The sequence below is a fragment of the Mus musculus genome, chromosome 7 (assembly GCF_000001635.26).
Source record: "Mus musculus strain C57BL/6J chromosome 7, GRCm38.p6 C57BL/6J".
NCBI classification, from domain to species: domain Eukaryota; kingdom Metazoa; phylum Chordata; class Mammalia; order Rodentia; family Muridae; genus Mus; species Mus musculus.
In genome coordinates, this window is record NC_000073.6 from 43003416 (window position 1) to 43073909 (window position 70494).

Here is a 70494-nt window from a genome sequence, read left to right on the forward strand (position 1 = left end):
TCAACAAATTCAGATGTGTCCAGGATTAAATTGTTAGGGTCGGTATCATTTTCCCAGTAGATTTCTACCATTTATTTATCTGACATGATTGAAGCTTTATACATATTGGGTAACAACTCTTCATTCTTCCACTGAGAAAGCATGACCTAACGTTGGTCACTCTGTGACTATATCATTTATCTTAGAGAAAGTATTCCACCCTCATGTCTGTTGTTCTAAATCCCAGCGCCTCTTTTATTTCTGAGGCAGAGATATGTCCCATCCTGTGTGTACTGTGCTTTCTTTGTCTCCGTTGTTCAAACGTGAGTCTTTCCTTACCTGAGCTGGTGTTGAAAGGGCTGAAATGCACATGGGAATTCAGATGTCTTTGTGGGACTCCGGTTGGAGTTCCTTTGGATCTCATGGACATTCTAGCCTGCTTTGTTTGCTTATTTTTGTTTGTGGATCTCTGCACCGTTTTCCACAGCCACTGCTCCATTGTATATTCCCACATTTTCTCAGTGTATTCTGGGCCTGCATTTCCTTGCTGTTTAGTGATATTGGCAATATCCCTGTTGGCCATTCGTGCGCCCCTGTGGAGGATGTCTTGTCACGTTCCGTTTATGTTCAATTGTGTTCTCTGTTGTCCCTACTGGTCTTCAGGAGACCCTTACACATGTTGAAAATGAGTCAGCTGCCTGAACCCACAGGGGTTACTGATGCTTGCTAAGAGTAAGGACAGAACCAGATTACAAAGGACAGACTCCTAAACTGACAGTGGGGAGAAGACTGCACTGCCACTTGAAAAAAAAATCAAGAAGGTGGATGCACACCATGTACAAAAGCTGACACAAGTGGGCTGCAACCTCACTGCTACAAACAAACAAACAAAAATGGAAGCATAGGTGGCAAATGCTTTTCATGGTGGTTTAGGAGATGGCTCCGTGGATTTGACACCAAAATCAGAGTTAACAAAAGCTGCCAGGTAAAAGCTCTTACAATGGCCAGAGTGCACAGAGGAGATATGGAGTCAGGGACAGGGTGGGGTGAGGGTTGGGAATTGGGGGAGGGGGTTGGGAGAAACCGTGCAACTTGACTGACTAGCAGTCAGAGTACTTCTTTATCTATACAGAACTCAATAGGTGTCTCAGTTAGGGTTTTACTGCTTCGAACATACATCATGACCAAGGCAACTCTTATAAAGGACAATGTTTCATTGAGTCTGGCTTACAGGTTCAGAGGTTCAATCCATTATCATCATGGCAGAAGCATGGCAGCATCCAGGCAGGCATGATGCAGGAGGAACTGAAAGTTCTGAAGGCAAACAGAAGGGCAGCTAGGAGGAGGGGCTCCTTGCCCACCTTCCTCGATCACTAATTGAGAAAATGCCTTACAGTTGGATTTCATGGAGGCATTTCCTCAAGGGAGGCTCTTTTTCTGTGATGCTCCCACCTTGTGTCAAGTTGACACACAAAACTAGCCACTATAGCAGGGATAGATTCATATTGTTTTAAAACATAAACCATATCACTTTTGTCCCAGGACTTGAGTTGTAACTTCCTCTTAAGTCATAAGTTTAGTCATTATTGATAAACCATGACATAATAGAGTTATCTTTTACAATAATTTACCCCTATCAACCCTATAACCAAACTTTTAAGCATCTTGTGGTTTTAAGGGCACTAGTCTAATTATTGTAGTTTCCCTTTATGATTTTTTTTTTTTTGAAATTCTGGTTTGTTTGTTTTCCGAAAATATTTCTTTTGGCCCTAAGCACTTTGTTTTTATTTTATGATGCCTTGTTTTTCCTTCTCTCTCTGAGGCAGTTGTTCTTCTGCAGGTCCATATCTTTGCTCCCTGAGCTGTCTCTGTATTTCCTGGTTTTGTTCATTCTTCAGCTTCCTTATACATCTTCATTGTTTGTCTTGATAGTCACTGAGGAGGTTCAGTGGGCATGGGCACATAAGTGGCAGACCATCTCGTAGGATGATAGCAGTGCCGTCAAGATCTCTTACTGTGGATGTAAGAAATATCCAATATTCACCTGTGAGATGTTTAGCTGGGCACCTCTTCCTCAACAGTAGGAGCAACTTCTCCTTTGGCAGAGGTTACCTTTTCATGGTTTTCAAAGTGCAGGAAGAATGGAGAGCTGAGATGGCCTACAAGTTAATATATAGATTTTTTTCATTTACCTTGCCTCATTTATAAAATCTCTGTCCCCATTTTCCATAAGGGAGACACATCCAAACAGGCATATTTGTGTGGGTGAGGGCAGAGGGTGGTGTTAGGACCCATCCTCAGCAACACTTCGTTATTCTTTACAGCACGGTCTGCATCTGCTGTCACCTGAGGTTTTTTTTTTATTTATTTTTTATTTTAGCCATTCTGACTGGTGTGAGGTGGTTTTGAAAGATCCTGACAGAATGTAAAAGGTCACAGGAGTCCTGAAATCGGCAAAATAGATTTCATTATTAGCAGAAGTAGCTTCACTGATTTAGAAAAATAGAGGTACACAATGCTCTGGCCACTCCTTGAACCCATGTGTCAGCCAATGTTTTGACCCTTCCTTGAACCCAGGTGTGTGCCCACTGCTGCACCTCACTACCATGTGTTTGTGACATTGATTGCTGGAAAGAGTCGAAAAATCTCCCCAGCAACCACAGCCGGGCCAATCCTGACTTGCTACACCTGCACCAGACTCTTTCCTTGTACCCCTCCCATACGCATTTCTTGAGAATAGTCATTGTTTGGATCTGGAAATCCCCTACTCTCCCCCTTCTCCTTACTCCCCTGAGGGCCTATAAAAACTGGGAGTCTTTTCCCCTCATGGTCGACTCCTCTACCCCTGCATGGGATATGAGTCGTCCCCAGAGCTCTGGCTTTCCCCAAATAAAGCCTCATTGGTTTACATCAAGCTTGGTTTCTTGTGAGTTCATGAGGGTCTGCTATTGTCCTGAGGCCTGAGTGAGGGGCTCCTCTCGGGGGTCTTTCAGTTTGATTTGCATTTCCCTGGTGACTAAGCATTCTGAACATTTCTTTAGGTGCTTCTTGGCCATTCAATATTCCTCAGTTGAGAATTCTTTGTTTAGCTCTGTTAATAGGGTTATTTGATTCTCAGGAGTCTTGAGGAGTACACTTGGCTCGCGCTGCATATTTAGCAGAGGATGGCCTTGTCAGACATCAGTGGAAGGAGAGGTCCTTGGTCCTATGATGGCTGGATAGATGCCCCAGCATAGGGAAATCCAGGGAGGGGACGTTGTAGTGGATGGATGGGTGGAGGAACACCCTCATAATCAGGGGGAGGGAGGATGGGATACGGGGAAACTGAGAAAGGGGCATTTGAAATGTAAATAAAGAAAATATACAATTAAAAAAAAAAGCACAGTCTGTCTCACTGATGTGACTCGTCTTAGCCACCTTATCCTAGGGAACACACCACTTGCCTCTGCTTTCTGAGGCTGGAATTCCAAGTGTAATTCCAAGAATGATGTCCCACCCTCCTGACCTTGCATGACTTCCTGGATTGAACTCTGGTCCTCCTGTTTTAGCCACTGAGCTATTTCCCCAGCCCTCCCCCTGCTTTCCCAGGATTCATTCCGTTGACAATTTGTAAACCCTGTATCCAGAACCTTTTATATTCTACTTCTCAAAGGATTGAATTCTGATCTTCTGCTGTTTGGAGCCTCTGAGACTGTCTTGGTGACATGGGATGAGGGGTGTGATGAGGACCGACTTGCTTCCTGTACAGACATTCAACTGATCCCTTCGCTGAGGTCCCGTCTTCCTTCCTGGGCCTTTCTGTGACTCTGTGGCCACTTGCTGCTTTGTCTTCCACTGAGTGAACTGAATGTAAGCAGTTACAGGCCTCTAAGCTGATTATCACCCTGCTCCCAGTTTGTTCTCTCACTTCCCACATATGTGGGTGTCTCCTAGTCAGATCCTCTCTCACTTTTTTAAAAGAAAAAAACCATGCTGGGTGTGGTGGCACTCGCCTTTAATCCCAGCATTTCTGAGGCAGCGACTGGTGGATTTCTGAGTTCGAGGCCAGCCTGGTCTACAGAGTGAGTTCCAGGACTGCCAGGCCTATACAGAGAAACCCTGTCTCGAAAAAACAAACAAACAAACCAAAAAAAAAAAAAACAAACATTATGATGTGATTACATTACTTCTCCCCTTTCATTTCCTTCCTCCAAAGCACCCCATGTCCTTTTCTGGCCAGTCCTCTCCCTCTTCCCCCACTTTCTCTCTAAATGGTTGCCCCATTTTTTGACAAATATATATATACATATATATATACATTTATATATATATATATACTCATTAACATATTAATACAACCCAATAAGACTATTTAGTGTTGATTGTATGTGTATGATTTCAGGGCTGCCCACATGTCATTAGATAACAATTAGGGAGGTCATCTCTAGAGACTAATTCTCTCTTTCTCTGACTTAAGAAGGAATCAGATTTGTAAGAACTGAAGCCAGTGCCAAATAACAGAATTCTGACCCAAGGCAACAACCCTGGAGGCCATCACTGAGACATCGACACCATGACTCTGACAGGGACACATGCAACAGGGAAGAACTGGGTTAAGGTTGCTATCACAGGAAGAGAGTGCAGTGTAAACTGAGTTCAAGGGTCTCGAGTACATAAGGGTAATTTTTACAATTATCATCATGTGGTAAAACACTTATGAGTCTGAGTATGTTAAAAGTGAGATATTTAGGGGCCGAAGAGATGGCTCAGTGGTTAAGAGTATTGACTGCTCTTCCAGAGGACCCTGGATTCCCAGCACCAGCTCAGCAGCTCACAACTGTCTGTAACTCTAAGTTCTGACAACCTCATACAGACATACATGCAGGCAAAAACATACCAATGTGCATAAAATAAAAATAAATAAGTTATTTTTTTAAAGCGAGATATTTAGTAACTCTTCACATATGGCATGTTTGGGCATACATCCATTAATTGTTTAAACAGAAAAACAAAGCCATTTCTTTTTAAAAATGAAAACTTAGAAAATAAGAGCAATGTTATTTTGGGAAACCAATTGATGAGTTGTAGAAAGGTAAAAAACCGTCTAAACAAAGAGGAGACATTAGAAGTTTCAAAGCGTTGCCTAAAATATAAAAAAGAGCAATGACTTTCTTTGTGGGGTTTAATGGACATGCTGTAGGGATTTATAACACTCTGAGAAAAATAGAGGCATTCAAATCATTTCATTAGATTCAAAATGTTCTCACGTCTGAGTGTTGATGGTTCTAATTAGTTAAAAGTTATCTGCTTACAGCCCAGTTGCCCAAACTTGCATTGGCACCTGATTTACATCCATAAAGCCCCAACCCTGGTAAATTGGGAGTTTGCAGTGGCCATTGCAACTTCCTGCCCATCATCACAGTGACCCTCTCTTTTAAAAAAAAATAATTCTTGCTTTAACAGTAGTTAATATTAGCAGTTAGTGAGGTCATCAGTTTGAGATGATCAACAAAGTGTCTGGATTGGCCTTTTTTTTCTCTCATCCATACCTCAGGGAACCAAGAATCTCAATTAAAAAAAAAAAAAAAAAAAAACTAAAAACCAAGCAAAAAACAAAAACCCTGAACTTATTATGAAACCAAATTACTGTAGTTCAACCAAACTAGAAGATCAGGGTAAAATGAAGTGGCCCTGCCAAAAAGAACTGCACATTTCCAGGTTTAAGATGTTCATCCTGAGAGAAAACATATGGGTAAATGTAGTCTCCCCTCCCCCAGCCTGAAACCTGCTTGCTCAGGGGTGGAGCTTCCTGCTCAATCTTTCTGCCACGTCTACTCCGAAGCCATCACGTGATCACCCTGCTAATGGACTCCAAGATTATTTGGCGGGAATTGGGCCCCTCCCCCTTCCTTTATAATGGAGTGCCGAAATAGTAAAAATTGAACCTTGAGCAGAGAGTTTTGTCTTGGTTCCTTCCTTACCTCTCGCTGCCTAGCCCCTCTTCTCTTCCAGGTTTCCAAAATGCCTTTCCAGGCTAGAACCCATGTTGGATCTGCTGGCCGGACACAACATTTGGCGAACCAACACAGGACTGAGAAATGGCAAAGGATTTTTGGAAGAGACACTGCTGGTTCGGAGCTCCATGGAATAATTAAAGGATAAAGGAAATTCATACCGGAGAAGGTATGGGCTAAGCTGAAACAGCATTAAACCCGAGCGCTGGTTCACTTAGGTTCAGCAGTAAAGCTTAAGAGGAGCTGGGTAACAGGTGGTAGGCTGTGGCTCTCCGAAGCTACATTAGGTGTGAGAAAAGAAAGGGTTTATTAAAAGGAAATTAATAATCAAGCGGATTGCCGCAGTTAATAAAAACCTGCATCATGAGGTAGGAAAATGTCCCAAAAAGCAGAGAGAAATTTCTCTCTGGGCCTTATAGCAGGAGTACTCTGTTCCCTTTTGTGTCTCATCTAATGTCTGGTGCGCCAATCTGTTCTCGTGTTCAATACCTGAATGTTCGTGTCCAGTCTGTATGAATGAATGTTCTATGTTTTATGTTGGATAATAAAGATGGTATAAAAAAAACTTTATCTGCAAAGCCGAGAGCTGCCACGTGTTTCAGCCAGGAATCAGACACGTGGCAGGAGGGCCCCTGCTGGAAAAACTGTCCATTTTAGGAAATAAGGGCGAGTGCACAGCCTCTTAGTTTCAGGGTAAAAATGCTGATAAATGGTTTGTGACTAATGTGTTTGACAATGGTAAAGTGCCTTTTATTCTATGATTGTAGCTACAAAAATTAATATTCTCTGGTCTAAATGTAACTGCTTCATTTGGTTCTTTTTATTGAAAATGTGCTCTGCATATTTTCACATTCAGCTCATAAGTTGTTGGTTAAGATTAATAATTGTTACATTGCTACAGATGGTTAGTGTTAAATTTGATAACTCAAGTTTAGAGTCCTTCCGACACATGGCATAAAGCAGGCCAAGAGGCTGGGTCTCTAAAGATATTTCTAGTTTAGATAATAATTAATGTGGTTCCTATCCTAAATAGTAAAATTTAAGATAATATTTAAAGCAATGCCTCTTTATTAAAGCAGTGAAGCTTGCTTTAATAGGTATTCATAGGTATTAATTGACATCCAAACTTTGTAATATGATAGTAATGCTTCTAATATTGATTTTAAAGATAAATTGTTTTAAACTTGGGTTTTGCTTTCCCAAGGTTGTAGGTATTATCCTAACCTTGCACAAGAAACTTAAAAATTATGGTTAAAATTGCCAGTGTTCCATTGACTGCAGCTTGCAGTTTGATTGCAAATTTAAGATTTTCTACTCACCCATATATTGTTAATTAAGATTATTACAAGAGTAATCATCTTTTGAAAGCGCTAATACAGCTCACTTCATACAAAACTGTGACAGAGTTATCTAGTTATGTTTGTCTTTGTGAATAGATTAGACAAACAGTTTGGCTATAGTTGCTGCCTGGCAAGAAACTGCAGTACGGGCAATTTTTTCACAACACTAAAGTTGTGAAGAACGTTTTAACTGTAAGTCATCCTAAAATAGAGTACCGTGCTGGTGAGATGGCTCAGTGGGTAAGACCACCCGACTGCTCTTCCGAAGGTCAGGAGTTCAAATCCCAGCAACCACATGGTGGCTCACAACCATCAGTAATGAGATCTGACTCCCTCTTCTGGAGTGTCTGAGGACAGCTACAGTGTACTTACATATAATAAATAAATAAATCTTTAAAAAAAAAAGATAGAGTATCAAGCCGGGCATGGTGGCGCACGCCTTAAATCCCAGCACTTGGGAGGCAGAGGCAGGTGGATTTCTGAGTTCGAGACCAGCCTGGTCTACAAAGTGAGTGCCAGGACAGCCAGGGCTACACAGAGAAACCCTGTCTCGAAAAAAACCAAAAAAAAAAAAAAAAAAAAAAAAAAAAAAAAAAAAAAAGATAGAGTATCAAAAATTAGAGGCGTAGACAGTTAAATTGTTCCTCTAGAATTGGTCCTTATTACAGGAGGGCCAAGATGCTCAGATTAAAAAAGTATTTTACGTTTGAGTCAATGCAGGGCTCTGGGCAGCCCCAGAGAGGCTTGTGGCCTTCTTTTGTTTTGCAAACAGTGCCTGAGAAAGTTTTTCCCTGTGTTCAAGAAAATTTCTTTTTAACAGTGTTGCAGATCTATTCAGATGTTTAGAATAATGCTTAAATTCAAAGAGTTTTGCTTCTAGTGAACTGGTAATTACTAGAAAAATTTTGCCTCTAGGTATGGCTAATGTAACTTTACATTATGTAAGAAAAATTTTTATTGTTTCTGCTTCTATACAAGAAGCCAAGAGTTTTAATCTTTCAGTGTATATTGTTTCCTAAGTGGAAAGTATTTTATTAACTAATGCTTCTTAAAGGAAGTTTACCTTAAATCCTTGCTCTCACCCAAAGGATTCAGAGACAATATACTTTTGTTGCTTAGGGTTTTAGTTTACTACAAAAGATTTTACAAAAAATAAAGAAAGCTTTTATAATTGTTATTAATTATATTCATTGGTAATTAAATATTAGTTGTGCCCAAGACAATTCTTTGGCCAGAAAAAACATTATTGTAAAGTCATTTTTCTCATCCTCCCAGCCGATCATTGGCCCACATGGGCCCAACTAGCTTCTGTGGGGAGGAGTCTTAAGACACACAATTTCCCCTGTTTCAGCACAAATAATCTAGTTGTGTGCTGTAGATGTTGTTTTAAAATGCTGAACAATCAAACCTTAATTTGTATATTAATAGTCAATGCCATATCTCTGAGCTCACAATTGCTTAAATTGTTCATCCCTCAGATACTATTCTCAAATTTACAATTGCTTATGCATATTTCTAGTTAATAAATAAATAAATTATGCACATGTGACTCTTAATAACTTTTCAAGCCTTCTAGTTACAACCTCTCCTTAAGAAAATTGATTGATAGTGCAATTAGTCACTGCCCCCTTTACAGCCAAGTATTTAAAATATTTTGTCAACAAGTTATTAATTCGAAAGGTTAAGTATTGTGAAATTTTAAAACTTTAACTTCTTAAAAGACAAAAAAGAGAGAAATTGTATCCCCATACTTAGTGCATTCCCATGCACACTATTTAAATCTTACGTTTATTTTCAAAATTTAATATGTAAATGTCAAAGAATTTAATAAATGCTTTATAGTATCTTAAAAGGATCTATTTATTGGCTTATAGATTGATCCTAAAATAGCTACCTTATTAGGAAAGGGAAAAACAGGTTTTCTCCACTGAACGCTGCAGAAACATATTAATTCGTGTGACGAGCTGGCAGGTAAGTTGACTCAGTGTCCTGATTAAAATGACTAAAAAATTAAATTAAATTCATGTTTTAGATCCATCCTTGCTTGTCATTTTTCCAGTTTAGACTAGCTTCTAGCCTTTTAACTTTATGGCAATAGTACATCAGAGACTATATTCTGACTTAGTAAAATTAGTCATTTAATAGAGTCATAACGATTTCTCTTTTCTTCAGTGTGACCAATCATTCTAACTCAATCTTAGACTGGTTTAATATTCAGTCCAATGTTATACATTCCTATATTCTAAATTACCTAACAAAGTTAATTCAGAGCACATCTCCCACTTCCCCTAGATCCCTAACCTCAGAAGAATTGCTGGCCTTACAGCTAGTGGAAAAAGCTATTGAAGAGCAATTTGTCACTTATATAGATTACTCCTTGCCCCTGCATCTGTTAATCTTTAATACGACTCATGTGCCTATGGAACTGTTATAGCAAAAATTTCCTATAATGTAGATACACTCAAGGATTTCTCCTAAATGTAATATCTTGCCATATCACAAAGCAGTGGCTCAGATGATTATCACTGGAAGAAGGCAGGCATTACCTTATTTCGGAAAAGAGCCAGATATCGTTGTTCAGCCTTTTAAGGGACCTATAGACCGCTATATCCCCCAAGGTCACCAAAGGCTCATCTTGCCTTTATCTTATTTGTTCTAAATATTTTGCAAACTGATATTAAAGGTCAGAATTTCTGCTTTCCTACTTTATCACTGTCAAGATTTTGTTTTTCAAGCAGGTTAATCAACATTCTCCAGCCAGATCAGCGGATGTGCATCCCCGCCCCCTAGAGCGCACAGGTGGCAGCTGTTATCTTCAGTCCCAGGACATTCCAGCACGTGGCTTTCAGTCTGAGTTAAAAATTAGGTTTACCAAGAGGGCTGGAAAAGTAGATAATTCTAATATTAATAGAGATTGGTTTTTATTCTGATAGACGGGCTTAGTCCCTTAGCTGGCCTCTGGCTTTTCACCCTTGCTGTTACTGCAAGGTGTCCTTAGTTCCTCAGGCTGTGGGAAATACAGGGATGGGGAGGAATGACTTCCAGCTCCTATTTTAGCCACAAATCGTAGTGTTACTAATGACATAATTCTTGCCTAGGCCTTGCTAAATCTGAGGTTGATAACTCTCCTTTAGGAGCTGCACAACACTCAGAACTGTGCATACTGTTTTGTGATCGTACAAATTCAGTATGGGTATCGCTTGGTGCAGAAAGCTACTGCAGGGGAAGGTCCAGCTTGACCATTTCTGAGTTTCCTGTGAGATAAACCCGGTTTGAAGGAGGTTGGTATCAAATTTTGGCTAAAAACCAAAAATATTTTCGGCTCTGCCTCCCCTCCCCAAAAGATACCGAGAGCCACAGGTGTGGGTCTTAACAGCACCCACGGGAGGAATAGGGTCAATGTCCACCCAAGCCAAGGTTAAAAGCCCACTCATCTACGGATGAGAAAATCATTTGATCACCTCAGTTAAGTGTTGCATTATTTAACTTAATTAATAGGGGGGAGAGAGATTGGAGAACGTACTGTTGAAAGGGCAAGCCCTTCACTGCCTCCCACCCAAATAAAAAAGCCATTTGGACTTGTACTACAGAGCTGATCATACCCCTTCTCCCTGTTTCCCGCCTATCATCCAAAAATGCGGAAAAATATCAACTTACTGTTACTCTTAATATAGTGTATTTAAAATTTGTTCAGTCAAGCTTAGCCAGGGTTCCAACGCCCTACTTAAAATTCAACTAGAAAGCTACCTATTCAGTACTAATTAGCATTATAAAGTCAGAGCCTGCAGCTCCAGGCTTTTCAGTTAGTTGTTTACTAAGATAAGAAAGGACAGTCTTAGCCAGATACAGTTTACCATAAAAAAAGTTAGGGTATCCCACAGAGACAGGTTTCTTTTTTCTTTTTTCTTTTTTTTTTTTTTTTAGCCCTAGAATCCAGGCAGAACTATTGAGCATACATAATTTTCCCCCCCTCAGGCCAGCTTTTTCCTTTTTTAATTTTTGTTAACAAAAGGGAGAAAATGTAGTCTCCCCTCCCCCAGCCTGAAACCTGCTTGCTCAGGGGTGGAGCTTCCTGCTCATTTATTCTGCCACACCCACTGCTGGAACCTGCCGCTTTGCTGTTCGGAGCCACACACGTGCTCACCTTTCTACTGGACCAGAGATTATTCGGCGGGAATCGGGTCCCCTCCCCCTTCCTTCATAACTAGTGTCGCAACAATAAAATTTGAGCTTTGATCAGAATGAATTTGTCTTAACTCCGTTTCTTCTTTTGCCCTGTCTAGATTCCTCTCTTACAGTTCGAGTAGCTATATCAGTCGAACCATTCATATTGCGGCTGCTGGCGGCCGCAACATTGGAGTACTACTCAGCTATTAAAAACAATGAATTCATGAAATTCTTAGGCAAATGCATGCAATTAGCAAACATCATCCTGAATGAGGTAACCCAATCACAAAAGAACACACATGGTATGCATTCAGTAATAAGTGGATAGTAGCCCAGAAGCTCAGAGTACCCAAGATACAATTCACAGAACACAAGTAGCTCAAGAAGAAGGAAGACCAAACTGTGGATACTTAGGCCCTTCTTAGAAGGAAGAACAAAATACTCATGGGAGGAAGAAAAGCTGATTCATAATCTTTTTCATTGTTAAGAAATTTGGCGTTTTGGATATGAAACTGATCGTGGCTTTGTAAAAAGAATTTGGAAATGTTCTTCCTGTTTCTATTATGTGAAGAGATTTGAATATTATTTATATTATCTATTTTTTGAATGTCTGGTAGAATTCTGTGCTAAAACTTTCTAGTCCTTCACTTTTTTAGTTGGAGTAATTTTAATGTCTGCTTCTAATTCTTAGGCTTTATAGGTCTATTTAAATTGTTTATGTGATCTTGCTTTAACATTTGTAAACAGAAATTTTCCCTATTGTATGGTTTTGGCTTCTTTGTCAAATTCAAGTGTCCTCAGATATGTAGGTCTTCAATTCAATTCCATTGATCAAGATATCTATTTCTGTACCAATACCATGCAGTTTTTTTCTTTATCACTGTTTCTCTGTATAACAGCTTGAGTTCAGGGACAGTGAATCCTCCAAAAGGTTTCTTCTTCTTCTTTTTTTAATGGTAATAACATTTTATTGCAAAAGCAGTGAATACAAGATTATCTTGTTCCACCTTCTTCCTTGTTATTAATTAACCCATTACAAATGTCATAACTTATACTGGCTACATTTTTGGTTTCCTTGAGGACTGTCCTTTGGGTTTGTGAGAGGGCTCAGAAGATAAAAGTCCTCGTTCTCAAGTCTGTTGCCTTGAGTTTGATCCCTGAAACTTGCATAGTAGGAGGATAGAACTGACTTCCTCAATGTTTTCTTTGACCTTACAGGCACCATGCATGCAGTAGTACATGCTCCATGCAATGTGCACCTCTCCACATAAAGGCCTCTGTCATTTTTTATAGGATTTCATTTAATGTCATTTTCTATGCTTTGGTTGTGTTAGAATATCCAGGGTTTGCTGTAGTAGGATTGCTGTGCTCTGAAGGTGCCATATTGACTTCTGTTGACTGGTTTTTTTAAATGCTGATCTTTATCCATCTGGTTGTCCCTGGGTGTTCCTGAATGATTCAGGTTCTACAGGTCTGTATGCTTTGGGATCTGCAGGTCTGATGAAGGTCTGTTGAGAATTAGTCAGACAATGGAAGGTCTGGTTGGTTGGACAGCGCACTACATTGCAGCAGGGACTCAGTGGGAACAGAAAAGGGAGCAGGAAAGGTGTCAATAAATGTTTTTGATTTAAATCATTTTTTTACAGACCAATCTTCAATCCCACTTCTAGTTTGCACCACCCTCAACAGCTTTCCAACCGATACCTTCCCACCATGCCCCCCTTTCCCAGACCTGCTCACTCCCTGGGAGCTCAAGTCTCTCAAGAGTGAGGAGTATACTCTCTCACTGAGGCCAGACCAGGTAGTCCTCTGTTGTATACGTGTTGGGGGCCTCATATTATCTGGTGTATGCTGCCAGGTTAGTGGCTCAGTGTCTGAGTGATCTCAGGGGTCCAGGTGAGGTGAAACTGCTGGTTTTCCTATTGGGCCCCACTTCCCTTTGGCTTCTTCCAACTTCTCCCAATTCAACCACAGGGGTCCATGTCTTCTGTCCATTGATTGGTGCTAGTATCTGCATCTGCCTCTCTCAGCTGCTTGTTGGGCCCCTCAAAGGACAGTCATGCTAGGCTTCTGTCTGCAAGCATACCATAGCTTCAGTAACAATGTCAGGCCTCAGGCCTCCCCTTATGTTGGATCCCAATTTGGACCTGCCAGTGGACTTCCTTTCTCTCAGGCTCTTCTCTAGTTTTTGTTCCTACAGTTCCTATAGATGGGTGTCAATAAGCTTCTTTTTTAAAATATTTATTTATTCACTTATTATTTGTAAGTACACTGTAGCTGTCTTCAGACACTCCAGAAGAGGGCATCAGATTTCATAATGGATGGTGTTGAGGCACCATGAGGTTGCTGAGATTTGAACTCAAGACATTTAGAAGAGCAGTTGGTGCTCTTAACCTCTGAGCCATCTCACCAGGCCCTAAATAAGCTTCTTAATACAGAGATTTAGTACCATGTGTCTTAGTGAGAAATATCTTTGAATTGATTGTTATATAGGTTTGCAATACTACACAGGATTGCACTAACTGTGATTTACTGAGAAGCAGGTATGCCCATTCCTTTTCATTGCATACAATCTTTTTAAATTTATATATATATTGAGACAAGGTATCTCTGTGTAGCCCTGGCTGACCTGGAACTCACTTTGTAGAACAGGCTGGCCTCGAACTCAGAAATCTGCCTGCCTCTACCTCCCAAGTGCTGGGATCAAAGGCATGTGCCACCACCGCCCAGCTCATACAGTCTTGTAAGAATCAGGATCTATTTAATAGGTACGCCTTGCATATTCTTAATCTGCATTAAAATGAAAGTCTCAATAAGCTACAGCTTGGCCTGTTTTCATTTCTTATGCTGTATATTATTTTTTCATTTGGGTTTTCATTCACTCTACTCAACAATCCTTGCTTAGAGGAGTCAATTTATGTTGGGGACATTCTTTCATACCTACCATAAAAAGTACATTCAATTGCCCTAAACTCTTGTTGGCCTGGATATAGATCTCCACTCAAGAGAGCTTCCCTAAGCATATTAGGTGAAAGGACACACTCTGATGACTTTAAATTACACTTTCACAGAAAGTAGATGGATTTCTCACACACTGTTATAATTTGTAAGCAGAGTAAGAAGGAAATACACAGCTTTAGATACAGGGATGTATCACAAGGACAATTCAACTCAATGGTAATCCCAGGATGGAGAAGTTCAAATCTCAGAATGGAAAGAGGCAAAACAATATTGGCACTGAATTTAAGTAGGTAATTTATAAGTGAGAAATGTCACAGGACTATTGGCTTCTTCAAAATGAGAAATAAGTGGAGTAGGTTTAAGTGCAGACATCATATTGTTTGGCACATAAAAATATATCATAAAAGAAGATTCTTAGATACCTATTGTCAGTAGGAAGTGTGGACTAAACTTGCTGTTTCTGATTTGAAAAAACATATTCCACTTATTTTCCTCATGAGTGTATTTCCATGCCACCTACTCTGGCAACCTATGATTTAGCATGTTTTTGTCAGCTAAAGTTGTTGTCATAATAAAAAGTTTTTTGCTTCAAATTTGGCCAAAACAGCCCAATCAGGAAGTTGTTCCTAGAGCTGTCTGTCTTCTTGGCTGAAATCATGGTGCCTGTATCTAGAGAAGAAAATCTAAGACATGTTTTCCCATTTGTTTTCAAGCAGAACACAGGGGCTCAGATGCAGTGCCTAAGGGAATTCAGGACTCTGAATAACAGTGGCAGAAGTGTCACTAGGAACTTGAGAAAGGTGTTGTGACATCTGCCCTCATTAGCAAAGTTAGAAACACACAAGCTCACAAACACTTGACGTCAATATATAAAACTGCTGGGCATCATTAGATCTGTATCCATCAGTCTTATGGATGGGCATATATGTGTGTGTTAATAGGATGTTCTGGATTTTTATCTTTGGGGTTTTGTATATTCCCAATTTTGTATGTGCCTTTACTGGTGATAAGTGCTATGGAACAATCAAGGAATATACTTACTATGAAGGAGATGTGACAATTGGTGCTTTTTTTCCTCTTCATAGTTACTACACACATGACCATGTTCCCCATGAAATTGACCCATACTTTTTCCAGGATATGTTCACACAGTAAGTACTATTATTCATTGTAAGAGTTCAGAATTCTTGTGACATAAAGGATGCATGGATTAAAACATTCCTGAGTTTTTCACAATCGCTGTTTTCCACTCTCAAAGCTTTGAAGTTATAGTTTCATTTGCACTTTTTTCTCTTTCAAAGTAAAAGTGATCATTTTGATGTTGTTCATTTTGCTTTCCTTATATCATATTAGAACTTCATACAATTTTTTATGCTTGTAATGCCAGATGAATTGAATAATTTCAGTGTCATGATTTCAAAGTATGGATAATTTAATCTAAGTATGACCTGGTACTTCTGAGCTTTCTTAAAGTCCAGATGTGCTCTTCTGAGGATAAATGATGTCAATGAATACAGAGACTTCTAAATATTGAGTGACAAGAATTGCTATTTTCACATGCAGCTGACTTTGGGACTGTCAAGATTAAATTTTGGGAGCACTGTTCTCCTACACATAATTCTCTCTCTCTCTCTCTCTCTCTCTCTCTCTCTCTCTCTCTCTCTCTCTCTCTCCCTCTCTGTTTTGCATTTCAGAGTTTCTTTGATAAACGTTTTAATTTTATTCTAAATGTTTACCTTTTGCCCTATATGTTTCCAGTGCTTTCCTTCATGTATATGGATGTGCTTATCAAGATACTCTTGCTTTGAGGGTGGCCATTTAGGACCACTTTTTAGCTCTTCTGAAATCTGCAAGATTAAGGATTAATGTAAGAAAAATCTGAATTCCTTATAAAATTTGATGAAAAATATTAAAGTGTGTCTCTTTAGAGGAAGTAAGGTGTGCTTATCATATATCTCTATGGAGCAATTTAAAAATACCCTAAAATATACCAATAGAGTTTGCAAATCTATTTTTAAAATCTACAAAATAAAATATAGTACTGAACAATAATTGTGCTCATTGGGAAATTTCTGTGTATTTCTTAAAATATTGGTGGGATTTTCAGTAAAACATTGAGAACAGTGGAGAATTAAATATTTTCAAATATAAATATCCTATATTTGGGGTGGTGACTCATTTAGTTTGAAAATAGCATACCTTAGATACCAATAGATCAAAAAATTTATATATCCATGTAATAGTTCCTTTATGCAGTAACTGAAGATAGATTTAATTTCTTTAGGATCACATTGATTCTCAAATAAACCCAAAAATTTGTTTAATATACATAACTGGCTAAGGGAATTAGATGCTGACTGGAGCCACGTGTTCTTCATCATAACTAATTCTGCTTCTTACTGTCTATTCCCTCTGCTCTCTCCTTTCAGCAGCTCATGCAGCAATGTACATCTGTATGTGTTTTCTGTATATTATGCAGCAATATGCCCATATGTAAAAAGGCTATACCTTCAGTTATATGAGCCATAGTATCTAGCTTATTCATGCTAATGAGACAATTATATCTTGTAAAATTCCTCAACCTTTTATGCAATCAAAAATTCCATCAAAATAGTTCATGACAGAAAAATAGTGTTTTTACAATAAAATATTAACTATCTTGTCTTATACTATGCAATTCCAAATAAAATATTACTTAATGTACTTAAAATTTTTGTATTTTTTCTGCAATAAAAAAATAGATAAAATGAAGTAACTTCTGGTTTTGTAGAACATTGCTCTGGTGCCTATCAATTATCCCAGACTGCTTTCTCCATCTTTATCCTTATGAGTATTAGCAGTGAAAATTGTTCCATCCCTAAGTGTATGTTGGTCCAAGCACATTCCTGTACTCTTACCTGTGCCTTTATAATTGAGGTCTCATTTTCTTTGAATTGCAGACTTGTGGTCTTTTCTTTGCACACAATCGAATAATCGCAACTGGGTGTCCTCTAAATCCTTTCATCGAGTTCTATGATGTATGTGCCCTGCATTAATTTACTTGCAAAGTACAACTATGATGTCTGCTCCTCTGTATCTACTTATCTTTCTTCATCTAAGTATTTTTCTTTTACTCAGCTCTATGGTTGTGTTTTCTAGCTCCCCTTTCCTCAGGGCAGTTATGAAGGAAGATGTAATATACAGGGGCATTTTCCTGCCCAGCCAGAAACAGAAGTACAAGCAGCCCATGAAATGTAAATCAATCTCTCTGATGTAAAGAATTTTGTCAGGGTCTGGCTGAAGTGAGTGCTGATGCCTGTCCTTGCCAGCACTGTGAGGACTGTACTACCACTTATCTCTAACTCCTACTTAAAGGAAGAAAAGTGAATTCAGACCTTTATAGATTAGTTTTCTTTTAAATTAAAGTATTAAGATATTATTGAATTGTATGTTGTTTCAATGCCATCTGCTCTAATTAAGTATGTAGATAACTTATGAAGTATTCTTTGATTTTTAAGTAAATTACCTGATGTAGTAGACATTTAGAAATAGTACAAAAAAATTCCCTGATTTCTTATCTTTCCTACTGATTTGCCTACAGGATTTTTTACTATCATTATGTAAATAACCATTTTAAAGATTATTTTTGTTCATTCATACTCCTATCCATTATTAAAATGCTATTAACAATTTCTTAACATTTACATGTTGTCTAAAGCATTTGTAGATTTTTTTTGCCTCATATTTCTTTTTTTTTCTGGCTAGTTGTATGTCAACTTAATAAAAACTGCTTTAGTCTTTGCTGCCAGAACATTATTCATAAGGGTTTTTTTTTTATTTCATGATTTTACTCTGCTACATACATTTTCATTTTCATCCTTATTAATTATTTTAGAATTATGATATATGCAAAGTCTTTTGTTTGATTTCATGTGAAGTTTCTAGGCAAAACCATTACATTTAAAAGAAATGAAACTCGGGGTATGAAACTGTAAATCTCAGCAGCATCCCAGAAAAGAAGTATAGAGGATGTTCTATTGAGTATCCAATGTTCTTTGAGACAGCGTTAATGTCAGATATATGGCAGATCACCATCTGTGTTAAAGGAAAAAAAAGTTTTGGAAAAGAAATAGAGAAGCAGAAAAATGAGAGTTGAATAAATAAAAATAAGTATGTGACTATAAGGCCAGAATTCTGCAGAAAAAAAATTACATTTAATATACCCCTTTTCTTTTTTCAATATGTATGTTTAATATAAATTTAATATCCTTCCCTATATATCTTTACAAAATATACAAAAGTAATATTGTATATCTATGAAACTCTGAAAAATAGCTTAATATGAATTATGTATATCCAACTGAAGAAAAATATTTACAAATATAAACTTAGGAAACAGCTTTGTGAATAGCGCACTTCATCCAATAACTCGGTCAGTTAGTCAATAATTAAACAAAGGATTAAGAGATTCTGTGAAATAATGTGTGGATAGCTTAGACTGGCTGTTGAAGTTCTTCTCTTCCAGGCAATTATTGCTATTAAGATTCATGGACCTCTACCCTCACAGGGACTCACATCCGCATAAGTGATGCACACAGCTCATAAAAACAATAAATATAAAATAAATTTGGATGTGGATACACGTGAATTAATCCCCAAAGCTTAAAGGCAGAGCAAGAGAGATCCCCATAAGTTCAATGCAACCCGGACCACCCTATTAAAAATATCCACAACCCAGCACTCAGAAGGCAGAGGCAGGCAGATTTCTGAGTTCGAGGCCAGCCTGGTCTACAAAGTGAGTTCCAGGACAGCCAGGGCTATACAGAGAAACCCTATCTCAAAAAAACAAAAACAAAAAACCACACGAAATAACAATTATAGCAATGTATGACTTAAATTATCTTTGTGATATTCTTTCAATGGGATATTGTCACAAAAACTTGGGTGACTGGGTCAAGGTATATTGTCATTTTATTACTGTAGAGACTGATAAGCCAAGATTCAAGCATTAAATGTTCTTAGGATTTGTCAGAACATAATTACTTATTTGTGCACCATTTTCTCCACACATACAAGATAAATAAATCAATATAGTAAGAGTCCCTGAGACCATGATTAATAAATGTTAATGCAGTCAGATCTTACCTAATACTACATAACTTCAAGTGCCCATTCCAATTGTAAACAATTCATGAAAATATATTAAAATAAGAATTCTATAGAAACATTGCCATTTGAATGAAAAAGTTATTTCAAAAAGTATGAAGATTGTATGGTTTATGTCTTTCTTCCATGTAATTTTATGAAATCTGTGCAGGTATAATTTTATGAACTACCAGTTACTTCTGGCCCTGGTGTTTACCATTGAGGAGATCAACAGAAATCCTCATCTTCTACCCAACACAACTCTTGGATTTGAGCATCATAACATTAAATTTTCTGAAAAGAATATTCTTCTTGGGGGCTGGTGAGATGGCTCAGTGGGTAAGAGCACCCGACTGCTCTTCCGAAGGTCAGGAGTTCAAGTCCCGGCAACCACATGGTGGCTCACAACCATCCGTAACAAGATCTGACTCCCTCTTCTGGAGTGTATGAAGACAGCTACAGTGTACTTACATATAACCAATAAATAAATCTTTAAAAAAAAAAAAAAAAAAGAATATTCTTCTTGGTCCCTTTCTTTGGCTCACAGGGTTGAGCAATCAACTAATTAATTATAACTGTGGACAGAAGAGAAATTTACCTGCAGCACTCACTGGAACATCATGGGCAATATCTGCCCATATTGGGACACTGCTACAACTCTACAAAATACCTCAGGTGAGCAGTAGGATGTGGGAACTGGAGTCATATACCATTTTTTAGCATTATAGCTTTCTGATAATGTAAACTATGGGTACTTGAATTAATCAAGAACCAAAGTAAATGATGAAGGTACTTGATGACAGATCCACATTTCAATTACCTGAAATAGAATGGAAGGAGAGGTGAATAGGAATAGCTATGTTATTGAAAATAGAGAACTGTCAATACGTTTTGTTGAAAACTCTGTAATGAGTTGGCTTTTCAAAATATGACAAAGTCATCTTCATCTTGGCTTCTGTTGATTCAGGATTGACACTGTGTTTGATGCCAATGTTCTTTCTCTTGTTTCCAATTTTGTTTTGTACAGCTCAGTTTGGATATTTTGATTCTAACATGAATGACCAAAGTCAGTTTAAAACTCTCTATCAGGTGGCCCCTGAGGACACATATCTGTCACTGGCCTTAGTGTCTTTGATGCTTCATTTCAGCTGGTCCTGGGTGGGTCTGATTGTCCCAAATGACCCCAGAGGGACTCAGATTCTATCAGAGTTTAGAGATGTTATGGAAAGTAATAGGATCTGCTTAGCCTTTGTGAAAATGATTCCTGGCACCTGGAATTCATATTCTGATTCAATATGGAAAAATATGGAGAAGATTCAGGAATCATCAGCAAATGTGATTGTTATTTATGGGGACATTGTTTCTTTACAAGGTTTAATGCGACACATTGCACAACTGTTAGTGACATGGAAAGTCTGGGTCTTGAACTCTCAATGGGATATTGACTACTATTCTGATTATTTTATGATAGAATCCTTTCATGGGAGTCTCATTTTTTCACACCATCATGAAGAGATGGTTGAGTTTGTGAATTTTGTTCAAACAGTGAATCCCTACACATACCCTGAAGATGATTATCTTCCTAAGTTTTGGGTTTTTTTCTTCAAGTGCTCTTTTTCTGAGTTTGATTGCCAACTTTTGGAGAACTGCCAACCCAATGCATCTTTGGACTTACTGCTCAGACACATTTTTGACCCAGCCATGAGTGAAGAGAGCTACAACCTATACAATGCTGTGTATGCTCTTGCTCACAGCCTCCATGAGATGACTGTTCAACAAATACAGACACAACCATATGCCAATGGAGACGGAATGGCATTCTTGCCCTGGCAGGTAATATCCCTTCCTGTGTATTATCAGCAATGTCACATTTTTTATTATTTATTGAGGTTTAGTATTAGGCATCAAAGGCTTTAGAATATGTTGGGAATTAGCAAGCAAGAGAATATCTGTTTCACTCTGATGTTCAATGCAAAATCTCGAGTTCAGTATCTTTATAAATTGTGTGCCAGGGACAGAGGAAAAAACATATTAAACTAATCCTAAATTCATATAACAAAGTTGCTTTACAGGCTTTTTCATAATATCTTCAATGTGAAAAGTTGAGAATTCCCATTTATATTCCTCAGAGCAGACGCTGGCACAATAGATCCTTAAGAATTAAAATTCTTCTGAATAGTAACATGGGATTATAGAGTTAAGGATCACTTTAAATTGAACTTTCAACTTGAGAGTCTTCATTTTACACATGCAAGATCTGAATATATTCTAAAAGTTAACAGTTGTGGCTGGCTGTTCAAAGAATTTTGAATGAACTGAATCCACATAACACTTTTTCTTAGCTATATTTAATTGAATGATTTCTCCTGAACAGAGTGATTTTTGAAACTGAATACATTTCAATCCAAGTATATTTTATTTACTCAACCATTTTGATGCCTCCTTTATAGTTGCTTTTCATCATGAGGGGATAAAAGACACTGAGATTGTTTGTATTATATTTTTAAAAAGATTTTTAGTATCTCAGATTTCAGTATACATTCCTGCATCTCTTCTAGATCCTCCCTTTTCTAAAGATCACCCTACTTAAAAACCATCCAAGTGGTCAAACTGTAATTGATGAGAGGAAAAACTTATATTCAGAATATGACATTTTCAATTTTTGGAATTTCCCAACGGGTCTTGGATTAAAGATGAAAGTAGGAACCTTTTCTCCAAATTCTCCCCAGGGTCAACAGTTGTCCTTATCTGAGGAAATGATACAATGGCCGACACAGTTTACAAAAGTAAGTTGTGACTTACCTCACTGCCTTGCCTTTTTATGAAAACAAAAGTAATTTTCAGGATATAGTGTTAATTGGACACTCATTCAGTATCAGTCAATCTTTAACTCCTAATGAGTAACGGACAACATTTGACTATTTTGTCATTTCCCTGACTTTGATTAATGGAAAAGTTGTTTTTAATAACCACATGTTTCTTTTTTAAACAATTTTATTAGATATTTTCTTCATTTACATTTCAAATACTATCCTGAAACGCCCCTGTACCCTCTCCTCCCCAACCCTGCTCCCCTACCCACCCACTCCTGCTTCTTGTCCCTGCATTCCCCTGTACTGGGCATATAAAGTTTGCAAGACCAAGGGGCCTTTCTTCCTAGTGATGGCTGACTAGGCCAAATCATTCTGGCATATGCAATAGTGTCTTCATTTTCTTATACATAGTGTCTGTAAGATTTCTGTCACTGCCTCAAAACACTGATTGAGTTTATTTTGTCAAGAAGTTGAAATTTCGGGTCGTGGTGGCACATGCCTTTAATCCCAGCACTTGGAAGGCAGAGGCAGGCAGATTTCTGAGTTCAAGGCTAGCCTGGACTACAATGTGAGTTCCAGAACAGCCAGGGTTACACAGAGAAACCCTGTCTCAAAAAAACAAAGCAAAGCAAGCAAACAAAAAAACAAAAAGAAGTTGAAAATTCAGTGAGAGAGCTAAGATGAAATTCTATTTTTCAGCCTTTGAAAAGGCACAATATCATGGCAGGCCAGTGTGGTATGTGTTTGGGTACCTGTGGGTACGTGTGTGTGTGTGTGTGTGTGTGTGTGTGTATGTGTATGTATGTGTGGGTACATGTGTGTGTGTGTGTGTGTGTGTGTGTGTGTGTGTGTGTGTGTGTGTGTGTTATTTTTGTTTGGTGCTTCACACAAAGAGTCAAGAAAAGTTGACTGAAGGAAGTGCAGGTTTCTTTTAGCTCTGGGCATGTATGATATGGTAGAAAAACAGTGTTTTAGGTGCCAGAAGATGTGATCACATCATATTCACAGATCAGAATCAGAAATCAAAGAATGTGTTTGCTTACATTCTATCTATATTTCATTTTCGTCTGAGACAGTGGACAATGAAATGCTGACACCGATTATGGTGGCTCTTCCCATCTCAGGTAAATGTCTTTATAAAATTCCTCCCAGAACTGGATAAGATTTGTTTCCATTACAAAACCAAGCCCTGTAAAGTTTTCAATCAAGATTTATACTCACATTGGATACAAAAGCTCCACCTAGTAGCCAGGAAGCTTGAGACACATTAACTCTGAAGTCGTACCATGACGTTCTCCAATACTACTTTAATGAGGTGCTCTTTACAACAGCTGCACGGTATTGGCCCAAGATGTAAACATGTGGATGATCTCATGGAAAAGGAACCAAAATTAGTAATTCCAAACTCATTATCTTCAACTTTTATTGGAAGCATTTACAAAGTAACTCTTCAATGATACTCAGAATTGGTCCAAAAATTTGGATTTTTCAAAAATTCCAAGCATTTGCTAGTAGATTTCTTTCCTCCTAGATTCCTCAGTCTGTGTGCAGTGAGAGCTGTAGGCCTGGATTCAGGAAAGCTGCCCAGGAGGGGAAGGCTGTCTGCTGCTTTGATTGCATTCCTTGTGCAGACAATGAGATTTCCAATGAGACAGGTAAATAAAGGCTTACAGAGATGTTTCCAACTTGTACACAGGAGTCTGCAATACCTAAGCAAACAGGAAAGGACTAGAGATAAGTAAGAGATAAGCTCTTGCCCAGTAGTAAGAAATTTAAGCATTGCTGTTAGGTTTTTATGGTTGGTTTACTTTTTGTTTAGTGTTTGTTTGTTTGTTTGTTTGTTTGTTTGTTTGTTTGGTGTGTGTGTGTGTGTGTGTGTGTGTGTGTGTGTGTGTACCAATAAGTCTTTATTTTCCAAAGGAAGGTAAAGTCACCATGCACTACCAAATAATTATACAATAGGAGTATAAGTTTATGGGTGTAGTAAAAATTAACCATGAAATAAACACCCCAGGGGCTTAGTCTCCCGAAGTTCAGGAACGATATCAAGGAAAGGACAGACAAGTACACACTTTCACATCATAAATTCAAGATTTCTCAAAAAGCTTTGTCTTCTAGCAGTAAACATGGGAATACATTTGTCTGTCTCCTAGTAACAGTCTTGTGGCCACTTTAACGTAAATTTCTTGCCCTGGCATTAAGGTCCTGAGTGGCTTAACTGTGCATTCATATTCAATTTTCTGGTCTTCAGATTCCACTTTCTACATGGAAATCACCACAATTGCTTCTCTCTACCTAAGGATGACAGATTAAGTTGGTTTGATCCATCCAAAGGCGAATCACACCATGAAATGGTCTTGCCAGAGAGAAGTTCATCACCTGTAATCCCTGCACAGAGGAGCCTAAGGATAGAGGATTTCTGTTTGACATCACAGACCCTAGACATTGAAAACATCCTCAACTTACATTGCTGAGCCATTGCAAATATTTTCCCCCTGAATACTCACTTTCCCCACAAATACACAGTCCCTTTTTTTAAACCCTGGAAACAGTGTTTTTAGCATCATGTTTTTAGACTTTTTAAAATTTTATTTAATCCCTTTTTACAGTCCGATATTTCCCCCTCTCAGTGTACTGTCTGACTGTTCCACATCCCATACCTACCCCCCTACACCACCTGTCTCCTCAAGGATGTGACCATTTCCATACACCCCACCTCACCAGAACTCCCCTAACTCTGGGACTTCCAATTTCTTGAGGGTTCTCAGACTGAGTGGAGACCCGGCATCCTTTACTGTATATGTTATAGGGGCCTCATGTCAGCTGATGAACACTGCCTGGTTGGTGGCCCAGTGTCTCAGAGATCACAGGGTCCATATTAGTTGAGACTGCTGGTCCCCCCAGGGTTGCCCTCCTCCTCAGCTTTTTCCAGCTTTTTCCTAATTCAGCCACAAGAGTCAGCAGCTTCTGTCCATTGGTTGGGTGTAAATATCTGCATCTGATTCTTTCAGCTGCCTGTTGGGTCTTTTGGAGAGCAATCATGATGGGCCCCTTTTTGTTAGCACACCACAGCCTCAGTAGTAGTGTCAGGCCTTGGGGTCTTCCCATGAGCTGGATCCCAGGTTGGGCCTGTCGCTGGACTTCCTTATCCTCAGACTCGTCTCCATTTTTGTCCCTGCAGTTCTTTCAGAGCAGAACAATTATGAGTCAGAGTTTTTGGCTGTGGGATGGCAACCCCTTCTCTCACTTGATGAGCTCTCTTTCTGCTTGAAGTGGGCTCTACAAGTTCCCTCTCCCCACTGTATGGAATTTCATCTACGGTTCCTCTCTTTGAGTCCTGAAAGTCTCCCACCTCCCAGGTCTCTGGTACATTCTTGAATGTCCTGCCCACCTCCCACCTCCCAAAGTTGCCTGTTTTCATTCTTTTTACTGGCCCTCAGTACTATTCCTCCTACCAAATACCTGATCATGTTCCCCCCATCCCTCTCTGTCCCCTTTCCCATCCAGATCTCTCCCTCCCGATTATGCTTTTAATGCTCAGTCATATATAGGATTGACTTAATTATTCATTAATAATTATAACCCCTGTATTAATTATTCTCTTTATTATTTTCAGTAGATGGTTTTTTTAAACACACATGTGACAGGAGAGTTAGTTTCCCATAGATAGATAGATAGATAGATAGATAGATAGATAGATAGATAGATAGATAGATAGAGATATACATACTGAGTCTCTTTGTTTTACGGAAAATACATTATTTAAAATAATTTGAACATTTAAAATTTTATTTCTCTTTTATCAAACATAGACTCCTTTGTTACTCAATATAGTCTAAATACAATCTTCCTTCCCTCCACTTCTCCCAGTTCCTACCCACCTCTTACCCAATCTATATCTGCTTCCTATTTTCTCAAAGATAACAACAAAACATAACAAAATAAATATAATAAAACAATAGCAAGCATAACAAACTTTGGAAATATAAGACAACAAAAAGTTAAAAGCCCCAAGAGAGGGCATAACAATCAGAAACTCACTTGTTTACATGTAAAAATAAAAGTCCTATAAAAGTTCTAAACTGAAAGGTATTGTGTACATGAAAATACCTAGTATAGACCTGTGTAGGCACCATGATTCCTGCTTTACTTCAGTGTGTTCATATATCTGTTGCTTAGTTGTTATAGAAGGACTTGTTTTCCTGCTTTCTTCTATCCTCTCTATCTTGCCTACTTCTTCTGCTACATCTTCCATGGGTTTTCACTAAGCTCTAAGAGGAAGAAATTGATGGGGACATCTCACTTAAAGCTGTTGTACCAAGGCATTTCTCTCTCTCTCTCTCTCTCTCTCTCTCTCTCTCTCTCTCTCTCTCTCTCTCTCTCACTCTGTCCCTCTATTCCCTTCTCTCTATTTATGTCTCTAATGATGTCTGAATACATCACTGATCTATGATTATGGGAGAATATAAATAAGCATCATTTTTCCAGACAATATTGGTTTTACTCAAAACCTCTTGGCTATTTAATTTCTACTCGCTTGTTGCTCAAGCAGTACTCAAAAAAAAAAATGGGATCCATCTCATGGAGTGGTCCTTGAGTCAAATCTTATGTAGGTTGGTTACTCTCTCAAGGTTTGTGCCATATTTTTCAGGAAGAACTTCTTTTAAACCAATTTTTTGTAGTTGTGTTGTTTCTTGTGCTCATCTTTTGTCAGCCTACAGACTACCTTTCTCAGTCACAGATGGAGAAACCTGGGGGTGAAGGTTCTATGTAGAATCATTCTGACCTCTCCATATTCAAAGAGTTATTGGCTTCAGCAGTGGGACCTTGCTGACACATTTGGCAGAACAACTTATTGCCTAGACAAAAGCCTGTTTGGGGCATTTCCGTGCAGTATTTTACCCAATGATTCAAATTCTTATAAAGTAGTCCTATTACTGGACCAATTCCTTTGTTGGTAATAGATGGCCAGTTGGATTTCTGTCTCCTTCCTTATTGGCAGACATTATTAGGGTCACCTTCGTATAAATAGAATGTTTCTACTGCATTAGATTTCAATATTTTCCCTTGTACCAATTAATATTATTATAAATATATTCAGGCAATTACTTTGTAAACTTGTTTATCTATCTTAACTCCCCAGTAATGACACAGAGAGAACAATATTTATTTAATCAAACTTTACTGAAATACTTGGACAGTCATTGACCTGTTTTAATCCTCTAAATTAATCTAGCTAACTCCAAACCAAAATTCCTGAGACACTAGCACTTTAGTATTGGACTGGCCCTTTAGGCTTCAGGTATATTTTACCATAATGTCTCCCCTCCTCCTTCATAGCTGAATCTGTCTCATTTTTCTAACTTTACCCCTTCCCTGTCTACCAGAAATCCTACCCTACTCTTTCTTCTAGCCAGTCATTGACTGATCAGCTTTTTTTGACAAGGCAAAAAATAAAAGACCAATCATTGTACAAACTTTTGACACAATATTCTTGACATGAGCATTACAGTGGCATGTCTAACTTGAAACAAAATATGACGACATAGAAAACAACATTTAAATAACAAAAGGATAATCTTTCCACAGTGCACAAAACATTATGCTTACATTTCCCTTTTTTGGCCCAATAAAAGGCTCTTTCTCTTACAATAATAATCTACATACCATAATAACAATTAAGAAGACCATCAAGTAAGATGTACATTATAATTTCTAGTCTATGTATAGCTGGCAATTTTGGATAAAGTACTGTATTATCTATCTAATCCTCAGTTAAGAGTTCTGTGTCTAGGTTATTTTCTATCATAAGTTGCATTACTAAACCAAAACATCTATTTAAAAGGTAAACAACTTAAACTTTTCTGTGATTCTATAACTATCTATTTTACATTCCCACCAGAGACTTGAGAAGGAATAAATATTTCCAGAGTATACAGGATATGCAGAGCAAGCAGCTTCCAAAACTATAAAATGACAGACATACTTGGCTGCCTGAACTCCAAACTGTCTCTGTAAAATTTGAGCATTCATCTTCAGCCTTCCGGCCTAATATATGTATCAGATCTTTTCTGGAGCAGGAATTATGAAGGCCTGCTTAACTTGTCTTGGAAAAGCTCAGCAATTGACTTCCCTGCATCTGCTTGTCCTTTTAGGACAGTCAAATTTCCTGCATCTGCTTATTCTTTTTGGGCATCATTTTGTCTACAGTTGAAGCATAGGTGGTTTACTGCTTAGTGGCAGCTTGCCACACTTTAAGAAAACTCCATATGGAGATTCTTTTATGCTCATCATCTTCTTTGAATAGGACTGAGGGTGTGTTAGGAACATATTTGTCTCAATGTCAAAGATTATCTCTTAGTAATAAAATTATTTTAAATGACATATTCTATAAATCTCCAAGGTTTGTGAAGACCACCTGTACACCTGTAGTATATCTAAATTGTCAAACATTGTTCTTACTATTCACTATATGAATAAGCTTGAAAACATCTTACTTTATTTAGCCAGACTAATATCTAACATAATCTTGAGTAAGATTGCCTGACTAAAACTTGCACTTCTTATTTACTCTTAACAATTTCTAATCCCAGCTTTCAAAAGGACTACAATATTACATTACATTTTTAGGAACTACCTAAGTAATATACCTCAAATAAAAGTTAAAAACCTGTATACATAGTATAGTGTAGTAAAATATAACCTCAATTTTGTATCAGTATACAAAGATCAATACCAATGTAAGATTTCTGTTTTGTAGTAGCACTATAGTTGCCGCAGACCCTCTGGGTCCCTGTGTCTGCGTGGAACGGGTCTCTCGAGCAGTTGGGCAAAGCGTAGGATTAAATTGACAAACAGACACACACAGGAGAGGTTGTATAGAATCTGAATGTAATCTCAGGTCGAGCCTCGGACTTTTTATAATACAGAATTCCAGGGGCTATATGTCACACCAGACAAGGTACACTGAAATTTACCAGAATCAAGAGAATGAAGTTTGCAGGAACTAGATAAATGTTTACAATAGAGATTAGCAGCCCTGCCTAGGATCAGCCTAGTGACAGGTAAATATTTCACACTGTAGTGTTAATAGCACCAGGGGGTTTTAAGTCTTGACAGGCCTCAAGAATAATGTAGTGTCACGGACCCCTAAATTCCTAGGCCTTGTTAAATCTTATCTTGTCTGGAGAATCCCCATTTGTCAGGAGAGTATATCAGCTTGCTATAGGTATGGAATGTAGCCTGTACTAAAGATTTTTATCTCAGTGAGATTCCCAGGCTCTTTCTGCAAACCAACTGAGCTAATGGCCGTTTTATTGTAATGCTTAATTAGTTACTGAATAGGTTAAACTCCTTGCTGTTATCTGGGATTTTGGAACACTGGGAGAGGCTTTAGCTATGTCAGAATTCAATCTTAAAAGGCACTTATAATAGGGTAATACTAAATAGAGAGCATGTGGATCCATACATTAGACTAACGCGGGAGTGGAAAATTAATGTATGGGTTAAAGAGATTAAAGAGAATGCCAGACTCCAGGAGGGAGTTTCCTTGAAACTCTTTTCCTCACGGCCAGCTTCCAAGCTTCTGCTTGTCAAACTGACCCAACTGGAGAGTGTGGCTTTCGCCAGACTCCAGGAGGGAGCTTCCATGAAACTCTTTTCCTCATGAAATAGCTTGCAAGTTTTCGCCTGTCAAGCTGACTCCACCAGAGTGCGTGGCATTTCTCCCTTTCTTTTTTTTTTATTTTTCAGCCGAAGTTCCAGGATGTCCTGCTTCACCGTAGCTACAGATCTCAGGAGCACTCTAAAGATGAGTGGAATCACAACGATTACTAATAAAACAATGCCAAAAATAATAACAAGTAGGATTATATATTGAGCCCAATCCAGGGGTCAATGCACTTAGGTTGTTTTTTAAATCTCTAGCCAATACATCAATGTTCCAAGTGTCCAGATGGCTTTTACTAATATCTGAAATTTTTGCCTTTAACTGTTCTAAGTCATGAGAAATATCAGTATCTCTCCATATCCCCTGTAAATGAGCTTTAGTCTTTTTAAAGCTTGCAATCGTGAATTCTCAAACCAAGGATCATTTCCTAACTCTACAGGCAGTAAAACATACCCAGGTCTCTTAAGCAAAATCATAACAGCAGATTACTTGACTAAATTAGGATCTACACAATTAATTGATTGACCAAGAATTACAATGAATATGAAAAGACTTGCCAAGATTGGTGATCTTGACTCTTAAATTTATTTAACAATAAGCATACAGGTAAGGTACACAAGCTTTTACACTTATAGGGGAGTTGGCCTAAATGGCCAAAAACAATGTCTCTGATGAAATCTTGCCCAATACTCAGTAGCAGTCCCTGTGCCTCACGAGTCAGCTTTTTTAGTTGTCCCCCAAGTTGACACCAGGGCAGCTATCCTTGCTGTAGCCCATGGCAGAGATAGGAAGAGTTTATTTTGCTTGTGTGTGGCTGCTCTCTGATTTCTTTTTCCTCTGTGCACTCAATACAGCTTTCTGTTTACCACTGTCAGGGCACTCACAGGTCACAGGTCAGCCTGTCACATTGGAAGCTAGCATGCTCTTGCAGCATTCTGTGAAAAAAGCAGAAACATTCCCCCTTTTCCCCATATTAAGTATCTGAACAGGATCATGCCATGTGCCAATAAGTGGATCCCTTCATCAAATGAGTATGCCTGATTGTAGGGTGCCATAGACACTCAGAGAGATTTTTGGAATTTAAATTAAAAAGATATAGATTTAAAGTTCCATAGTACTGTTTCCTTGAGAATTATAAAAATCTCAGTAATATGGATAACATTACATTGTTGACAAAACATCTCAAATGCTTGGCTGTAATAGCCAGTTTTAATTTGATTTGGAACACCAAGTTTAAGAAAAAATCAACATAAGTAATGACTAACTATACTTTTAGTTGATTTTCTTGTTAAAGCAGCTGTAGTTAGAAAGACTGAAAAGGTATCAATAGTCATATGTGCATATTTTATTTTTCTAAAATAAAAAATGAGTATCTATTTGCAATAATTGATTAAGTATAAGTCCTCGAGAATTAACACCAATGTGTAGAACACATAGAAACTGAGGACACTGGAAGCAAATCTTTACAATATGACATGCATATTTATTTATTTATTTATTTATTTATTTATTTAAAATACCAAATCATTATCTCAAGCCATTACTATTTTGATGATGTAAAGAATGAGGTTATATGGCCAATTTTTTTTTATAAGATCCATAATCTACCTGGGATATAAATCTAGCGTGGCATTGCCTTAAGAGGTCTTTTCCAGGCAATCTTCCACATTTTAAAACACCATCTATAGCACATAATTTAATTATCTGTGCTGAAGCAGGTAGAAAATCAAAAGAATAAACATGTGATCCAATTCACATATACTTTTCTTCCATAGAAGGGTTGTTTTTAAATACAGTAAATGGGATGCATGCATGTATGAATTTATAGAAGATACAAAAGCATGCATATAAGCAATTAACTTATTTTTAGGATGAATATCCATTTTATTTAAAATGATGGTATGCAATAGGTCAAATATCAATATTCTGCAATAACCAATTGCTGTTTGGAACAAGGAATTCTTAATTCTTAATTAGCACCACAGCAGCCTTATAATAGGATGTTAAAACTTTGAGGTGAAGAAAGATGATTTTACATTAATGTTTTTTCTTGCCAAAGAATAGCTGTGGACACATTTAATAACAATAACTAGAATATGTAGCTAATACTTGATTACCACCAATTACAATCGATATCAATAGATTATAGAAGTTTCCTCTACTTTCTGTTAAAGCCTTTTTGGTTCTCACCAGTTAATTTGAATCTCACTTGATAGCATCTAACAAAGGCTTAGATTCCCCTGTGGTGAGTTTAAGGTGAGGTCTTAGCTAATTAACATCTCCTTGAAGCTTTTGAAAATAAAATTTTAAAGTAAATTTGTACCAATTTTCCAGTATAACTGAAACCCTAAATATTAAAAAAGATATTTCCTCTGAATCTTATGAAACAACAACTATTCCCCAGAACTTTAAACTTCCCTTTAGAGACATTAGCTAATAAAATATTTTTCCACTCAGGAAACAATATATACTGAAAGATTTAAACTTTTTGCTTCTTGTATTGAAGCCTGGACAATAAAAATTTCTTACATAATATAAGACTATATTAGCCATACCTAGGTGCAAAAACCTTTAATGGTCACCATTTCACTAGAAGTAAACTCTTTACAAATGGAAAAAATAAACTTTCATATCTATAATAATTTTACATGAAGTAGGCAAGCTATCTTGTAATGCCTTTATAAGTTCTATAGCCTGATTGACCTTTTTCCATGGGAAGATGAGAATTACTCTTTCAAGTTGTATAAAAATTTGGATGAGTCGAAACCACTGTCTCCTGCGTGAGATATGTTTTGACCTGGAGCTCCGCCATTAAACGGTCGTAACCACTGTCTCCTTCATGAGATACCTTTCGACCCGGAGCTCCGTCATTAAACTACCTCATGTTTTTACATCAAGGTGGTTTGTTTGTTCGTGATTCTTGGGTGCATGCCGAATTGGGAGTTGAGTGGGGGGTTCCCCCACTAGTTTCTTTCATTTGGAGGCCCCATTGAGATCTGTGTGACATCCAGGAACTCCGGAAGACCCCTTGGAGGTACGTTTGTTTGTGTGAAGCTTACATGTTGTCTGTTGTCTAAGTGTGGCATCGCTGATTTTGTGTCTTGGTTTTTCAATTCTGAGATTTTGAATTTGTGTCTTGGTTTTTCAGTTCTGAGATTGTGAATTTGTATCTTGGTTTGTGAATTCATGCCTTGGTTTTACGGTTCTGAGATCGTGGGTTCAAGTCCCACCTCAGTATCCTGGTTTTCAGTTCTGAGATCGTGGGTTCAAGTCCCACCTCATGACTTGGTTTTACGGTTCTGAGATCGTGGGTTCAAGTTCCACCTAGTGCCTTGGTTTTACAGTTCTGAGATCATGGGTTCAAGTCCTACCTCGTGCCTTGGTTTTACACTTCCAAGATTATGGGTTTGAGTCCCACCTCATATTCTGTATTCTGGCAGCTGCCACTGTGGGCCGTAAGGACCCAGTAGCCAAGGGAGGGAAACGTCCAGAGGCCCCACAATCTGCGACGCCTGGAAGATGTTCCAAGGGTGAGGGACAGTCAGAAAGGTCTGACTGTCATTTGGCAGAGTGAGGAATGGGCAAGAAAAGAAAGAGGGGCAAGGCCCGCGGGGTTCCCTCACTGGCCCCACCTGGCTCCCTAGAGCAGCCTCGCTGCCTGCCACATTTGGGGAAGGGCCGACTAGATTTGCTGCCTCTGCTGCCATTTCCATCCCTCCCTGAGTGTCTTGTCCCCCGGGGGGTTCCTGGTTCCTCCCGCTCCCAGGAGCCCCTGCCATGAGCTGACCTCCCCAACCCCTGACCCCAGGCCCTGCCTCCACACTATAGGAGTGGCAGGTCAAGTGTGCCACGAGTTCCCTGACTACTTCTCATTCCTCTTTCCCCTTCATCCCACCTGCCTGTTTTCAGGTTTTGACCAGAGTATCTCTTGTTAACATAAAAAGTGCTTTTACCTTGAGATATCAGTGGCCCGGTACAGCTAGCTGTGAGAGCTGCCTTCCCTTTCCCCGCCCCATGTGTTTTCTCTTCTAGTGCGGCCTGCCCTAAGCTGCTAACCAGTGAGGGAGACATCTGCCCACTTAAAACTTCTGTCCCAGTTAAGGAGCACCTATGAGTCTAATCACCAGGCTCTGACAAATGGGTATAGAGGTCTAGAAAAAGGTGAGCTTAGACTGTAAGGAAGATCAAAGCTTCAGAAGGCTCAGGAGAGATATATGACAGTGAAAATAGAGATGAAAGAGATTAGAGAGGTCTGAGATGAGAGATACCCCGAATGAGAACTACTTAGAGTAGAACCAGTAAGTAAGAGGCAGAGAAGGCATATTATGAGAGAAGAGAGAGAAGAGAGAGGGGGGAGGAGAGGAGAGGCAGAAGAAATAGAAGACAAGAGGGATCGTAGACAAGAGAGAAATTTGACTAGAATCTTGGCCACAGTGATAGGAGAGAAAGAAAAATACAGGAAAACTGGGCAACAGAAGACCGAGCCTCAGATAAAAAGGCTCAGCTGTGTCAGACTCAAGTTACTTATTTGAGATACACCCTTCGAGTTGGGAAACAGTGGCTAAAAGAAGCCAGAAAAAGACTGTAACTACACCAAGGCAAGTAAGAAAATTCTTGGGCACCGCTGGTTTCTGCAGTCTCTGGATACCTAGGTTGGTGACCTTAGCTACCCCATTGTACCCCCTGACCAAGGAAGGAGAGGTGTTTGTGTGGACCCCAGATCACCAGAAAGCTTATAAAAAGGCCAGTGGCTTACATACCCAAGAAGTTAACCATGTTTCCAGCGGGTGGTTTCTTGCCTGAAAGCTATTGCTTCCATTGCTCTGCTTGTCAACGATGCTAATAAGCTCACTCTGGGACAGCAAATAACTGTATTGGTACCCCACACTCTTGAAAGCATTATCTGAAAGCCCCCTGACTGATGGATGACGACCAATGCTCCTGTGACACATTATCAGAGCTTTTTTGTTGACTGAATGAGTGACCTTTGCTCCATCTGCTGTCCTCAATCTCGCTACCCTACTGCCTGAGACTTCACCTACTCATCACTGCGCTAACATTCTGGCAGAAGAAACTGGTACTCGAAATGATCTGAAGGATCAGATCAGCCTTGGCCTGAGAGCTCGCGGTTGAAGACACCTTTTCAAGGTGGATAGAATCTTTTCCTACCAGGACTAAGATGGCCAATGTGATAGCCAAGAAGATCCTAGAAGAAATCTTCCCAAGGTAATGGACCTGCCTTTGTTGCCCAGGTAAATCAGGGACTGACCAAGATATTAGAGATTGGTTAGAAGTTACATTGTGCGGGGGCTGGCGAAATGGCTCAGTGGTTAAGAGCGCCGACTGCTCTTCCAAAGGTCCAGAGTTCAAATCCCAGAAACCACATGGTGGATCACAACCATCCTTGATGAGATCTGACAGCCTCTTCTGGTGTGCCTGAAGATAGCTACAGTGTACTTACGTATAATAAATAAATAAATCTTAAAAAAAAAGAAAGAAATTACATTGTGCATACAGGCTCCAAAGCAAAGGACAGGTAGAAAAGATGAATAGAATTCTAAAAGAGACTGGTACAGACTTGGTGCTCCTTTCCCATGACCATCAATGTCTTAAATGATGTGTTTAAACCTACATGTTGTTGTAATAATAATCTGTATGCTAAGTTAAAAGGATTGCAGGTGGTGCAGAAAAATGTCTGGTCATAATTGGCTACAGCGAACAAGCCGGGTACCCTAAAAAACATCTCACCAGTTCCAGCCAGAGATCTGATCTATGTACACCTACATCATGCTCAGACCCTCAAGACTCACTAGAAGGGTCCCTGCCTAATTCTGTTTACTATCCCTTCGTATTCTGTTTTTGTTCTTAACCTTTGGCCCATGTTATGATTTTTATTCTCCACATAGAGATAAAGATTTCTAAAATTCTAAGATTAGAATTACTTATTAGAAGAAGAGGGGAATGAAAGAAAATAAAAGTTGAGACCTGTGATTCATGTAATTTATGTCAAATAGCTGAAAGAGTTGTTTGTGAGCTTTGAAACCTGGGACTGAGAACATAGCAGAACAAGGCAGAACATGCTCAGGCAGGCCCGTAGTTAAGACACTCCTGAGGCTGCTTGGCCATAAAGATAAAAGAGATAAAGAGAATGACATGCTGGACTGGCCCGGCGCCTCCCTATCTCCCGCCCTTCTGACTTAAGTTAAATGTTAACAGGCTGCTGATGTTTAAATGGACCAATCATGTGAAACTGCGCCAATTCCTCCCCCAACCCCACCCCTTTTCTATAAAACCTCCTAGCTTCCAAGCCTCGTAGTGGAAACCACTGTCTCCTGTGTGACATATGTTTTGCCCTGGAGCTCCACCATTAAACAGTCAAAATCACTGTCTCCTGTGTGAGATATGTTTCGACTAGGAGCTCCGCCATTAAATGGTCAAAACCACTGTCTCCTTCATGAGATACGTTTTGACCAGGAGCTCCACCACTAAACGGTCAAATCCTCTGTCTCCTGCATGAGATATGTTTCGACCCGGAGCTCTGCCATTAAACTACCTCATGTTTTTACATAAAAAAAAAATTTGATGGGATTGCATTGAATCTCTCTTTTTTTCTCCCTTCAAGTCCTGCCATAAACCAATGCTTGCTTTATATCAAATCAATTATTTATTTTTAATTCATTTCTTACTTTTATTGAAAACAATTTTTCATGCAATATATCCTGATTATAGTTTTGCTTCCCTTGACCCTTCTCAGTTCTTCCCAGTATTATTCCTCTATTCAATTATCCCTATTTTGTTTCTCATTAGAAAGGAAAATGCTTCTAAGATACAACTACCAAAAATGAAAAAGTAAAATATAAGAAAAAAATTATCCTATCGTAGTTAGACACAGCAACTCAACACAACAAACAGTGTTCCAAGAGGATGCCAAAGTGTTAGTGTTACACTCATTCTCTAATACTAGTTAGAAGTCTCATACTTCTAATCTGACAGCTAAAGTATATATAAAGGACATGATGTAGTTCATGTAGTCCCTGTGCTTGCTGCTTCCGTCTCTGTGAGCATATATGTACCTTGGTTATTTAACTCAGAGGGCCTTCATCTCTTGCTGCCTTTCATCTTACTCTTATAAACTTCCTGCTTCCTCCTCCATGGGATTTTCTGAGCTCTGAGGGACAGATTTAAATAAGATCTTCAATTTAGACTCTCTCCACATAATCTCTGTATATATTTCAATCCGCTGTGAGAGATGATTGGATATGGCACGGGACTATAAATATAGCAGAAATATTATGAGGAATGATTTTATTGTCTTTATATCAGTTATGTTGGCTTTTACATGTAGTCTCTGGGATATATAGTCTCTTCATCTTGGCTACCAAAGACGTATCAGTCATGGGTTCCTTTTCGTGGAGTAGGCCTTAGGTCAAATTAGACATTATTTGAATACTCCCCTAATTTTTGTTGCACCAACTTCCAACCATATTTTCTGAGATATATAGTCTCTTCATATATGGCACACGCCTTTAATCCCAGCACTCGGGAGGCAGAGGCAGGTGGATTTCTGAGTTCGAGACCAGCCTGGTGTACAAAGTGAGTTCCAGGACAGCCAGGGCTATACAGAGAAACCCTGTCTCGAAAAACCAAAAAAAAAAAAAAAAAAAGAGGAGGAGGAAGAAGAAGAAAAAGTATTAGTCATAGGCTCCTTTTCATGGAGTAGGCCTTAGGTCAGATTAAACATTATTTGGCTACCCCCTAATTTTTGTTACACCATCTCACAACCTTATTTTACAGACAGCACATATTGTAGGTCAAAAGGCATTGTGGCTGAATTAGTTCCACATTCCACTTTCAGCAGCCTGTGGAGTAACTCACGGTACAAAAGAGACTAGATGATAAGGGTAAAGGCTTTGTGTAGGCACCAGGTCAACTTCTCAATGTTCAATGAGTTGTTTGGATATTGTCCTCTGCATTGAGTGGGCTCTGTCAGTTTGTGGAGAGCAAGCCTTTGACTTTGCATCAGCCCATGTTATATGCTGATTTCCATAGGGATTCATTGACTAAAAACTCAATTGAATGCAGTTTATTCCCTCCATTGGAACCCACATCTGGAGACAAGAAATAACCAACTGAAAATTCTTATGCTCCATTTCTAAGTGTTCTCAGTGGGATCATCTTCTTAGATTTGAGAATGTTTTCACTCTAGTAGGTTTCCATATAACTCAAAATACCACCATCAATTCTATTAATCTCTCCCAACACAGTAAGCCCCACCCCATCTCCATCCCCACCTAATCATGCCTGCTTCTTTATCCAACTGTCTCCAATTCACCTGTAAATTCTATTCTAGTGAACCTTCCCATGGAAATCCATTTGTTCCTACTGCACACTACCATTTGGCCAGCAGTTTTCAAATTATAGGACATAACCACTTTGAGAATTCAAAGACTTTTTCACAACGGTTACCTAAGACCATCAGAAATAAAAAGATATTTATATTACAATTCACAGCAGTAGCAAAATTGCAGTTATGGAAGAAGCAAGCAAAAAAAAAAAATGACTGTGATTCCCCACAACATGAGGAACGGTACTAAAGGGTCTCATCTTTAGAAAGGTTCAGAAACATAATCGCTCTTGGTCAATGGATTGTAGAATTGTTATCATTAACATAAGGGCTAATACCCATTTGTAACTTATGCTGTATTTCTTTTTCAGCGTCTGGGTTATCTCACTGAGAATATGATTTTTTCTAGTTCCATCCATTTGCCTGCACATTTCCTGATGTAATTTTTAAAGGCTGAGTAATACTCTAATATGTGTGACATATTACTTGACTCTTCTGTTGAGGAGCACCTAGCTTGTTACCAGTTTCTGGCTGTAATGAATACACCTACAATAAACATGTTTGAACAAGTGTTTGTGGTAGAATGAGGTTTCCTTTGTGTATGTGCTCAAGAGTTGTAGAGCTAGAACTTGTAAGAGATCATTTCCCAACTTTCTTCAGCACTGCTATTTGATTTCTAATACAAATTGGCCTTTTTACCAACAATGGAGATGTGTTCTCCTTGCTCCATATTCTTACCAAAATGGGATGTCACTTCTGCTATTGATCTTATGCATACTGACAGGTGTAACACGCAATCTCAAGCTAGTTTTGATTTACATTAGATTTCCCTGATGGCTAAGAATGTTGACTGTTTCTTTAAATCTTTCTCAGCCATTTGAGATACCTCTATTGAGCATTCTCTGTTTAGATCTGCATAATTATTTTCAGTTGGATTGTGTGTGTGTGTATGTGTGTGTGTGTGTGTGTGTGTGTGTGTGTAGTTTCTTGAGTTCTCTATAAATTCTGGACATTAATGTTCTTTAAGATATGGAGTTGGTAAAAATAACTTCTCATTCATACCTAGCTGCATTGTGTAAATGGTTGTGTCCTTCGACTTACAAAAAGTTTTCAGTTCCATGAAACACCATTTATTGTTGACCTTAGAGCCTCTATTATCAGTATTTGGTTCATAATGTCTTTGCCTATTCCAGCGAATTCACGGTCATTCCCAATTCATCTTCTATCATTTTCGGTGTGTCTTCTTTTCTGTTGAGGTCTTATACGCACTGCGAGGTCAATTTTGTGCAAAACTCTAAGTGTGCAATTATTTGCATCCTTATTCGTTCAGAAATTAATTTTGCCATCACCATTTGATGAAGAGTCTGTCTTTTAAAAAAATGTGCATTTTTTTGACTCTTTATCCAAAATCAGGTGCCCATGAGTGTTTAGAGGTTTATCTTGGGTTTCAATTAAATTCCATTCATCAATATGTCTCATTTAATGCCAATACCACATAGTGATTATTACTATATCTCTGTAGTACTACTTGGGATCAGTGATGGTAATACCTCTAGTAGTTATTTTATTGCTCAAGATTGCTTAGGTATGCAAGATATTTTATTTTTCCACAGGAAATTGAGAATTGCTTTTTCAAGTTGTAAGGAATTGTGTTGGAATTTTTAAGGGGATTGCATTGGATTTGTAGACTGCTTTTGACAGGTAGGCCATTTTTTAATATGTTAACCCAGTCAATGCATGAGCATGGAAGAATTTTCCATCTTCTCATATTTCCTTCAATTTCTTTCTTCAAACATTTGAAGATTTTATCACTAAAGACTTTAAATTGCTTTGTTAGAGTTACACCAAGATATTTAATATGATTTGAAGGTAATGAAAATGGTGTTTCCCTGATGTCTTTCATAGTTCTTTTGTCATTTGTATATAGGAGGGCTACTGTTTTAGTTAATTTGGATTAAGATTTCTCAATATTATTGATTTTCTCAAGAAAACTACTCTTTGTTTCATTGATTCTTTGTATTTTTTCTATATTTCTATTTCATTGTTATGAGACCCTAGTTTTATTATTTCTTGCCATCTACTCCTCTTAGGTGTGATTACTTTTTTGTTTTAGACTTTTCAGGTGTGCTGGTAAGTTCATAGTATAAGATGAGCTCAAATTTTTTCTATTAATTTCTATTTTTATTCAGTTTACATCCTGATCAGTGCCTCCTCTGCTCCTATTCCTCATCTCACAAGTCAGTTTCACACTCCCCTTCTCCTCTGAGAGGATGTAGGCTCCCCATGGGTATCTCCAACACCTTGGCTTATTGAGTCTCTGCAGGGTTAGGCAATTATTTCTCTACCATTGTGGGAAGACAAAGCATCCAGTTAGGGGAATGGTGCCCACAGGAAGGCTACAGAGTCAGGGACAGTCCCCACTCGTTTTGAGGAACCCACCTGAAGACTGACATAGTTTTGTATGTGCATACATTGATCCTAGGTCCTGCCCTGGTATCCTCTTTGATTGATGATTAAGTCTCTGAGAGCAGTCAAGGGTTCAGGTTATTTGACTCTGTTGGTCTTCATGTCAAGTTTCTAGTCTCTCTGGATCCTGCAATCCTTCCCTTCACTCTTCTAAGAGACTCCTTGAGTTCCATCAGATGTTTGCCTGTGGGTCTTTGCATCTGTGTCAGTCAGCTGCTTGGTGTAGCCTCTCAGAGGACATTTATGCTAAGCTCTTGTCTGTAAGCATAACCAACTATCATTAATGGTGTCATGGATTCATGCTTTCCTATAGATTGTGTCTCAAGTTGGACAAGCAATTTGTTGGCCATTCCCTGGATCTCTGCTCCATCAGTGTCCCTGAATTTCCTGTAGACAGAACAATCTTTGGGTTGAAAGTTTTTTCTATAGGTTGTAGTCAGTATTCCTCCACTGGGGGTTCTGCCTGGCTACAGAAAGGGGTCACTTCAGGCTCAATATTCCCCATAGCTAGGTTTCTCAGCTAGAGTCAGCCTCATAAATTCCCTGGGTCCTCCTACATCCCAGATCTCTGTCATGTACAAAGAATGTCTCCCACCTCCAGCCAATTTCTGTTCACTCTCCCAGGCCTACACCTCACCTCCTTACTCTCCCACCCCTTCTTTCTCCCATCCAGTTTCCTCCATCCATCTGCTAAAGTTACTTCCATAAACTTCTAGGAGCCTCTCCCATTCCAGGTCTCTGGCATGTCCTAGAGATGCCCTCACCCCATACCCAAAGCAGCTTCCCATATCAATTCATTCTTCTGGCCCTCTGGCCCCATCTCCCTTCTATTCTCACACCTAACCCTGAATGCCCCCATTCCCATCCTCATCCCCTCTCCCACCCAGTCACCTCCCACTATCTTCCTCTTATCACTATTTTTCCCCATTCAAAATAAGGTTCAAGCATCCTAACTTGGGCCTTCTTTCTTGTTTAGCTTTGTTGGGTCTGGGGAATATACTGTGGGTATCTAGAATTTTATGGCTCATATCTACTTATAAGTGAATACACGCCATGCATGTCCTTTGAATTTAAGTTTCCTCACTCAAGATGATACTTTTTAGTTTCAATCTTAAATGTAGGCTCCAAGACTTATGAACGTTTTCTTTGTACCATTTTTATTGTGTCCCAAAATTTGGAATCTCTGTATTTATTTCCATAGAATTCTAGAAAGGCTTCAATTGCTTTCTTTCTGCCTTAAGGCATTTTTCATTTATTAGACAGTTGAGATAGTTGTTCAGTTCCCATGAGTTTGTATGATTTCTATTGTGTCTGTTGTTGTTGATGTCTAGCTTTGATCAGTGGTATTCTTATCACATGCAGGGAGTATTTCAAATTTCTTCTGTTGTGACTTGCTTAGTGTCTGGGTATCTGGTCAGTTTTGGAGAAAGATTGATGAGATACTGAGAGGAAGATACGTTCTTTTGTGTTGGATGAAATGTTCTCTAAACATGCTGGTTCCTTTTGGTATAAAACATCTTTTAGGTCAAGGAAAATCAGAAATGTTTAGGTGCAGAATATTCAAAACTCCTCTTTTGCATACCTAAACATATTTCAATAATTTTCTCCTTAAACATTGAAAAACAATGTTGTAATGAATTGTAACAACATTAATAGTGAAGTATTTAAGCTCAAATAATGCAATTGTATTTATTAATTGAAAATCATTCATATTATTAACCAAATCGAAGTATCCAGGGGATTTAAAGAAAACAGGTTAATATAACTGAAATAGATGAGGGTACTTACAGCAAACCATTGCACTGAGGTTGCAGAACCCTGTGGAAGAGTTAGGGGAGGGATTGAGGGAACTAAAGTGGTTGGCAATCCCATAAGAAGACAATCAGTGTCAACTTAATTAGACGCTGAGAGTTCCCAGAGATTAAGCAATCAACCAAAGAGTGTACATGGGCTGTTCTGAGATCCTTGACTCATGTAGCAAAGGGCTGACTGACTATTCTGGCTCCAGTAGGAGGGGATGTGGTTATTCCTGTAGAGACTTGATGCCCTGGAGAATGAGGATGCACAGTGGGTGCATCCATTCAGAGGCAAAGGGAAGGAGGAATGGAGTGGGAAACTCTGGGAGGGGGTACCAGGTCAGGGTTTACATTTTGGATGTAAATAAATGAAATAATTAATTTAAAACTATGTGTATTAAACACACTAACAAATTAAATTCTTGTGCTGGAAAGATGGCTCAGTGTTTAAGAGCACTGACTGCTCTTCCAGAGGTCCTGAGCTAAAATCCTCCTAACCACATGGTGGCTTACAGCCATCTGTAATGGATCTGATGCCCTCTTCTGGTCTGGCCGAAGGTAGTAGCAACAGTGTACTTACATACATAAAATAAATAAATAAATCTGTTAAAAAAAAAAGAAAGAAATGAAATTCTTTTTGTAAATTAATCATCTATTTGTTACATTTCAAATGTTATCCCTTTTCCTCATCTCTGCTCCAAGAACCCCCACATACGCCCCCTCTCCCTTTGCCTCTAAGAAGGTTCATCAAAGAACATGGTCCACATTAAACAAATTACTAATCCACAAATTAGAGATTTTTCTAAGGTGATGTCAGAATCCAAGTAGGATTATACAATATTATTCTGTAATCTTATGACCTAAAAACTAGATGCAACAGAATCACAAATTAAGGGATAGCAGACAAAAGCAGGGAAGCATTGGACTTCTTTGATTTTTGTCACAATAGGTAGAGAAGGCTGCATAGGTTGGAAATGATTCACAGAGTACATAAGTATTTGTTTCAGAAAAGAAAGGAAGGTTATTCAGGAAGCATATCAATGAGATGGGGATAATTAATAGCTTAGGGGGGAGGTGACACCTGCAAATTAATTTACAGTCACTTTCCCTTCTGAACAGATATGGATCAGTGTGTGCAGTGTCCAGAAAGTCACTATGCAAACTCAGAGAAGAACCACTGCCTCCAGAAATCTGTGAGCTTTTTGGCCTATGAAGAGCCCTTGGGGATGGGACTCACGATCACAGCACTGGACTTCTCTGTACTCACAGCTGTGGTTCTTGTAGTCTTTGTGAAGCACAGAGACACACCCATTGTCAAGGCCAATAATCGGGTTCTCAGCTACACCCTGCTATTGACACTCATAATCTGTTTTCTCAGTTGCTTGCTCTACATTAGACAGCCCAACACAGCCACCTGCATCTTGCAGCAAACAGCATTTGGAACTTTGTTCACTGTGGCTCTCTCCACAGTGTTAGCCAAAGCTATTGTAGTGGTTACTGCATTCAAGATCACCTCTCCAGCTAGAATGGTGAGGTGGTTAATAGTATCAGGGGCCCCAAATTCCATTATTCCCATCTGCACACTGATCCAACTTATTATCTATGGAATATGGCTGGCTACCTCTCCACCTTTTATTGATCAAAATGCTCATGTTGAACATGGTCACATCATCATTATGTGCAACAAGGGTTCTGCAGTTGCTTTCCACTGTGTACTGGGATACCTTTGCTTCTTAGCACTTGGGAGCTACAGTATGGCTTTCTTATCCAGGAATCTGCCTGACACATTCAACGAAGCCAAGTACCTGTCATTCAGCATGCAGGTATTCTTCTGTGTTTGGATCACTTTTCTCCCTGTCTATCACAGCACAAAGGGAAAGGTCATGGTGGCTATGGAAGTCTTCTCTGTCTTGGCTTCCAGTATAGCACTCCTTGCTTTGATATTTGCCCCCAAGTGCTACATAATTTTGTTAAGGCCAGATAAGAACTCACGTCTTGACATCAGGCACAAAATACATTCAAGAAGAGTAGTCATTTAAATTTTATTTAAAAGTTAAAATTAATCCATGTTAATTAAATATAATGGTTGAAACCAGTGCCACACCATTCTAAATCTCTTATTCAGATATATCATTATGTGGGTTCATAATTCTTAATTTCATTGCTTTAATGTCTCTTTGTTCTATAACCATTTTATCTGAGATTGATATTTCTTATACTTTTTTTCTGTAATTTGATCTCACTTTGTATTTTTATTGGCCTGCTGTCCAATAAGTTGACAATTGTGGTATGAAGTTATGGATATCTGTCTTCTTCTGCCTGCAACGTGCTGATATTGAAGATTGGTGTCTCAGCGTCTAAAGCCTAGCATCTGATGGCAATTGTGTATGGAGATGCAAGGAGTGCTTGACTTCCTTTCCTTGGGCCAGCCTGAGCAGGGGTGGGGTGGGGTGGTTCTTTCTTGGTTCTTGTTGATGCAGCGGAGGGGGAAGAGCTTAGGCAGAGGGTAAGGCTTTGTCTTAGGAGATATTTAGGGTTGCTGTGTAATAAAAAGTTTACTTGTTTAAGTTTAAGTTACTATGCTATTGTAGCAGATCTGCCTTCTGTGTTTCTCCAGACCAGAGACTGCAGTCTCAGGCATTTAGCACCCCATCCTAAAACAGCAGGAGATTAAGTAAAGGATTCATTGCTAGAGCCTTTTCCCTATTGTCCAGGTGCCTCTTGCTTGTCAGGCTAGAGGGAATTTTGAAGCAATAAACTTCTATTGAACCAGGAGAAGAGAACAACATTTGAAGAAGGAAAAACTTTTACATAAGTGAATATGCATAATCTCACATAAATTCATATACAAATTTGCCACAGACTCTCTGGGTCCCTGGTCTGTGAAGAACAGGATTTCTTAGGCAGATGGGCAAAGAAGTGGGATGAAAAATGACAGACAGATACACGAGAGGTGTTGGATCTGAATGTATTGTTCTGGTTGAGCTTCAGACTTATATAACAACGAATTATCAGAGGATACAAATCACAAAAAGACAAGATACACTGAAATTCACCAGTTACAGCAGAAAGGAATTTACAGGGACTAATTAAATGTTTACATTAGGGATAACAAGCCCTGCCTAGGATCAGCCTAATGCCAGGCAAGAATTTCACACTTTAAGGTTAAAAGCATCAGGGGGTTGTTAACTCTTGACAGGCCTTAAGAGTAATGCGTTATCACAGAGCTCTAAATTCTTAGGTCTAGTAAAACCTATCTTGTCTGGAGAGTTTCCCCTTATCAGGGTAGTATATCAACTTATACTTGACATGGAATGTAGCCTGTAGTAAAAGATTTCTATCTCAGTGAGACTTTTAGTCTCTATCTACAGACAGCTGAGTAAATAGCAGATGTTTATATTGTTTTATGATGCAGCTTAATTAGTTACTGAATAGGTTAAGCTCCTTGCTGCTATCTGGAATCTAAGAACACTGGAAAAAGGCTTTAGCTATGTTAAAATACAATCTTAAAAGGCATTTACTATGAGGTAATACTATATAGAGTGCACGTGGATCCATACACTAGACTAAAGTGGATTTGGAAAATTAATTTTATGGGTTAGGGAAATAGCCAAAGATCCAGGAGTAAGTTTCCTTGAAACTTTTTCCTCATGAGAAAGCTTTCAGACTTTCATCGGTCAAGCTGACTCCACTGGGGTCCCTGGCACAAATTCATGCATGCTCATTTATTCATTTATACATTTCCATTCAAACTCAGTTGGGCCCAGCTTGCATGCATTTTCACAATTACATACTTATACACACACACTTACACAACACATGCATACATTCTCACAATTTAATACTTACACACACACCCATACTTACATGTGCATATGGAGCAAAAGACCAAGCACTGGTGCAAAAAGAACTCACTCATTCTGGATGAAAAATGAGCTTGAATCTTTATTACATAGAAAAAGAAAAGGCAGCTGGGTGGTGGTGCCGCACTCCTTTAATCCCAGCACTTGGGAGTCAGAGGTAGGCGGATTTCTGAGTTCGAGGCCAACCTGGTCTACAAAGTGAGTTCCAGGACAGTCAGAGCTATACAGAGAAACCCTGTCTCAAAAAACAAAACAAAACAAAACAAAACAAAAACAACAAGAAAAAAAAAGAAAAAGAAAAGGCTTCTACCCTTTTAGTGCTAAATGAATTAAACCCATGTTTGTAAGAAAAAAAGCTTTGTAGCTGGGCAGTGGTCGTGCACGCCTTTAATCCCAGCACTTGGCAGGCAGAGGCAGGCAGATTTCTGAGTTCGAGGCTAGCCTGGTCTACATGGTGAGTTCCAGGATAGCCAGGGCTACACATAGAAACCCAGTCTGAAAAACCGAGAGAGATAAAGAGAGAAAGAGAGAAAGAGAAAAAGAGAGAAAGAGAGAGAAAGAGAAAGAAGAAAGCTTTCTTCTTAAGATTAAGAGCATGTTCTTCTTAAGATTAGGAAAATTTTCTTCTATGATTTTGTTAAATACTTTCTCAGTGTTTTAGCTGGCACTCTTCATAGTTTTTCCTTCCTATTATTCTTTTGGGTTTTGTTGTTGTTGTTGGGTTTTGTTTTGTTTTTTTTGTTTTGTTTTGTTTTGTTTTTTCGAGACAAATTTTCTCTGTGCAGTACTGGCTGTCCTGGAACTCACTGTGTAGACCAGCCTGGCCTCGAACTCAGAAATCCATCTTCCTCTGCTTATCAAGTGCTGGGATTAAAGGCGTGTGCCACCACTGCTCGGCTCATTCCTATTATTCTTAGCTTTGATCTTTAAATTGTAAATTGAAGCCAACCATGGTCCCCCTGCCCCCAGGGATCATTGATGAATGTCAGGTCACCAGGGCAAATGGAGTAGGGCCAAGAGCCTTGGGGTTCAGAGGCCCTGTGAGTACCAATGGAAATGAAAGAATGGGATCAGCTTCAAGGAGAAAAGTCAACTTTTTTCAGGGTGGATCAAGAGTTTTATAATTTGGGGAAAAGGGGCTAAGAATGCTCAGGGTGGACAAAGGTCATTGACTGAAGGCTAAGCTATTAAAATACCTCTTTAGAATGGGGAGGCATTCCAGGAATCTCAGGTGCTAGCTGAGTGGGTACGAATTAGGAGAAAAGAAGATGAACCTGTAATCTAGCTGAAGTTATGTGACATTTCACAGGTAAAGGGGAGGGAGTGGGGTCCTGAATCCCCCAGTTTGATAAGAGGATGCCTTGCTGAACAAGGGAGTTCACCATTTTTCACTGAGCTCTAGGCTTTCTGGTAATGTCAGACTTTGATCATAGCAACAGAGCCTGCTGACATTTCCTTCTGTTTTATTTTATAATGATGAGGTATCACCATACTCCTGAAAGACTCCTAGAGGAGCCCCTCGCTCAGGCCTCAGGACAATAGCAGACACCCAAGAACTCACGACAGACCGAGCTTGTTGCAAACCACATGAGGCTTTATTTGGGGAAAGCCAGAGCTCTGGGGACGACTCATATCCCACGCAGGGGTAGAGGAGTCATTCTCGAGGGGAAAGAGTTCCCAGGTTTTATAGGCCCTCAGGGGAGAAAGGAGAAAGGGGAGATTAGGGGATTTCCAAATTTCCAGATCTAAACAATGTCTATTCTCAAGAAATGGGTATGGGAGGGGTACAAGGAAAGAGTCTAATGAGGTGCAGCAATGGGCACACACCTGGACAGAACATTGGCAGACACACACAGGTTCAAGGAGTGGCCAGAGCATTGTGCACCTCTATTTTTCTAAATCAGTGAAGCTAGTTCTGCTAACACTGACGTCTATCTTGCCAATTTCAGGGCTTCTGTGTCCTTTTACATTCTGCCAGGATCTTTCACTCCTCTGCCTCTAAGCTAGGGCCATCTGGTATTGAAAAAGAACCTGATTATCAATGATTTTTGCATTGTTATTTATCTGCCATTTAAAAATTTGACAAGGCAGTATGCCAAGAGCAGCAGTTCTCAGATGGCCATTATGAGAACAAGGAGGGGTAGAAGCCAAACCACAAAAGGATTTAAGTACCAGGGTGGTGAGGTGTGGGACAAATATCATTCCTTGGATCCCATCAGAGGTCTTTGAGGATACATATATCATGTTCCAACAGCCCAGATAGAACAAAGAAACAACATTTCTCCCCCAACAAAACACAAGTCCCTCCATGTTCAGCAGTAACTAAGTCTAGGACCCTCGAGTTCTGGAGTGCAAACCCCACTATGGAGTTTATCTGTCATTTAAAAGATTCAAGAATGTTCTTAGTGGAGTCCATCATCTGGTCAATTTTGTATTGGAAGTCACTGGGCAAATGGCATGTTTGGATGAGTTCAGATCCAGCAGTTGCAGTAGCACCCAGTGAGACTGGAACACCTAGTCTGCAGTGTAGAGGGATGAAGATCTCTCATTTTCTTTGGTCTCCTCCCAACCGTTAAATAAGCTCCTCAGTCTCATAGAGAGAAACCTGGGGAATAATTATCACAGGAGTACAGAAACCTTGAAAAGGGGCTGTGATGCAGGAACTGATAGTGTTTGGCACAACAGAAGTGTACGAGGGTTAGCACATACTGGCTTAGTGACAGTGATATTATGTGAATATTTAGGGTGAAATCTTGATGAGGGCCATTCGTGACAAAGGGGAATGGCAGGGTGAGGAAAGGACTCATTTTGTAATTTCCTCATAGGTAAGGACCCATGGGTTTTGTGAAGTGAGATGTTAATGGTAGCAGCTACCAACAATGAACAAGAGAGAGAAATGCAGAAACATCGGGAGGAGTTACGGTGGGTAGTTAGGAAAGTAGAGGTTGACTGTGTAGTGGAGGTATTGTTACCAGCAAGGGGTGGTTTAAACATCTATCTGAGTTTGATTTTCCTGTTGAAGAATATTAATGTGAGTAAAGATTGGCTTGGAGGTGGAGACAAACTGTCACATGATGTGTAATTCGGCTGTATTAGTAAGGGTTCTTAGAGTTAAAGAATTTATGGAATGTCTCCGTGTATTGAGGGAATTTATTGTGATGACTTACATTCTGTAGTACAACTGACCCAACAATGATCAGCTGTGAATGGGAAGTCCAAGAATCTAGTAGTTGCTCAGTCTCATGGGGCTTGTTTGACTTGGTCTTCTGTATATCTTGGAATCCTGAAGAGGTGGGTTCCAACAGATGTGCTTCCACGTAGGTTCATCCAGACAACAAAGAGTGAGTCTTCCTTCTTCCAATGTCTTCATGTAGGCCTCCAACAGAAGGTTTGACCAAGATTAAAGGTGTGTACCACCACACCTGAATCTGGGTCTTGTTTAGTCACAGGGTGACCTTGAACTCTGAGATCTCCTTGCCTCAGTCTGTTGGGATTAACAGCATGTACTACCTTGCCTAGGGCTAAGCTTTTCTTGGCCCCTATGCCTGAAGAATTCCATGCCACGATCTGGATCAGAAACTTGTGTCCTCCAGCCTCAAGATCTGGATCACAAGTGAGCCCCCCCAGTTCTGAATTTTAGTTCATTTTAGATACAGTCAAGTTGACAACCAGGAATATCCATTGCACTGGCTACTCTGCCACCACTCCTACAACTCCTATCTGCCATCACTCTTCCTATGGATAATTGATAAAAAGCTGAAAATAAGTTTTAAGGTTGGCAGGCATGGTGCCACTCTGGTTAGTGGTATAATTCTGCAACTCCAATAGCTGCAACCTGCAGAGATAGAGGCCTTTTGGGGGCAACACCTTTGTTTCGTTAAGAAAAGCAGAGGAAAGCGTTGAGAATTGTGGAGATGGACTCTGGTTATAGGAGAATCTCAATCCTGGTCCAACATTCTTCCGTTGGGAAGTCTTGGATTCCTATTATTTTATTGGGTTCATTGTAAGTGAACCTAGCAAATCATCTCCAGTGGGTAGTGGGAGGGTTAGGAAGAGGCTGAGCAGAAGCAGAGTTAGAATGAAGGATAACAAAGACAGTGATAAGAAAAGAGAAAAGGAAAGCCTGCAGTGAGACACATGTCCCGGGCAGCTACCATTAGGTTATGGACATCCTTCTGGAAGATCTTCTTGTTTCATTGGGGATGCCATCTCTTCTGTGTTGGGGATTGGCTCCAACACTTTGAATTAATCCAGCCCCCAAAATTGGGAATCTGTGTGTCCAAATGCTGAAGGTCCTTTTCCCTACTTGGTTTTTGATGACTCAGTAAAGAGCCAGCAGCCAATGGCTGGCAGGCGGACTGAGGTGGGACCTCCAGATTTGCATTGGATAGGAACTGGGATGAAGGAAGACAGAGAATCACCATGACTCCTGGGAGAAGGATGGGATAAAAGAGCTTCAAGAGAGAAAGTCAACCAGCCATGTAAGAATTTGGGTAAGTGGCCACTGGTCACTTCCCAGACTGGACTTGGGATAGCAGGGGAAGGTTTAGGAGTCTAAGGCGTACCGGAGAAGAGCATTTGCTAGCAAGGGAAGGTTTTAGAGTACCCAGTCTTTGAGCTAGTCATGGCACATCATAAATTGACGTGTGTGTGTGTGTGTGTGTGTGTGTGTGTGTGTGTGTGTGTGTGTGTGTGTTTCATTCTCAAATCCAAAGAGATCCTGGGTGGATGGCTGGGAGTACGACCCACCAGGAACCAAAGCAGGGTAGCTAAACTCACCACTACACTTTTTTCTTTTCCATCCTTGACTAATCAATAAGAGTTGGGCCATCTTTCCTGTCAGTGGGGTAGAGTCAGACATTCATGGAAGGAACCTAAATGTGGGGTCATGAAAGCAGCCTGATTTGGTTGAATGAGGCTTATTCCAGTGACCCCGTAGAGACCCAGTAGAAAACTCTACAAGTGTTGGAACAGTGAGCCACATTCCTAGAAACAGGTGCCTGACACCACAGAGCCCCCAATTCCATAATTCTGTGACTGTAAGTCACACAGACAAAGCCCTAAGCTCCTGGCATTCTGGCTAGATTCCACACCCACAGTTACCTGACTATAGCCAGGTATGCTCTGCCCCACAGTTACCTAGCAACATCAAGGTAGCCCAGCCCAGTATAAAAGGGGCTACTTGGCCCTTCCTCTCTTTCTTTAAGCTCTCACCTTTTTTACTCTCATCTCTAGCCCTCCTTCTCTCTCTCCCTTCCCCCCACTTTCCACGTGGTCGTGGCCGGCCTCTCTCCCTCTTTCTACCTTCTTTCTTTCTTCCTGCCCTTCTACAATAAAGCTCTAAAACCATAGACTGTCTCTGCTCATCAAGGCCTGAAAGGATAGAAAATACAACCCCAACTCCAGCCTCCTAAGAAGCCCTAAATACCACAAATTCCAGACCCTGCTCCCTGCCAGAGTATAGGTAAAAGGTCACACTTCTTGCTGCTCCAGGGCCCCGCTGTGAATACATGATCCTGGCCTAGTAAGATAACAGGTGATAGTTGACTAACTGCTTATCTAGCTTCTGTAAACCGCTTGCACCATAGAAGGAAATATTACACACTGAAACTGCGTTTTGCCAACCCGCCCAGGAACCCGTGTAAATGCGGACCTCAGAGGCTATAGGAAACTGATTGGCCCCTGGGGTGCAGGCTTGATGATTTAAAATGGTTGGCCTAGAAACTATGGAGTGGTACGAATCGATTGGCCTGCACTGCGAAGGCTCTTGATGCTATGACATGATTGGTTTGCAAATCTCAGGCTTTGTTGTAACCCCATAAAAGCTGTCCCAATTCCGCATTTGGTCCATGGTCCTCCACCTCTGCCATAGTGTACTACTGTGGGGACCAGAAAGGATCTGGAATAAAAAGTCCTCTTGCAGTTTGCATTAAGTCCATTTATCATGAGTGATTTGGGGTGTCGCCTCTCCTGAGTCAGAACGTGGGGGAGTCCTCAGGTTGTGGGTTTTTCAGGCCCATCATACTTAAAAGATGGGATAGGCTTTCCCCTAAAGAGCAGCGTCTAACCTCCCACCGGAAGGCTTTCCTGCTCTGTCCTTCCTTAGGCCCTGGGGATGACTGAGCTGCCCCCGGGACCCCCATTTTGTTCTCAGCTCATCCAACATGTCCAGCGGTGTCAGGGATGCCTGAGACTGAGAACCTGTTATCTCTGACCTCTGAGGCCCAGAGACCTAGGACTGCCCCTTGTCTGTAGCATCCCACAGCCAGACACCCCACCAAGGGCCCCGTGGAAAGCGTGCAGCAGTCTTCCGAGTCCAACCGCCCAGAGCACTGGAACTCTGGCGGGATGTGGGTTTTCTCTCACTCCCTTTATTCCCCCACGTCCACTGCAGTCCCCCAGCACCCAAATAGGCTTAGGCTAGTCCTGTGGGAAAACACAGCAAAGTCCCTTCCTATTATTAGCAGTTAACACCTGTCTAGCGACAAGTTCTGAGAGCCAATAAGCACAAGAATGGAGAGAAGACAAACCACAAGAAGGTTTGAGTCCTGGGGATTGAAGTGTTCCAGCAAATAACTTGCACAGAGGCGCCAAGCGTTCTCTTTGAATATATGTATACTTTGTTTCACTAGCCCAGATTTGGTGACAAAGAAACAGCACCTAGAAGTACTTAGCTAGCAGGATATGATTGGCACCTCCTTACCTGCCTGTAAAATGAAGGAATGTGGCTTTTTGCGTAATAAAGAGCTGGCATCTGGAGCTGGGGCAGGAAATACAGCCAGGCTTTTCAGGCAGAACAAGATACACAGAGAGATGCAGGAAGACAAATGGAGATACAGATTGATGGAAAAGGAGAAGGAAGGGAGACAGAATGGAGTAGGATGTTAGGTAGTGGGAACCATGCGGGGATGGGGGTTGGGGGGAGAGAGAAAGTGCGCGCATTTGGGAAGTCAATTTAAGTTAGTAGCTAGCTGAGAGACTACCCCAGCAGAAGGGCGACAGTTTTAAAATATATTGATGTCGCCATGTCTTAATTTACCCTCAAATGGGATCGCAAAATTCTCCCAGTATTTGGTATACAAACATAAAGCCTGAAATCCAGGCTTTAGCCCTGAGATCCAGATTAGGCACGAGATCAAGATTCTCCACGATTTCCAGACCTGGGAGCTGGATGAGAGAATCCAGGCCAGGATCATCCCAGCCTCAGAAGTGTGCAGCAGAATGGTAGAGTCAGAGAAGCTGAAATTCTAGACCTCAGAGTTTATAATATATGCTCATAACAGAATGTTCCCCAGAGAACAGAGTTTTAGAGTTTGGACAGCGGTGGCACACGCCTTTAATCCCAGCACTTGGGAGGCAGAGGCAGGCAGACTTCTGAGTTCAAGGCCAGCCTGGTCTACAGAGTGAGTTCCAGGACAGCCAGGGCTACACAGAGAAACCCTGTCTTGAAAAACACGACCACCACCAAAAATGTTTGTAAAAGGAATAAATACTATGTGTAGGAGTGGTAAAGAGGAACAAGTAGAAATGGTTTGTAAAGGGGCATAATAAAGTGAAGCCTCTAAAGGAAATAAAGAGTAAGACGAGTAAGGTTGGTTTTTTTGTTTGTTTGTTTGTTTTTTGGTATTTCGAGACACGGTTGCTCTGTATATCCCTGGCTGTCCTGAAACTCACTTTGTAGAACTGACTGGCCTCGAACTCAGAAATTCCCCTTCCTCTGCCTCCAGAGTTCTGGGATCAAAGGCATGCGCACCACCATGCCCGGCTAAGAGTAAGATTTTTAAAAATATTTTCTGTGTTTAAAAAAAAAAAAAGGAAAATACTGTAGCAGGGCATTTGTACCTTGTATAATTTTGCTTTAATTATCACACAGAATTATAATGTGCTCAGTAATGACTGCTTTTTCTATGTACTCTTTGAAAAATTAGCATAAAGAAGAAAGTAGAAATTATTTTTGTCTTTCTCTCTTTTTTTTTAGATTTATTTATTATTATATCTAAGTACACTGTAGCTGTCTTCACACACACCAGAAGAAGTCATCAAATCTCATTACAGATGGTTGTGAACCACCATGTGGTTGCTGGGATTTGAACTCAGGACCTTCAGAAGAGCAGTCAGTGCTCTTAACTGCTGAGCCATCTCTCCAGCCCTCTGTCTTTCTCTCTTAATTCACATAAAAGAGACTTAGATAAGGAGGCTATGGTGAGGAGGAATGCTAGATTAAAAGCAGTAGAACAAAAATTAGAGAGTAACTTAATTAAAAATAAGTAACTTTCTTGAGATAGATCAAAGACACTTGATCTGAAGCCTGAAGTATTACCTTAATACGAGATAGCAGGATGGCAGTACAAGCCTGCTAGAAAACCTACAATAGTCACATTCTCATATGTTCTGTGCCACCATGCGCCAGCATATCTTGTAGGTGGAGGGTTTTATGTTTTAGCTGGGCTAGTCTCCAAGTTTTTCCATGACCTATAGAGTGCCTTCTCACCACAGCGAGAATAGAGCATAAGGGTGAAGGCTCCAAGCCGCATGCACTTGACCTCAGGAAACTGGAAGATTTTCTGAACAATGGGCACCACTTTCAGTTTTCAGAAAGCAACAGTCTGATTTGCTTAGTGTTCCCCACATGCCCTCCTAGGCCAACAACTCAAATGAATGTCACCCAGTCCTACCACTGGAAGCCCTGTCTGTCTGTAGAAGATAGCCAGGTCAGAAATCATATCCTCCACTACCAGTTCTCACTAGGGTAACCTTCATAGACTCCAAGAAATTGCCACAGAGCTAGGTTTACACAATAACCTCCAAATGCTTCCTAATTCCAGCAGTCTCTCCCTGCAGCTCCCCTCACTCCATCTTCCACATTCTGACCCCTCCTGCTCCTGTCCAAACCCACACCCCGTCTGCTCCCAGAATCTGTCCTATGTCCCCTTTCCAAGGAGATCCATGCTCTTTCCTCTTCTTATTTATTTATTTATTTATTTATTTATTTATTTATTTACTTTTATTTGCTTTTATCTGTGGAATTTTAACTTAATTATCACTTCACGAATATCAAATATTTATTTATAAGAAACTTCACACCATATTCATCTTTCTCGGTCTGTATTACTTCATTCAGGATGAATTTTCTATAGGCATGTGTTTCCCTATACATTTGAATATTCTTGCTGTGTCTTCTAGTTAGTTTGGAAAATGGTTGCTGATTTTCTCAAAGAACCAATTCTTTGTTTTATTGATTCTTTGTATTCTCCCTGTTTTGTTTTATTGATATCAACTTCAATTCAGCAATTTCATGCTGCCTACTCTATTGGTAGTGCTTATTACATTTTGATTTAGACTTTGTAGGTATGCTGTTATTCACTAGTATAAGTGAGTTTTTCTCTTACCACCACTTTATTGTGGTGTTACATGAGTTACATGAATTTCTCTTTGTTACATGAGTTTTTCTTTTACCACCACTTTATTCCTCATTGTATCCCATAGATTCCCGTATTCTGTGTATTCCTTTTCATTGAATTCTAGAAAGTCTTTAATATTTCTCCTTATGTTGTGAAAATTTTTTCATTCAGTAAATAGTTTTTCAGTTTACAAAATTTTGTTGTATGTGTTGTTTTTGGTATCCAGCTTTAATCCATTATGGTCTAGTAGGATACAGTGGGTTATTTCATTTTTTTTCAAATGTTTTTAAAGATTTATTTATTATGTATATGAGTACACTGTTGCTGTCTTCAGACACATCAGTAGAGGGCATCAGATCTTGTTATAGATGGTTGTGAGCTACCATGTGGTTGCTGGGAATTGAACTTAAGACCTTTGGAAGAGCAGTCATTATTCTTAACTGCTGAGTCATCTCTCTAGCCTTCTCAGGTTTGGGGTTATTTTTGGTTTTTTGGTTTGAGACTTTTATCGTGTACAAATATGTGTTCAATTTTGGAGAAAGTTTCACGAACCACTAAGAACATGATATATATATATATAGTATTTGAGCAAAATATTTTGTAAATATTACCTAGATACTTTGTGTGTGTGTATGTGTGTGTGTGTGTCACACAACAAGGCAAATTTCCTTTATCATTGATAGTGATTTTAAAGGAGTTCATTATTAAAAATGAGCACTTTGTACAAGGACAATTACACTTCACAAAAACCAAAATCATACAACAAAAACGGCTGGACTCTGATTTACAACACGAATTATGGTTTGAAATCACACTTAGATAGTCTCAAATTTACATTTTAAAAAAAAAAAAAAAAAAGAAGAACACCCGGGTGCTGGAGAGATGGCTCAGTGGATAAAGCACTGACTGCTCGTCCAAAGGTCATGACTTCAGTTCCCAGCAACGTGGCTCACAACCATCAGTAAGGAGATCTGATGCCCTCTTCTGGTGTGTATACTGGAAATAGCTACATTATACTCATATAAGTAAAATAATCTTGAAAGAAAGAAAGAAAGAAAGAAAGAAAGAAAGAAAGGAAGGAAGGAAGGAAGGAAGGAAGGAAGGAAAAGAAAGAAAGAAAGAAAAAAAGAAAGAAAGGAAGGAAGGAAGGAAGGAAGGAAGGAAGGAAGGAAGGAAGGAAACCCATTCTGGGACAGCTGTTCCATCTCTGAAGCTGCAGTCCTCACCCATATCAGACCCCTTTCTTAAAGTCTATGATGGATGTAAAAGGCTCATCAAGGGTGAGCTGGTTTCTCCTTTGGAGGCAAAGGTGAACCATGGTTAGATGAGCAGCTTTACCACATGTCATCAGTTGATGTAGAATCAGTGTCGTCATTTTTGTAAGTATTTAGTTTATGAAAATGACTTCAATTACTTTCTGCTTGCTTGCCAATTTACCCCCTGGTGGGAGGCTGCAGATGTGCTCACTGGCTACCGTGCACATCACGTGGACTCAGTCAGGGACGCCTTCCCCCTGCTTCTTATGATTTCTTCTCCTCTGCTTTCCAGGTACTCGCTCAGCCCCGCCTCCTTCTTCCCCGCTTCTGCTGAGGCTTTAGGTGCATTTGGAAAACAGATCAAAATCGCACTTACGGTGTCTCGACTTTCCTTATACAAACAGGTGTCTAATGCTTCATCACAAATGAATCTCCCCTCTGTCTATTGCCCCTTGGAGCCAGGTAAAAGTCATACATCAACTAGTTGCTATGTGAACAAAGATAAGCCCCCAGCCCTCAGGAACAGAGTCCTGATGCACTGTGTTCTTTCTGTTAATGTTTGAATAAGCCAATAGTGTGTCGCTATGCTGAATTCCACACCCCTGAGCCCCTTACCCCATAAAAACCTCTAACTTTCAAGCCTCGTGGCCGACATCCTTTATCTTCTGTGTGGGATACATGTTGGTCCGGAGCTCCGTAATTAAACGTCCTCATGTAATTACATCAAGTTGGTAGTCTGTTCGTGATTCTTGGGTGCACGCCGAATCGGGAATAGGGTGGGGGTTTCCCCACTAGGTTCTTTCATTAGCTTTTAATATTCTTTCTTTGTTCCCTATGTTTAGCATATTGATTATTATATGGTGAGAAAACTTTTTGGTACCATCTCTTTGGTATTTGATTTCTTCTTGTACCTTGGTATTGCATGCCCTTCTTTAGTTTAGAAAATTTTTCTTCCATAATTTTTTTGAAAATATTTTCTGGGCCTCTGGTTTAAATTCTAATCTTTCTTATATCCCTGTTATTTGCAGATATGATTTTTTTCTTTAAAGGAATAGATGCCCCAGGGTAGGATACTACCCAAAGGGAAAAATCCCACTTTCTGAGGAGAAGCAGGAGCAACAGGGAGAAGTACTTCTTCTTCTTCTTCTTCTTCTTCTTCTTCTTCTTCTTCTTCTTCTTCTTCTTCTTCTTCTTCTTCTTCTTCTTCTTCTTCTTCTTCTTCTTCTCCTTTTTTGGCTTTTCGAGACAGGGTTTCTCTTTATAGCCCTGGCTGTCCTGGAACTCACTCTGTAGACCAGGCTGGCCTAGAACTCAGAAATCTGCCTGCCTCTGCCTCCCGAGTGCTGGGATTGAAGGCATGCACCACCACACACGGCAGGGAGAAGTATTTCTAAGAGTGGGATTGGGAACTGATGAGGGAAGGGGCTGTGATCAGGATGTAAGTGAATAAAAAAATAAAAATTGAGAGGGGGTGATCTTTCAGAAGCCTCCCTGGTGTTCTGAAATGCATGGCCTATGACTGGGTCCCTGTGGCACAGATACATCAGGAAAAGGATGGCAGAATGGAGGTGGTTTTTATATTATTGGCTCATAGGCCTGGAATATATTTTTTGAAAGCATCAAGTCTGGCATACACTGTTGAACTGAGCGTCACCCATACCTTAGAATTTTGAAATTTAGCAGAGAATATCATTTTTTCCAGTTAGATGGATATTTATGTCATTAATACTGCAGGTGACTTCAGAGTTACTGGATTTCAGGTGTGTGACTTTCTTCTGACTTGTTGTTTACATTTTTTAAAATATGACGATGAGTCTTTTGCCTGTATGCACACATATGTACCATTTGTGCTTTGTCTCCCCCTCACCACAGTCGGGAGATTGTTTCAGAAACTCTGAACTTGGACTTATAAGTAGTTGTGAGCCCCCAGGTATGCACTTATTTGTAAGTCAGAGCTCTTCATCACTGAGCCATCTTTTTGACCCTGTGTAGTTTATGATCAACATTCAAATTGCCAGTGTTTTCGTCTGTTCATTAGTAACTGTTTTAATATGTATTCTCTTTTGGTGGGATCTTCTTAATTTTTCAGTTTAAACTGGGACACGTGGGGTTTATGTAAAATGTAGACAGTACTAAAGTGAATGTATAAATCTTTATAGACACTTCAATGAAAGCCTCTGAGTTCTTTCTATCTATTTCCTATTTGTTTTTTGGTTTTTTGGGGTGTTTTGTTTTGTTTTGTTTTGTTTTGTTTTGTTTTGTTTTGTTTTGTTTTGTTTTGTTTTGTTTTGTTTTGTTTTGTTTCGAGACAGGGTTTATCTGTATAGCCCTGGCTGTCCTGGAACTCACTTTGTAGACCATGTTGGCCTCGAACTCAAAATTCTGCCTGCCTCTGCCTCCCGAGTGCTAGGACTAAAGGCGTGAGCCACCATACCCCACTGAATTACTCCTTTATTGATTTTTGAGGAGGAGACTGGATCTTAGTAAGTGTCTCTGGCTATCCTGAATTTTTTTGCACAGAGAAAGCTGGGTCCATCTCAATGAGATGCCCCTGCTTCTGCCTGCTGAGTGCATGAGCAAATATACCCAGCTTGGTCACCATTTTTGTAATTACCAATTATTCACATCATTTCTCTGAACTCACTCCTGTTAATTGTTTGGCTTGTCTTTCTGTGTGTTTGATAATAAGAAGCATTTCTTTTCATGGCGATATCTTATTCAAAGCACACAGAAATTGTCAGGGTCTGAAAATCCATGAGTGAAGACCCAGACCCAGATAGAATGCAAAACCAAAGAGCATTTATTCTGCAGAAACAACCAGCATGTGGGGTCAACCATTCTCTAAAATGGCGATCCCAGACAAAGGTGTGCAGGCCTTCTTACAGGGAACTGAGGGAACTCTCTAGAAGGATTAGCTAATCTGAAATTTCAATGGTGGGTGCTGGAGGATCATAAGTGGTTAATGGTCTGCATTCTTATGTCTTAAATGTTCAACCATGTGATGAAATAGGGCTGCCCAGGACAAATTCTTAGATATTTCCCCATTTTTCTGGTTATCCCCAGGCTGTTAAGGAGGGTGGGGTTATAAGATCTTATTCTAGATGGTATGTTCTGTTCTGTTCTCTTTTTTTAATATTTTTTATTACCTATTTTCCTCAATTACATTTCCAATGCTATCCCAAAAGTCTCCCACACACCCTACCCCACTTCCCTAGCGACCCATTCCCATTTTTTGGCCCTGGCGTTCCCCTGTACTGGGGCATATAAAGTTTGCGTGTCCATTGGGCCTCTCTTTCCAGTGATGGGCAACTAGGCCATCTTTTGATACATATGCAGCTAGAGTCAAGAGCTCTGGGGTACTGCTTAGTTCATAATGTTGCACCTACAGGGTTGCAGATCTCTTTAGCTCCTTGTATACTTTCTCTAGCTCCTCCATTGGGGGCCCTGTGATCCATACAATAGCTGACTGTGAGCATCCACTTATGTGTTTGCTAGGCCCCGGCATATTCTCACAAGAAACAGCTATATCAGGGTCCTTTCAGCAAACGCTTGCTAGTGTATGCAATGGTGTCATCGTTTGGAGGCTAATTATGAGATGGATCCCTGGATATGGCAGTCTCTAGATGGTCCATCCTTTTGTCTCAGCTCCAAACTTTGTCTCTGTAACTCCTTCCACGTGTGACTGTTTCCAATTGTAAGAAGGGGCAAAGTGTCCACACTTTGGTCTTCATTCTTCTTCAGTTTCATGTGTTTGGCAAATTGTATCTTATATCTGGGGTATATTAAGTTTCAGGGCTAATATCCAGTTATCAGTGAGTACATATCATTTGAGTTCTTTTGTGATTGTGTTACCTCACTCAGGATGATGCCCTCCAGGTCCAACCATTTGCCTAGGAATTTCATAAATTCATTCTTTTTAATAGTTGAGTAGTACTTCATTGGGTAAATGTACCACAATTTTTGTATCCATTCCTCTGTTGAGGGGCATCTGGGTTCTTTTCAGCTTCTGGCTATTATAAATAAGGCTGCTATGAACATAGTGTAACATGTGTCCTTCTTACCAGTTGGGACATCTTCTGGATATATGCCCAGGAGAGGTATTGCGGGATCCTCTAGTAGTACTATGTCCAATTTTCTGAGGAACCGCCAGACTGATTTCCAGAGTGGTTGTTCAAGCTTGCAATCCCACCAACAATGGAGGAGTGTTCCTCTTTCTCCACATCCTCTCCAGCATCTGCTGTCACCTGAATTTTTGAGCTTAGCCATTCTGACTGGTGTGAGATGGAATCTCAGGGTTGTTTTGATTTGCATTTCCCTGATGATTAAGGATGTTGAACATTTTTTCAGGTGCTTCTCAGCCATTAAGTATTCCTCAGGTGAGAATTCTTTGTTTAGCTCTGAGCCCCCTCTTTTAAGGGGGCTATTTGATTTTCTGGAGTCCACCCTCTTGAGTTCTTTATATATATTGGATATTAGTCCTCTATCTGATTTAAGATAGGTAAACATCCTTTCCCAATCTGTTGGTGGTCTTTTTGTCTTATTGACGGTGTCTTTTGCCTTGCAGAAGCTTTGCAGTTTCATGAGGTCCCATTTGTCAATTCTCAATCTTACAGCACAAGCCATTGCTGTTCTATTCAGGAATTTTTCCCCTGTGCACATATCTTCGAGGCTTTTCCCCAATTTCTCCTCTATAAGTTTCAGTGTCTCTGGTTTTATGTGAAGTTCCTTGATCCACTTAGATTTGACCTTAGTACAAGGAGATAGGAATGGATCGATTCTCATTCTTCTACATGATAACAACCAGTTATGCCAGCACCATTTGTTGAAAATGCTGTCTTTCTTCCACTGGATGGTTTTAGCTCCCTTGTCGAAGATCAAGTGACCATAGGTGTGTGGGTTCATTTCTGGGTCTTCAATTCTATTCCATTGGTCTACTTGTCTGTCTCTATACCAGTACCATGCAGTTTTTATCACAATTGCTCTGTAGTAAAGCTTTAGGTCAGGCATGGTGATTCCACCAGAGGTTCTTTTATCTTTGAGAAGACTTTTTGCTATCCTAGGTTTTTTGTTATTCCAGATGAATTTGCAAATTGCTCCTTCTAATTCGTTGAAGAATTGTGTTGGAATTTTGATGGGGATTGCATTGAATCTGTAGATTGCTTTTGGCAAGATAGCCATTTTTACAATGTTGATCCTGCCAATCCATGAGCATGGGAGATCTTTCCATCTTCTGAGATCTTCTTTAATTTCTTTCTTCAGAGACTTAAAGATTTTATCATACAGATCTTTCACTTCCTTAGTTAGAGTCACACCAAGATATTTTATATTATTTGTGACTATTGAGAAGGGTGTTGTTTCCCTAATTTCTTTCTCAGCCTGTTTGTCCTTTGTGTAGAGAAAGGCCATTGACTTGTTTGAGTTAATTGTATATCCAGCTACTTCACTGAAGCTGTTTATCAGGTTTAGGAGTTCTCTGGTGGAATTTTTAGGGTCACTTACATATACTATCATATCATCTGCAAAAAGTGATATTTTGACTTCATCTTTTGCAATTTGTATCCCCTTGATCTCCTTTTGTTGTCAAATTGCTTTGGCTAGGACTTCAAGTACTATGTTGAATAGGTAGGGAGAAAATGGGCAGCCATGTCTAGTGCCTGATTTTAGTGGGATTGTTTCCAGCTTCTCACAATTTACTTTGATATTGGCAACTGGTTTGCTGTAGATTGCTTTTATCATGGTTAGGTATGGGCCTTGAATTCCTGATCTTTCCAAGTCTTTTATCATGAATGGGTTTTGGATTTTGTCGAATGCTTTCTCAGCATCTAACGAGATGATCATGTGGTTTTTGTCTTTGAGTTTGTTTATATAATGGATTACGTTGATGGATTTCTGTATATTAAACCATCCCTGCATCCCTGGATAAAACCTACTTGGTCAGGATGGATGATTGCTTTAATGTGTTCTTGGATTCGGTTAGCGAGAATTTTATTGAGTATTTTTGCATCTATATTCATAAGGAAAATTGGTTTGAAGTTCTCTATCTTTGTTGGATCTTTCTGTGGTTAAGTATCAGAGTAATTATGGCTTCATAAAATGAGTTGGGTAGAGTTCCCTCTACTTCTATTTTGTGGAATAGTTTGTACAGAACTGGAATTAGATCTTCTTTGAAGGTCTGGTAGAACGCTGCACTAAACCCATCTGGTTCTGAGCTTTTTTTGGCTGGGAGACTATTAATAACTGCTTCTATTTCTTTAGGGGATATGGGACTGTTTAGATTGTCAACTTGATCCTGATTTAACTTTGGTACCTGGTATCTTTCTAGAAATTTGTCCAATTTTCCAGGTTTTGCAGTTTTGTTGAGTATAGCCTTTTGTAGAAGGATCTGATGGTGTTTTGGATTTCTTCAGGATCTGTTGTTATGTCTCCCTTTTCATTTCTGATTTTGTTAATTAGGATGCTGTCCCTGTGCCCTCCACTGAGTCTAGCTAAGGGTTTATCTATCTTGTTCATTTTCTCAAAGAACCAACTCCTCGTTTGTTTAATTCATTGAATAGTTGTTCTTGTTTTTGCTAGGTTGATTTCACCCCTGAGTTTGATTATTTACTGCCGTCTACTCCTCTTGGGTGAATTTTCTTCGTTTTTTTTTTCTAAAGTTTTTAGAAGTGTTGTCAAGCTGCTAGTGTGTGCTCTCTCCAGTTTCTTCTTGGAGGCACTCAGAGCTATGAGTTTCCCCTCTTAGAAATGCTTTCATTGTGTCCCATAGGTTTGGGTATGTTGTGGCTTCATTTTCATTAAACTCTAAAAAGTCCTTAATTTCTTTCTTTATTCCTTCCTTGACCAAGGTACCATTGAGAAAAGTGTTGTTCAGTTTCCACGTGAATGTTGGCTTTCCATTATTTATGTTGTTATTGAAGATCAGCCTTAGGCTATGGTGGTCTGATAGGATGCATCGGACAATTTCAATATTTTTGTATCTGTTGAGGCCTGTTTTGTGACCAATTATATGGTCAGTTTTTGGAGAGGGTACCATGAGGTGCTGAGGAGAAGAAGGTATATCCTTTTGTTTTAGGATAAAATGGTCTGTAGATATCTGTTAAGCCCATTTGTTTCATAACTTCTGTTAGTTTCACTGTGTTCCTGTTTAGTTTCTGTTTCCACGATCTGTCCATTGATGAAAGTGGTGTGTTGAAGTCTCCCACTATTATTGTGGGAGGTGCAATGTGTGCTTTGAGCTTTACTAATATGTCTTTAATGAATGTGGCTGCCCTTGCATTTGGAGCATAGATATTCAGAACTGAGAGTTCCTCTTGGAAGATTTTACCTTTGATGAGTATGAAGTGTCCATCCTTGTCTTTTTTGATAACTTTGGATTGGAGGTCGATTTCATTCGATATTAGAATGGCTACTCCAGCTTGTTTCTTCATACCATTTGCTTGGAAAATTGTTTTCCAGCCTTTCACTCTGAGGTAGTGTCTGTCTTCTTCCCTGAGTTGGGTTTCCTGTAAGCAGCAGAATGTTGGGTCCTGTTTGTGTAGCCAGTCTGTTAGTCTATGTCTTTTTATTGGGGAATTGAGTCCATTGATATTAAGAGATATTAAGGAAAAGTAATTGTTGCTTCCTTTTATGTTTGTTTTTAGCATTGGCGTTCTGTTCTTGTGGCTGTCTTCTTTTTGGTTTGTTGAGGAATTAATTTCTTGCTTTTTCTAGGGTGTGATTTCCATCCTTGTATTGGTTTTTTTCTTTTATTATCCTTTGAAGGGCTGGATTCGTGGAAAGATAATGTGTGAATTTGGTTTTGTCGTGGAATACTTTGGTTTCTCCATCTATGGTAATTGAGAGTTTGGCCGGGTATAGTAGCCTGGGCTGGCATTTGTGTTCTCTTAGTGTCTGTATAACATCTGTCCAGGCTCTTCTGGCTTTCATAGTCTCTGGTGAAAAATCTGGTGTAATTCTGATAGGCCTGCCTTTATATGTTACTTGGCCTTTCTCCCTTACTGCTTTTAATATTCTCTCTTTATTTAGTGTATTTGTTGTTCTGATTATTATGTGTCGGGAGGAATTTCTTTTTTGGTCCAGTCTATTTGGAGTTCTGTAGGCTTCTTGTATGATCATGGACATTTCTTTCTTTAGGTTTGGGAAGTTTTCTTCTATAATTTTGTTGAAGATATTTGCTGGCCCTTTAAGTTGAAAATCTTCATTTTCATCAACTCCTATTATCCGTAGGGTTGGTCTTCTCATTGTGTCCTATATATCCTGGATGTTTTGAGTTTGGATCCTTTTGCGTTTTGTATTTTCTTTGATTGTTGTGCCGATGTTCTCTATGGAATCTTCTGCACCTTAGATTCTCTCTTCCATCTCTTGTATTCTGTTGCTGATGCTCGCATCTATGGTGCCAGATTTCTTTCCTAGGGTTTCTATCTCCAGCTTTGCCTCACTTTGGTTTGTTTTTTTTTTTTTTTTTTTTTTTATTGTGTCTACTTCCCTTTTTAGGTCTAGTATGGTTTTGTTCATTTCCATCACCTGTTTGGATGTGTTTTCCTGTTTTTCTTTAAGGACTTCTACCTCTTTGGTTGTGTTTTCCTGTTTTTCTTTTAGGACTTGTACCTCTTTAGCAGTGTTCTCCTGTATTTCTTTAAGTGAGTTATTAAAGTCCTTCTTGATACCCTCTACCATCATCAAGAGATATGCTTTTAAATCCGGGTCTAGCTTTTCGGTTGTGTTGGGGTGCCCAGGACTAGGTGGGGTGGGAGTGCTGCGTTCTGATGATGGTGAGTGGTCTTGATTTCTGTTAGTAGGATTCTTACATTTGCCTTTCGCCATCTGGTATTCTCTGGAGCTAGTTGTTATAGTTGTCTCTGGTTATAGCTTGTTCCTCAGGTGATTATGTTAGCCTCTATCAGCAGACCTGGGAGACTAGCTCTATCCTTAGTTTCAGTGGTAGAGTACTCTCTGCAGGCAAGCTCTCCTCTTGCAGGGAAGGTGCCCAGATATCTGGTGTTCGAATCTGCCTCCTGGCAGAAGTTGTGTTCCACTCACCAGAGGTCTTAAGATTCTGTGGAGGGTCCTGTGAGGTCCTTGGGGGTGTCCAGAAACTCTGAGCACAAGGAACCCCGCTGCTGGAGTGAACCGGAGGGGACATGTGCCTCTGATCAGGCCGGGCTATTTGCTTCCTTAATTAATGCAGTCTCAGTTCCCGCGTGATTGGCTTGGAGCAGACGCTGTGTTCCACTCACCAGAAGTCTTAGGATAGCGTGGGGGATCCTGTTTGGGTCCTTGCGGGTGTCCAGAGACTCAGCAGGCAAGGAACCTAGGTGCTGCAGTGGACCTGAAGGGACTTGTGCCCCTGATCAGGCCGGGTTATCTGCTTCCCTAGTTAATGCAGTCTCAGGTCCTGCATGATTGGATTGGAGCAGACGCTGTGTTCCACTCACCAGAGATCTTAGGATCCCGTGGGGGATCCTGTGTGGGTCCTTGCGGGTGATCGGAGACTCCTCGGGCCGTATGTTCTGTTCTTAATACTGAAGCCTTATGACTTAGCTTCTGGGACTTACAGGCTATTCCTGAGGCTGGTGCTTTATGGCCTTTTTTGAAATCATGCCTGGTCCTTAAATGGAGACAATGGGGTCCTTAAATGGAGACAATGGGGTCCTTAAATGGAGATAAATGAGGTTCATGTTGTCCTTTCAAAATGACGTGGGGTGACCTTGTTTTCATTTTTCTTCTAAAATGCCTTTGTAATAGTATTATAAAATCAATGCCATGGATTGAGTGTGGTAAGCATCAGATTTATATGAATATACTATCAATGAAATATATACTTTCCTTATTTATTTATTTATTTATTTATTCATTTATTTATTTAATGTACATCATTTCTCTCTTCAGACACACCAGAGGAGGGCATTAGATCCCATTACAGATGGTTGTGAGCTACCACTTAATTGCTGGGAATTGAACTCAGGACCTCTAGAAGGGCAATCGGTGCTCTTGACCTCTGAACCATTATTCAATTAAATAAGGTTTTTTATTCTAGTGAAAAAAATCTGACAAGTATCATCAATCTTTTCTAGCATTGTCATGTTTGTTTTTATTTTGTTTGCACCTAGAGTTTCATATAGACAACAGCTCTATGAATGTAAATGGTAAGGTAAACCATTTAGATTTCACAGTTCTCCCTTTTTTTTTTCTTTTTTCTTTTTAAAGATTTATTTATGTTATTTATATGAGTACACTGTAGCTGTCAGAAACACCAGAAGAGGGCAAAGGGTCCCATTGCAGACTGTGCTTCCAGAAGTCCTGTGTTCGATTCCTAGCAACCACATGGTGATTCACAGTTCTCTCAATTGCATAAAATAACTTACCGAGATATAAATCTTTATGGATGTGTAGTAGTGTCTTTCCTGTTACAGGGACCAAACACAATGTGTCGGGCAATCTCTATAAGAGTTTAATCTTGCTAATGGTTCCAGAGGAATATGAATCACCATGAAATTGGCACAGCAACAAGTGTCAGACATGGCAGCTGAAGCAGGAAGCTAAGAGCTCCAATCCTCAACCAGAAGCATGAAGCGGAGCATGGGAACTGAAATGTGATGTGGATGGAAACCCTCAAAGGCCACTCCCAGTGAGATTCGCTCCAGGAGGGCAGGATATCCCAAATTTCCCCTAAAGATAGCGCCAACAGAAAAGGAGTAATTCAGCAGGGCGTGGTGGCTCACGCCTTTAGTCCCAGCACTTGGGAGGCAGAGGCAGGTGGATTTCTGAGTTCGAGGCCAACCTGGTCTACAAAGTGAGTTCCAGGAAAGCCAGGGCTATACACAGAAACCCTGTCTCCAAAAAACAAAACAAAACAAAAACAAACAAACAAACAAAAACAACAGCAAGAACAAAAGAAAGAAAGAAAAGAATAGTTCTTTGACTTCAAGCATCTATGCTTCCTTTCTGTTGCATGTGATAAGTCATTATGAAGAAAAACTCTAAGTAAGCATTTAGATGTTTCAACATCTAGTTTGCAACAATGAACATTTGCGGAAGAAAAACACTCATGAGTAAAATTTTGTTTAATGATTTGCTTTAATTTTAATTATGTGATGTTAGTGTGTCTTTGTGTGAGTATATACAGGCCCTTCTGTATTTGTGTAGGATGAATTACAGGAAGTTAAAAAAAAAACCATGACCTTAGTCTTGGGATTGAAATTATATTAACTGTTCCACCATGTCTCTAGTCTTATTTTTTTATAATTGATTGATTGATTGATTATATCTATAGCATTCTGCCTGCATATATGACTGCAGACCAGAAGAGAGCACCAGATCTCATTGTAGATGGTTATGAGCCACCATGTGGTTTATGGAAATTGAACTCTGGACCTCAAAAAGAGAAGCCAGATTTTTTTCTCTACATTCAAAACCCTTATTTAATTGAATAATGGTTTAGCGGTTAAGAGTACTGATTGCACTTCCAGAGGTCCAGGCTCTTAACTTCTGAGCCATCTCTCCAGCCCTCTACTACTATTTATATACAAGTCTCTATTAATGTCTGGAAATATGGAAGAATTCAAATAAGAGAAAATCCTATTTATGAAAGCAATTTAGGAAAGATTTTTGACACCACAGTTGTCTCTAATTTCAAGAAAGTAATATTTTTTTCTTTCACCTCTTTTTCATCAGAGCCTTGAAGCAAGTAAACTATTTACCATATTTAGTCAAGACTGATGGAAGAAATCACTAAAATGTGGTTTCTATTTTGAAACATTTGGAGTATAAAGTGTGCTTTATGTGTGGTAAATTCATTTAGTGAATGTTATTTTGTGGTTCATGGATTCCTTCTGTGGCTCTTTTATCATTTTCTATTGTGCTGTCATTTGATGATAGGTATTGATCTGCTGAAATGTATAGAATGAAATGCCCACCATGCAAGCGAGCCATTATTTAATTAAATGTCAGCATTGTATGACCTCACTTTTTGTATAAGGGTGTCTGGGAAAGGGTGGTGGGTCCAGCCTCTTTTTATTTTCCATATTTTCACAAAATCTCTTGAGATGTTTTTGCTTGTTATCTAGCCTGACTAGGATGTCAGTAACTCTTCAGGCTACATTTGAACTCTAGATCTACATGTGTCAGCCTCTTGAGTACAAGTCCAATGGTAGAAGATGTACCCTGTATGTGTCCTGTTTTGTCAACATACTTTTAACAATGTTAATGTTATAATGCTTAAGAGAAGAGAAAGTAAGTAACATTAAATACCTCATGTATATAACCAAAGTAGTACTTTCATCTATATGGAAGATAAGTAATAAGCAGATAATAAAAAAATCAACTATATATCTCATAACATAGCTTGATGGATTATGTATATATAACTGGGCATTTCATGCTCCTTCATGTCTCTATTTGTTTTTATTAGTCTCTATTTGACACTTCATTTTGAAGTACTGCTTCCTAAAGGAATTGTCTGGAAATGACAAATAAGGTAACTATGCTGAGATTTGTTTTTTAACAAACATTTCTGGAGAGAGAGACAGAGAGAGTGAGAGAGAGAGAGAGAGAGAGAGAGAGAGAGAGAGAGAGAGAGAGAGAGAGAGAAGGAGAGAGAGAGAAGACCACGGATGATTCATGGAACCTAGAAGACAACTATGTTGGATGTTCTTGTGGTCATTGTCACATTGTAATCAAGATCAGGTTGCTGGCCTTGAACACAACAGACATTTCCCACTAGATTTTCTCAGTGAGGCTCAAATAAGATTAGTTGATACATTACATAAGTAAACTATTGTCTTCTTTTCAGATTGTAAACATATTTTCATCCAAGAATAGGGGAAGTAAGGACAATTTGAAGAGTAAATCCTAATTTCTAATGAAAATCATATACTACTATTATTTTTCTTTTTTGGATTGTGTTATTTTATTCTAAGGACCTAACACTTGTTTATAACACGTCCTCAGAACTACAAATGAATGGTAGAGTTGTTTCAGTGAATAAATAGGATGGTTTCTCTCTTTTTTTAGACTATTTATTTATTTATTTATTTATTTTATGTATGTGAGTACACTATAGCTGTACCGATGGTTGTGAGCCTTCATGTGGTTGTTGGGGATTGAATTTAGGACTTCTGCTTGCTATGGTCAATCCTGCTCGCTCTGGCTAGCCCCGCTCACTCCAATCAGCTCAACTTGCTTAGTCCCCGCTCACTCCAGCCCAAAGATGTATTTATTATTATAATCATATTTTCTGTATCCATTCTTCAGCTGACAGACATCTGGGTAGTTTCCAGCTTCTGGTTATTTCAAATAAAGGTGCTATGAACATAGTAGAACATGTG

General features: G+C 39.5%; 1 protein-coding gene across 1 annotated transcript; it reads left to right on the plus strand.

Annotated features, from left to right (window-relative positions):
* Positions 1 to 15382: 15382 nt before the first annotated feature.
* On the plus strand, positions 15383 to 44691 carry Vmn2r126 (vomeronasal 2, receptor 126). The gene is made up of 7 exons (NM_001105061.1): positions 15383 to 15591; positions 19737 to 19886; positions 20119 to 20246; positions 20592 to 21397; positions 22123 to 22350; positions 23909 to 24032; positions 43772 to 44691. The coding sequence occupies exons 1-7, from the start codon at positions 15383 to 15385 to the stop codon at positions 44689 to 44691; spliced, it is 2565 nt and encodes an 854-aa protein (NP_001098531.1).
* The last annotated feature ends 25803 nt before the right edge of the window (positions 44692 to 70494 follow it).

Excerpts from the sequence above, each read along its gene's own strand:
- Vmn2r126 (NM_001105061.1), top strand. The coding sequence starts at position 15,383 with ATGTTCTGGATTTTTATCTTTGGGGTTTTGTATATTCCCAATTTTGTA. Across the intron at positions 19,887-20,118 it reads AATATTCTTCTTGGGGGCTG|CAATCAACTAATTAATTATA; the intron begins GTGAGATGGCTC and ends CACAGGGTTGAG. Across the intron at positions 20,247-20,591 it reads CAAAATACCTCAGGTGAGCA|CTCAGTTTGGATATTTTGAT; the intron begins GTAGGATGTGGG and ends TGTTTTGTACAG.